Below are 72,089 nucleotides of genomic sequence, written 5' to 3' on the forward strand. Positions count from 1 at the left end.
AAGGGGGGCAACATTTGGAATGTAAATAAATAAAACAATTTATAAAACCAAAAAACTAACCAAATAAATAAACAAAAAGATACTGTCTGACTGCCCTTCATGATCTATAACATGCTACATAAACAGAAATAGAATTCTTGTTAAATTAAGGACATAAATACAAAGATCACTTTGATATAAGCAGCCTTAAGGATTACCTCCTTGAGAGTTCATTTAGGAAAAGTACGTACAACCCTTTTCCCCTGGGCCACAATACAGACATTTCTTCACTTCTTTACGTATTTATTTTATGTGCATGTGTGTGCAGGTGCAGGCACTCAGAGGTCAGAAGAGAGCACTGGATTCCCTGGAAGCAGCCACAAGTGGTGTAAGCCACAAGAATGGAGCAGGAAGACACTCACATCTACAAGAGCAGCAAGTGCTCTTAACCACTGAGCCATCTGTCCAGTCTCTGAATGTCTTCAATACAGATGAGTAAGCACAGCACTGCCAAGTGCAGAAGCACTATTCAAAGTGCTTAAACAGAAGCACCCAACTTGTGATTTCTATTTCTCAAGGTTTAATGAACCATCCTGTGTATGTGTTTTTTTTTTTCCCCTAAGCTGATAGGAGAGAAATTCAGGGCTTTTGGAAAGAACACAGACTTTTTATCATCACAAGTATAACTCAGGTAGCTCAGTCATGGATTCTCTAACAGGCTTAACCTCAAAAAGGCTCTATCTGCTGCTGCTACGATGACTTCTAAGAGAAATGGACACTTACAGTGTTACATTACGTGGAAACTGCTACACACCTCACAAGACCATGTCAGAAGATGGGGCAGACTTACCACTTCTGGCTTCCCATTCTCAACTGTTCGAAAGGAACCCACACATACAAATTCGCATATCTATTTTGAAAAGTATTTACTTAGTTTGAATAAATTAATTGCAAATAAAAATTAAGCTACAATATAGAGCCTCAACAGAAATGACAAAACACAACACAGGACTCAGTTTCCTTGCATCAGTCACAAAGTTTGTGACCAGAAAACTTAAAAATCAATTAAATTTCCTTGAAAAAAGGGTAATAACCAGCAGTTACTGATACATCACAGCTAACTTATAATACAAATCTTGACATGCATTTCCTGAGTGAACCCAAATGATAATTTTCAAAACAAGAAAATTTGATAATCAAATAAAATAGTTCATGGCTTCTAAGTGACTTTTTTTTTGTTTTAAATTTTTAAAAAATCAAGATGTTGATGTAGTAAGATAAAGTAAAGCTATACTACCACATACAAAAATTTGACAATAGTCAATTATTCTACAGTTTTTCAAACTAAAGGAAAAGAAGTCAAAGGATTGGAAGATGATTCCGTCTAATCTACAGTGATTTCTACAAGTGTTCAAAGGGTTTGGTGTAGTGCAACTGTCTGTACTTGTGGTGCATTTAAAAAGGCTAGGGTGAGAAGAAACTGTCCTGCACAGCACATATGGAGGACGAGAACAGCAGCCCCTGCGGTGTGTCCTCGCTTTCATCCGCTAAGCAAACATTTCCATGAGTCACACTGAGCCAGCTCCTTAGGAGTCAAGCCACAGTTAAGGCTGGTCTGCTGGGTTACAAAGAGAGGTACCACTGCAGTCAACCCTTTACAGCTCTAGATGTTCTAATGCCTAGAGGAATCCAAATGCAGAATAATTAACAAAACACTTTTTATTTAATTTTTCTAGAGCAAATCAAGTAATATTCTTGTTAATTTCTTGTTAATTTCTTTACTTTCTCATAGGATTTTTTTCTTTTTTCTTTCTTTCTTTTTTTTTTTTTTTTAGAAACAGTGAACAGATGAACCACAGTTTATATCCAAAAAAATAAACTTGCCAAATGTTGCTGGCACTAAAAACAGATCAGTTATCATGGGAGAAAAATAGATCATCTAGATTAAATTGCATATTCAAAGGAGCATATAAAACGTTTCTTAGCATTAACTTTTGTTATAGTACTACACTTGAGAGAAACATTAAGGAAAAAAACATTTTCTGGTTAACTTCAATGTGGTTAAAAACAAACACCTTTTAGACAATGGTAATTAATATGAATCTGGCTTTATGAAATATTCTAGTTTATCAAATTCCCTACTTATATGGGGTTGGGGGGAGCTCTCCTGTCTTTCTCCTTAACTTTGCAAATCCTTGAGCTACGTGCTCACTAACCTACCACTCACACCAAGTGTGACACCATCATTACCATGCTAGCCTATCACAACAGCCTAAGGTATTTTCTATGATAATGATAAATAGAAAAATTAATATACATGTTGCTGTATTTTACAATGTTTGCAACAAATTGTAAACTAACATAGTTTGAACCCACAGACCCTCAGTTCTACAGCACAACCTCTCAACATTGAGGGCAAGCGTGATTCAAGAACACTAAACGAAGGAAGGCATCAAATTATACTATGTCTTTTTCTCCTCAAAATAGATTTTCAAAACTCAGAATTCAGAAGTCTGGATCTTTCAAAAATTCCTTTGCTTGAGTTTCCCAGATTTTTCTCAGAAATTGCTATTATAAATATTTTAAAAAATTCTTCATCTTAATGCAAATGACCAGAGCAGAGAAACTTACACGGACAAGGGGTCAGCAAACCCAATCACTTAGCTTATAAACTTATAATGCAGTCCTGGAGGACAGCTGCTAGTCTAGAGGTCCTTGGAAAATAAGTCTGATATAGCCTTGTTCACCAGCCAACTGATGTGCACAGAAGGGACAGGCTGCGTGAAAAGTGTGCGTACCATGAGGAAGTGGGATCTGGGACCAGTAAGCCGTTGTCTTTTCTGAACACACGTGCCCACAGGGGCTAAAGGCATGGGTGGGAGGGCCGGCGTCCACATAAAATCCAGCTTCACATCCAAGCCACAGAGGCACATAGGGACCAACAGACCTACACATAGGACATTCACGATCTTTGCCGTCACGTTCTTCTTTGTTTCCCCAGTTATGATAACCATGAACATGGCCGCAGTTTAGATATACCCATGGTTGCTTTTCATCTACAACATCTTTCCTCTTCATACTGGGAAAGGCTAGTGTGTTGAACCCTACAGGGCACTGAGGTCGTGCTGCATTGATTTCCTGTCTTAAAGCTTCTAAGTGCTTCACAGTAGGAGTATGGGAAAGGCCTTCTGCAGTACGCCACAGCAAGGTTGCACCACAAAGGTCAATTAAGGAGCCATCTTGTAGCTGATTGGTTTCAATTTCCACCTGAAGGAGAAAAGAATCGAAACCAAAGTTACCATTGTGTTCGCACTGCATCTTCAGTATGTCCTAACTAGACAGGGTTACCTGCTAAACTTAAGACTTAAGTTTCTGTTTGTATGTAATTTGGAGATAGAACTTTAAGTAGCAGTTATAAACAGTTCTAAATTTGAAAATCAACAATAACACAGTGAATAGTAACTTCTCTCTTTCTAGCCAAAAGACAATTTATGATTTAATTATCTGGATAATTAACAAATGTAGTTAATCTTAGTTAAGTACAGTCACGGACACAAAGAACAGAAGCCTGAACTTTCCTAACTGAAACAAAATACTACCCTCTAGAATTAGTATTTGGAAGTCTGTGTTTGATGGTCTCAGTTTTTCTATGTCAGCAACATGACTAACATGTCTAAAAGCTTTGCTGAAAAAAAGCAACATGCACGCACACTGTATTCAGTCCAACTCATCCTCTGTTTATTGTAGTAAAAGGAGGCTACATGTAAGTACTTACCATCTTTCCTCTCTGCTGGGCTGATCTGGTTTCACGCAGACTGAAGACGTTCCCACACACTGATATTTCTCTCCATATTCCAGGTTTGGAGTCTTCTGTGAACCCATTTCGTGGATGCATCACAAGAACTCCATTAGTGGTCAGGCCATCCATCTGCCCGTCAGACGTCTTCCATTTGGCAGCCTTCTCCTATAAAAAGAGTACCGAGTTTCTATCTATGTATAATTTGGAAGTAGAAACTAGTATAAAGGAATGCATTAGGAACAAAAAAGCTTTTTACCCCAAGAAAGATGTTTTTTGATGAATCAAATCCCGCAGCATAAATCCGAGCTGTAAAAGGGGGATTGCGCTCACATATGATCCTACAGGCAAACCTTGATATAGTGCTTTGTACTGACTGAGTGTCGGAATTAGTCTGACTTCCAGGAACTGTGTCAGTTACTACAAAATCAATAGGACTTTCAGTTGACCGACCAATCTAAAGGGAAAAAAAGAATATAATATAAACTTGATTTAATGAACACAGTGGAATCCATTAAGAAAGGGATAATATAAAAACATTAAACCTCTGAAATTTCTAAAGCTCAAACTTCACAATACTTAACTATGGGGACATCTACACCTTTGAAAGCTAATCTCTCATACTCTCTGATACAGCAGTCACTTTGAACATAGAATTAAGTGGGGACATATGATGGAATTTCTAAAACCCTCAGGGAATAAAGAATCCAATGTGGCCAAGATGCCTAGCCGGCTTTAGGCTTTAACCCTTTTAAGGCAGAACTGTATCATATTTCTACCTTTTACTACTCATTAATGGGACCCACTGCACAAGAGTAAATCTAGAGCTTCACACTGTGGAGAGCCCTGAGTCCAAGCTAAAATGCTGCTGTGTGCAGGGCAGTGTGCAGGGCAGTGTACAGGACTGTGTGCAGGGCTGTGAGCAGGGCTGTGTGGAGGAGCTGTGTGGAGGAGCTGTGTGCAGGACTGTGTGCAGGACTGTGTGCAGGACTGTGTGCAGGGCTGTGTGGAGGAGCTGTGTGGAGGAGCTGTGTGCAGGGCTGTGTGCAGGGCTGTGTGCAGGGCTGTGTGCAGGGCTGTGTGCAGGGCTGTGTGTAGGGCTGTGTGCAGGACTGTGTGCAGGAGCTCTGCAGCATCAGTGCTGACCCTGGTTAGCAGCTGCACACAGTCTTGCTTGGAGTCTCCATCTCTTCTCAATAGGTTACCAGCTGTCAGTTCTTACTTTTGGCTGTGCTTGCTTTCAGTAACAAGCCTCTCCTCCAACCACTTAGGCTGATAAGGAACAAGTCATCAAATAACTAAACTTCAAAGAACAGTGCCTCAAAGGTACTTTGTTCCAAGTTTCCCCAAGGAAGCACAGAAAAGGAATTCTATGTCGGCTGTAGGATTTGTCATATACCCAGGTAGTTTTTCATTTCTGAGCAGTAAGGTTTCTGGCTGGAGGTAAGGTCCTGGGTGAGGCAGGTGTCAGGCTAAACCATTTTTAAATATTAGCCCATGAGTAAGTTACTTGCATCTTCAGAGTAGAAGGGGAAAAAAAGGGAAATGTATGGAACACCCGATAAAAGTGACATGTATAATGGAAGCATTCAGAAGTCATCAGTTCCTTAACGTATTACGACACAGCATTGCACAACTTAAGGATGGCACTTAGAAAATACCACCTCTCCACAAGCATGATGCCTTTGAGTGTATGGCGGGTGGGAGGGAGGCCAAGTCTAGCTGTAGTCCCTAGCTACACAGGATAGACTAGAACTCTACCTCCTCCTGCCTCAGCCTCCTAAGTAGTGAGGATTACAACTTTGTACCATAGTGCATATTTTCTATTTTTCCACAGGAAAAAGAAGTTGACACAAGATTTGGCTTTAAAAAAAGTCAATCCAAATTAATTTCTTGTTATTTCTATTCACCATGTTCTAGCTATAGGTAGAATCGTCAATCAACCACTCTTCATACTTTTTATCTGACATTCTTCCTCCCATGATGCCTTTGTCCTGGTTGTTGTCAAAAGTCCTACTAAGTGTTGTAAGGAGGTACAGATGACAAGAAGACTGTGGAGACGTCTGTGTGTCCTTCTCCCATCAGCAGTCTGCACGCTGCCCTTACACAGTAGGGCAGCACCTACAGTTAGCTGGACTGGAATCTGAATGTCTACCTGACAGACTCCACAGGTATGTTCTTCCTCAGTTGGGAAGGCAGCTAGGTCACTTCTCAAAGACTCACCAATTTACTTTTACTAGACTGGTTTCTTAGGCTTTACAGTGCAGAGATGTTCAATTCTCCATAGGGACAATGCACGTGGAAATTAATTTCTGATACTAGAAAATTAACTTAGGAAAACAAGGAGCCAACTACAAAGAGGTAAATAAATACAAGGTACTTTTCAAAGTTAAATTTCAAATCTATGACCAAACAGCTACCTTGATTTTTTTTTAATCATCTTGATTTTTTTTTTTTTTAAAAAAAGCTAAGCATATTCATCTTAATTGTTTGTTGATAAAGATGTGGGAAACATTTACTATTATGTTATTTTACCATGATTCATGATCTAATCTTTCATCACTAAGGATGCTGTTTATTTAGTTTAGTTAAGAGAGAGAGAGAGAGAGAGAGAGAGAGAAACAAACAACCATATTCTAATACTAACTGTAAATATACTATTCTTTTGTTTTTTTTTTAAATCTATGGCTCATTTACAGGGTTAGAGGAGAAATCAATCTCAAAAATATTTTGCTAATGATCAAAATTAAATACATCTCTGGGCCTTTTCATTAAATATTATGAAGAAAAATGAAAAAATAATTGGGACAATAATTTTAATTGAATGATAGTCGATTCTAGTTAGGTTTCATTAGAAAATCTAATACTGACAAAAAATACCAAGAATTTTTTGTCTTCAGGCTTCACTGCTCTATAACCTATCAGCATATAAAAATAAATATCAGGCCAGGCAGTGGTGGCGCATGTCTTTAATCCCAGCACTTGGGAGGCAGAGGCAGGCGGATTTCTGAGTTCGAGGCCAGCCTGGTCTACAGAGTGAGTTCCAGGACAGCCAGGGCTACGCAGAGAAACCCTGTCTTGAAAAATCAAAAACAAAAACAAACAAAAAACAAAAACAAAAACACCAAAAAAAAAAAACAGTACCAGATTGGTTCAGAGAATGGGAGGCAGACAGAGAGATTTTATTATACCAGTAATTCTGCCCAGACGTGTGCTGAAAACCAAATCCCTATAACTGATGTCAATAGTTAGAAATTACCTGTAATTTTTGTTGCTCAGACAGGAAGGTAGGTAGTGGCCAAACACCACCCTCCCCTACCCTCACAGGTCCGAGGGAGAGACTAACTTCTGCACTCTGCAGAGGATGAGGACATGGAAGCACAGAGTAGCTGAGAAATGTTTACCAGGAATTCAGGTCCCAGGGTCCCTCCCCCTCTCTTTTCTTTTATATTTTATTTTTATTTCATGTGTATGTATGAGTGTCAACATGCAAATGTGCACCATGTTTGTACCTAGTGCCCTCGGAGGTCAGAAGAGATTTCAGATCCCCTGGAACTGGAGTCCCAGGCAGTCCATGAGCCACCCAATGTGGGTGCTGGGAACCCGGGTCCTCTGCAAGAGCAGCATGTACTTTTAACTCTCCAACTTCAGAACCTACCTTTAAACCACACTATAATGACATTTAGATGAGGTTTAAAAAAAAAAATCAGTACATGTTTTAAACATACAGCATGAAAGCATAATATTTAATCTGATCATAGCAAAGTCACCAACAACAGATTTTAACTTTTAAAGAAAAAAAAATCATGTTATAGTACCTGAAACATATCAGTGTTGCTGTCATGAGTATATTCAACCACCACTGTCTGGGCTCGAGATAAAGTATATGATATGCTATGCTGGTCCTTGTTGCTTATTGCCTATGAATGAAAGGGTTAACAGCAAATATTAGCAGTCAATCAAATCAAAAAATCTCTTCATTAAAGGAAGGTAAAATATTTGACACACACACACACACACACACACACACAGGAATTTAGAGTACAGGCAAGAAACTATATAACTTCATCGTGGCTTCCGCAGGTTGAGGGGTTACAGAATACTTTTTAATAGTCATGGAACAGAAACATAAATTTAAAATTCTTAAGAATCTGTGTTTCTGGCCGGGCGGTGGTGGCACACACCTTTAATCCCAGCACTTGGGAGGCAGAGGCAGGCGGATGTCTGAGTTCGAGGCCAGCCTGGTCTACAGAGTGAGTTCCAGGACAGCCAGAACTGCACAGAGAAACCCTGTCTCAAAAAACCAAAAAAAAAAAAAAAAAAAAAAAAAAAAAGAATCTGTGTTTCTCTTGAAAGCACTTTAAATTCTAAGGGAATTAATATCAAATACTATACGGAAACGAAAACCAACACCCAATATTTCTCTGATAAAGAAAGCAATTCAAAAATTTCGCAAAAAATTTTATTTTAAAGTGATGTAAGAATTATACATAGTTAAGCTAGAATTACCAGCTCATTTTCTAATTCTACAGATGACAAGTTTTACCATATGCCAGACCAGATACAGAACAATGTACAGGATGATTAAACATTACAAGAAGAAATAGATGCGATTCTGATGGCCATATTTTTGACTTATCCTAAACTGAACTGCTCTCCATAAAAGGTGCTCAGTTTCATTTTCAGGTGCTCCTGTGTCAGTGAGTTGAAGATACTAACAGAAGGGGAATACCTAGTTTTTGCAAAACGGAGGCTGTATACAAGGATAACAGATAAAAAGACACAAGAGTGACTAAATGTGATACAAAAGAGGGAAATGTTTGTTTTTGCTTTTTAGCTAATCTGTAATAGGTAAGGCCTTTTGAAGTTATAATACTAAAAAAGTTATTTTTCAAATATCTAAAGGTAATAAATACCTAAGTACCAACTACCTGGTTTTAACAAGGCTTTAAAATGCAAATTTACCATCTCATTTGTTTGTGGACTGTTTTGAGACAGGATCTCTGTATATAGCCCTGGTTGGCCCTGCTATGTAGACGAGGCTAGCCTTGAATTTAGAGAGAACCCCTTGCCTCTGCCTCCTGAGAGCTGGGATTGAGAGTATGAGCTGCCACACTGGGCTTCTGCGTTTTTGCTTGTTTGTTGTGAGAGTGAGTCTGGCTATATAACCCAGATCTGTCTCAGATTCTGTAGAGTGTTTCGATTAGAGGCGCATGCATGCCGCCACATCTGGCTCTCACTTCATCTACTTGGCTTGTTGAACTGTCTTCTGTACTTCAGGATGACCTATTCCTCACTGTGCAGTGCAGACTAGCTTTGAACTCTGGATGGTCCTATCTTTGTTTTCTACATGCTGGGATTACATAGGTGTGGGCAATCAAACAGACTCGTGTTTTTTTAGAGTTACATTTATTTATTTGTGATTTTGTGTGTGTATGTACATGCGTGACACATGCACAGGTGAGAATCAGTACAGCTTGTGGGAGTCAGTTCTCTCCTTTTGTCATGTGGGCTCCAAGGATCCAACTCAGGTAGTCAGGTTTACTGAGAAGTAAATTAACACACTGAGCCATCTTGCTGGCCTTCAAGAATGTAGTATAGATATTTTACAAGCTTGGTGTTGTTAATGTTTTACTACATATTTATGTATTTGTAAGTATTTATAATTGTTCCACATTTTAAAATCTATACAATTCTGCATTAGGATAATAAATTTTCAAATAATTGCTAACTTCTGAACCTTTTTTTAGGGGGCAAGGGACAGGGTCTTTAGGTGTTGCCCATGTTGATCTAGAACTCTCCATTCTTTAGTCTCTGAAGTACTGAGATTACAGATGTACGCCAAATGCTGAGGCTGAGAGTTAGCTTTGTTGTTGTTGTTGTGTTGGGATCAAACACACAGGACATCACACAGGCTAGGAAATAAATAACCCTACTATGGAGTTACATCTTTAGTTCTGAGAGTTGATTCTTAATTTCTAAAGAGTTAGTGGGTGTTGAGGCTGTAATTGTTTTTTCTTTGTTGTTGTTTGTTTGTTTTTAAGCAATTATACCTTTTCTTAGATCAGGAAAAAGAACGACAATGGGTAAGTCTGAGTCTCATTCAAAGTCAGGGTTTTAATCCATCCTAGATAACTGCTAGACATTTATAAAGAAATTTTCTTCATGATATATAAATTTTTTTTAAAATTGACACTTATTAATTTTTCAGTCCTTGTTTTTTTTGGGGAGGCTTGGTAACATAAAAGAGCAGACAATGAAAATGTGAAGGACATGGTACTACAAGAAACTGAGAAAGCAGGGCTGGGAGCATCTCAGTACTAAGGACGCAGAGACAGAAGGAACCTGGCGCTCACTGGCCAGACACTGCACTGTGATCAAAGCCACTCAGGTTCACTGAGACCCTGACGCAAATAAGATGAAGAATGAATGAGGAAGACACCAGGTGTTGACCTCTGACCTTCATAGGCCATACACAAGCATTCACTGCATACATATGCATGCATGTGCACACACAAAATGAGAAAGTATTTTAGAGGGAGATGATTAACATTTCCCTTGACAGTGGTCCTCAACCAGAGACCAGATTATACAGCTAAGAGGCATCTGAAAATATTTAAATGCTTTTGGCTGTAGTTATAATGTTAGTGATTAAATGACTTTTAGCACATGGGGATCCAAGGATTTCAGTATCTTGTAACACCTGGGACAGTTCTGCACAATGAAACTGTGGTACACTCCAGATGCAAAGAACATTTCCATGGCCAAATACTACAGAGGAGCCCAGACTGAGCCTCACTATCTATTGAATATACTCCTTCTCTACAAAGGAATGGGAGGAAACACCTTAGAAAGAATAGCCCTTTCACACACTCTTTGGCTCTCAAATAGTAATCAAGGAGCAGCCAAATCAAGGCTTGATATCTAATTAACTTCAAGGACTAGGCATCTAAAACAAGTAACATATACCAATTTTAATCATGTATTTAACCTAACAAGGACCTAACATAGATGCTGTAATGTTTATGTACACCTAGGGTTACTTAGCTATTGATAACCTCTAGAAGTCAAGGAACTCTGTAATTGTTCTTATCTGGATACCACCATACTGAATTAATTCAGTTTATTCTATAAACTAAAAAGAGAGAAATTTCAAGGCAAAATGAAGATTCCTCTACTTTCACAGTGCCTTAAAGGTCTAGGCTCTAAAATTTGGTGAGGAAATAAAAAAGGGCTTGGAGAACTGACAAGGCCTAGAGGGTGAGAAGCTATGGCTGTAGGCACCGCTGAGAATGCACTGGCACTGTACACGGTGCTGGGGCAAAATGTAAGCATGTCATATGCCAAAAAGAAAGCAAACTGAGAGGACCCATAGAGCCTTAGAGAATGAGAATATTTTCTGTTAATTCCTACCTGCTTTGGTCTGTCATTAAAAAGGATTGGGGGAATTCCATATGGCAGCCTTTCAAATACCATAAATACAAACAAAAGGAAAATTTGAAACAGAAAAGTAAAGCACTAGAGAATACAGACCACACTTAATCTCACCTTGGCAGCCTGAGGAGTACATGCAATGTGCACGGTGCTAGGCTTTACCCCATTTGCCTTAGGTCTTTTAAACAAAGCAAACCTACTTTTCCTCCTTCCTCTATCGCCGTTTGGGAGAGACCCATTATACCTGAAAGGAAAGGAAAAAAAGGTTAGCTGACCTATTGTAAGGATCACACTATTTAAAACAAAGTTATAGTTTGCCTTACATGTACATTCAATTCTCAATTAATTACCTTCGATTCCTTCTAGCAACTGCTGATCTCCAGACCATCTGCTTGGGTCTGAATCAAAATGAGATTCTTTCTGGTTATGTTTTGAGCCACAGAGAAGTATTATACACAGCTTTAAGTTATCTATATAAGTAAGAACTGAGTAACAGAATTAACAGATTCCTTGTGACTATATATTTTAAGGTATATTTAAAGCAGCAGCAGTAATTGAAACAGAATCTCCTTTAATTGTGAACCCAACACCTTAAAAGCTTAACTTTTGAAATAACCAGTGTCTGGACTTGTTGAGTCCTAGCTACCTGAATAGAACACTGATGTGTTGTCAGCTTCTGTCCAACTGAGTTCCACCTCAACCAGAGGTTACACCTATGTCTGCTGTTTCAATCTTCCAATCATTTCTCTAGAACATATGTAAATCTCAATAGCAAGCAAGTAAGAAATGTAACTAAAACAACTGGGGAAAAAAGTGAAAACTAGCCTAGACATCTGGGTATGTATCACAAGCAGGAAGCACTGACGTCTACATCAATTAATCCCACACTTAAAAGCAAAACCAAACCAAACCTGCTAGATTAAACAAGCAGAGAGCAGTTAGTTTTCTCAAGTCCTAGAATGACACTGGAAAACCAGAGTATAAATACACATATGACTGCTACATATGACATAAACTGAATCACCTGGGAGGAGGGAGTCTCAGGGAAGAACTGCCTCCATCAGACTGACCTGTGGACATGACTTGATTATTGATACAAGCTTGTCTAGAGGCATTTGATGGAAATGGAGTATAGTTAGTTGTGTATATTCAGAGGACAGTATGGGGTCATTGATGATTGATTACTGATACAGGAGGGTTCAGTCCAGTGCAGGTGGTCCTAGGCTAGGCAAGCCAAGCAAGCCAGTAAGCAGCATTCTTCCACAGTCTCTGCTTCAGTTCCTGCTTTGAGTTCCTGCCCTGGCTTCCTGTGATAATGGACTATAAAGTATAAGCTGGAACAAACCCTTTCTGCCACAAGTGAGTTTTGGCCAGTGTGTGACTGTAGCAACAGAAAATGAACTACAACACCATTCATGCTCATGGAGGGTGTGTGTGTGCCATTCCTTACTGCCTCACTGAGATGGAAGTAGCAATTCAACAGTAATATTCCTTGTTCACTGTGTCTTCACCCTAACAAAAAATTTACCCTCTCAAACATAGCTGCTCAATCTGAGCAGAAATGAAGCAGAAGATAGGGAAGGGTTTGTAGATAAGGGAGAGGATTACAAAATGGCCTGAAATAATAATTAACAAGGAAAAATCATTCAGTGATTGCCATATGTAGAAACTGCACACATTTGAACACTGCTTACCACGTGCCAGGCCGAGCTAGATCCCTAGCACCACACATGCAGGGAGAGAGGGAGGGAGACAGAGAGCGTGAATTCTGTACTCAGATAAGAGTCTAGCTGTAAGATTCTGTAAGGGAGGATCTCAGGGCTAACATGCTATTCTAGGTCATACACTGTCACCAGCCCTACTGTGAGTCCTTTACTGACCCTCATACTGTCCTTTGAAGGGCCACAACTAATTTGCCTCTAGAAAACCTTGTCCAGTCTCACTTCTAGAATCAGATTTGCATTTTAAGCTACCAAGTACTAAATACAAAGGTAATTACTATTGCTAAAACTTAGCTGATAAATTTCTAAATTAAAGGACAGCTTAAAACTGTATTTTAAATTTTAAATCACACTTTTTAATAGTTCACAAGTTTTTTAGCAAAATAATTTAACCCATAATACTTTTTCTTAAAAGCTATTTATCTTTAACATGATTAAAAATCTATGTAGCCATATATATAAAGTTTATGCTGGGGTAACAGGTATGTGCCATCATATCCAACTTTAGTTGAGTTTGACCAGAATGGCTGACTTGTTCACAGGAATAGCACTAGTACTGCAGGAGAAACAGTAGAGCCCAGGAGCTATGACCTCTAGTCAAGAGTCATAAATAGGAGTTGGTGAGGTGGTTAGCAGCAAAGAACACTCAGTTACTCTTTCAGAGAGCCTAGGTTCTTCCCATCACTCACATGGTGGCTCACAAACAACTCTAATTCCAGTCCCAGGGAATCTAAAGCTCCCTTCTGGCCTCTGTGGCATCAGGCATACTCCCATACACACTAAGTTAAATTTTAAAAAATATCATAAATAAGTAAGAAGCTATAACAGTCCAATTTTCAAAAGCATAACAAAGTCTAGAAAGCCAGACATTTAGGCAAAAAATAAGTATTAAGTAGACAGGAGAGTCCATAATTTTCAGTTTCTAGACTTTGTTGCTGCTAACAGACTGTATCTACATTTTACAGTTATTCCAGGTTTAGATTAAAATAACCGAAGTAATGGAATCTCCCCTCCTTCTCTCTGCAGATTGCTTTTCTGGGAGTTTAAATGAACAAGGTGACTGTTGAAGCAACAGATACCTAAGCGTTGTTCTTGAGAGTCAGTTTACTGCTCCCTTAGGTCTATATAAGTCTGTTTACCAAGAAGCATAAGCAAAGCTGGTCCTTATGCATAAATTAACACTATCTCAGAAGGCAAAAAGGACACATATACACTAAGGTACACAAAATTACCTGAAGCAGGAAAGGGTCTTTTGGTAGCTGGCCAAGTACCTAAAGAAAAACTTTTCAAAAGAATGGGACAAAAAATGCAAACTCTTTTTCTAGGGTGAGGACAAGGTAAGGCTTACTCAGTGCTTTTAAAATAGATTTTTATGTGTGTGGTTGCTTGTAGGCCAGAAGAGGGTGCCAACATCTTTCAGATCTGGAGTTACAGCACTGTGAGCTTCCTGATGTGGGTGCTGGAAACTGAACTCAGGTTCACTGGGAGTTAAGGGCAGTGAGTGTCGTTACTGTTACCTCTGAACATTTCTCCAGCCCTTAGGCACTATTTCAATGATTACAAGAATGGCATAAATATGGCTACTAAATTCTTCTGGACATAGTAAGGTACAAATTCTTAAAAACAGAAATAACGATTCTAACCCAAAGACCAAAATGACCACATCATACTCAGTTCTGTTTCATCATGCAGAGATCTTACCCTAAGACAATGAGTTCACCGTATTTGACTGGGGCTTTGGAAGGATGATTTTCTTGATCAGGAGAAAACATGAGCTTGGCTGTCTTTTTCAAACCTTTGTTCACTGGTCAGGAGCCTTGAGACACCTTTTGCATTATTTCCTAGAGAGAAAAATGTTTTGTTAATAACATGAACAATGATTCCAGTTTAAATAGAGAGTATTTTCCAAGTCTTCATGAATACATCATGAACATCACATGAAATACACAGCATGTGATGTTCCCCGACGATGGTTCTGTATTTGGCACAAACAGATTAAATGTACATCTGTCTGTCTGCCACTTTACAGAACAAAGGTGTCCATTTCCCTATCATTTCTACAAAGTATAATTAAAGACCCTGGATAAAATAATGTAAGCAGATAGAGAAAGTTTTTTCTAAATCTATTAGGGGGTGGGGGCTGGCAGGATGGCTCAGTTGGTAAAGGTGCTTACCAGCAAGCCTCAAAGACTGAGTTTGATCTGGGATCCCACGTGGTGAAGGGAAAGAACCAATTGTTGCAAACTATCCTTTGGCCTCAATATGCATATCATGGTACATGTAGGCACATAATAAATAAGCATGAAAAAATATATAAGAAGATATAAAAAGCTGAGAGGCAGAACAGTAGGGACTTAGGGATCTAAGGAACAACAAGACAGTGAATTCTCTGTGCTCTCTTTGGCTAACATATGCCAGATGTGAAACCAAGGAAGCCAGCAACCTGGAAATATGAACTAGTACAAACAAAACAAAAATATACTTGCTTTTGTTTAAAGGAACAATAAAGTGTCAGCTTGGTAGGTAGAAAGTTGTTCTGACTATGGCTATAGTCTACTGTAGCCAAGCACTACAGAAACTGCCCCATTCTCACCAGCTAGAGCTGAGTGTAGAGCCCCGACAACCACTGTAACCACAAAAGAGAGATTGAAAATCACAGGAGGATGGTGTCAAAGCAGGCTTGGGAAGGAGCCAAGATGCTTACTTAGGTGTGCACAAGCACACTTAGGTAGTCAGTCCTAGTGATAGCACTGGAGACTACAGGGATGAATTTCATTTCCACATGCACTCAGCAGTAGGAAGAAGGATACTTCCTCCAACCTGCCACAAAGGTTGAGTAGGGAACCTACACTTTATCTGCCGTCAGTAACAGAAGAAAGACATTCACTACACTGACAAAGCAGCGTCAGGAAATGGCAGTGTAAAGAGAAGGTTTAGATAATATACAGTCTCAAAACAGAATGTGAAAATACCCAGGGTTCAACATATCATCCCAACATACCAAGAACTAAAAAGATTTAAAGCAGAAGAGGTAACAACAGGGGACAAGACTGAGTTGAAGAATCTAAGACTGCCCCACAGAGTTAGATGCAGCCATGATAAAATGCCCCAAGAAGTACATCTGGGACAGTGGGGATAAAGTACAAAGTCTCAGCAAGCAGAGGACACAAAGTGGAAACCTCCAAACTAAGACAAATATTAAACTACAACAAAGAACTTCTTAGGTAGGCTGGGCAACAGAGTAGGCAGAGCCTTCTGGTCTGCAGGACTACAGCAAAAGAGCTAAATGTGCACCACTGGAGCCTCAAGAAGGAAACGTGCAGAGCTGAGGCAGGACTCAAAGAATCTTTAACACTTGAAGACACAACAAATCTGGGACAAGAAATAAAACTATAGATGCATGAAACTAAACAATTCTGTCTCTAGATAACCCAAAGATCTCAGCATCAAAATAAAAGTTCTAAAAATGGAAATCAAACAAACAAAACAATAAAATAAACAAACAAAAATAAACAATATTTTATCTATAGGGAAGAAGCTACTAAAATGACAGCATATATCTCACAAGAAACCACAAGATCCATAAAATAGTGGCTTAATATATTTAAATTCTTTATTCATTTATTGGAATTAAAATATAACACATCATTTCCCCCCTTCCCTTTCTTCCCTCCAGTTCTTCCCACACACCCTCTTGCAGCTGTTGAATTCATCGCCTCTATTTCTCTAATTCTTGATATATGAATACAACCTATTCAGACTATCTAGTACTGTTTGTATGTATAGTAAGAACTGTCAACAGAAGAATCTGTATCCAACAAAACCAGAGGGAAAGAATTAAGATATTTTCAGGTTGAGAAAAATTTAAAGAAAAGCATGCCAGTGGTGTATCATAAAGGCATGACTAAAGGGGATTCTCTCAACAGAAAGAACAGCTGACAGGGCAGCCAAAATATAGATAAGTGTAAAAAACCTCTCTCCTACAAAGTGAGAGACAGAAACTGAAGGAGGCGCCATTTGAAGACCTTTCCACCTGAGTATCCATCCCATGTGCAGTCACCAAAGGTAGATGCTGATGTGGAAGTCAGGAAGTACATGCCGATAAGGGCCTGATATGGATGTCTCCTCAGAGGCCTTCAAGAGTCTGACATATTCAGAGGCAGATGCTCACAACTAGCCATTGAACTGATCATGAGGTTCTCAATGGAGGAGTTAGAGTGAGGACTGAAGGAGCTGAAAGGGTTTGTGGCCCTATGAGGAGAGCAACAATACCAACCAACCACAGCTCCCAGGGTCTTAACCACCAGCCTGGGAGCACTTATGGAGGGATCCAGGGCTTCAGCTGAATATGTAAGAGTGGAGGGCCCTGCCGGGCACAGGTGGAAGATGAGATCCTTGACCTCATGAAGGATGGACACCCCAGGGGGTGGGAATTTTGAGGGTGGGGAAGTGGGAGTGGGGGGGTAGGTGGGGGTTACATCCACGGAGAAGAAGGAGGAGGGGTAAGGGGATGGGGGGTTCCCGGGTGGGTGGGGGATGGGGTAAGGGGATAACATATGAAATGTAAATAAAATATCCAATTAAAAAAAAAAACTCTCTCCTTATATATTGTTTTCAAATTATAGCATTAGCAAAGCATGGCTACTCCTAAGGTCTGAAAGTGTTACATGAATGCCCATAACTTGACTGAAAGTATATCACAGGGTACACGTGTTAGCCTGTGTTCTAGTTGTAGCTCTTTACCAAAGCAATCTGTTTTCTCTGTCTCTAAAAATAAAGTGACTAAAGTAGAACGAAGGAGATTTTGGAGCTGGGAAAAATATAAGCAAGCTCCTGGCCCTGGCCTGAGAACTCACTAGTAAAATGTGTACTGCCACATTATTCAGGATAGGTTACAGCAGTGGTTCTCAGCCTTCCCAACGCTGGGACCTTTTATATGTCTCATGTTAGGACCCCTAACTGTGAAATTATGTCACTGCTACTTCACAACTGGAATTTTGCTACTGTTGTGACTGGAAATTTTTACAGTAACACTAAAGCTGCAGTCAGAGGAACAAGCTCAACTTCTACTCTTACCTCTACTACTCTAAAAGAATTCAGTACCATCAGTACTTACATACTTATCCAACTTACATTGTTATCCAAGATTAACAAGATTAAGTTTTCTTCTCCTCCCCCCTCTCTCTCCTCTCCCCTGTTCCCTGTCTCCTCCCCTCCCCTTCCTTCCTCTCCTCTTCTCTCTCTCTTTCCCTCCCCACCACCCTTGACAGGACTTCTCTGTGTAGCCCTGGCTGTCCTGGAACTCACTGAATAGACCAGGCTGGCTTTGAACTTAGAGATCTACCTGCCTCTGCCTCCCAAGTGCTGGGATCAGAGGGGTGCGGCACCACCACCTGGCTGGGATTAAGTTTTCTTAAATACAATCAACTGACATCGAATTAGCATTATTAAACTGCAAATAAATTGTGCCACACTGCCATATCTCTTTCAGTGCAACTATTGCACATATTGATGGCTGTAACAGAAATTACTAGAATCTTTACATGAAGAGCATTGTCTATATAATAGGGCAGTGTTTTTAACATAAATTCAGTTGCTAGATAGTACTTTTGTATCCATTTCCTTCAAATATTCTCTATGAATTCTTAAATCTAAGTAAGATATGTAATTCTTCAAAATGAATTCCTGAATCATTCGAGTATTTATTATGGATACATATATATACAAAGAATGTCCTAAAGCCTCAATCACCATTTCTGTTTGTTGTCATTATGTTAGCCGGGCTCACCCCGTGCATGCAGTCCTATCCCAATGTGATAGCACTAAGAATCTGAAACACCACCATTAATTCTACTAAGACATGAAAAAAAAATGTTAAGAGAAAAATCTTGCTGAGATAGTAGGGCTGTTTACCACAGTAGCCACTGTGCTGGAGCTCAGCTTAGTTGTTGAAAACTACACACATTGCTTTCAATGGGAGGAACTAACCTTCCCAAGAAAAAGTTTCCCCTCAAAAAACAAACTCTAGAACAGCACCATTTGGGGGTGGGGTGGGAGAAAATGAATAGAAAGCCATAAAATATATTCACTTTTAGTCTGACTGCTAAAAGTCTGTGGCCATTTGTTCTATACAATGCAGTACTGTTTTCGTACTAAGTCTTCCCAAAGACAGACTTTTTGTAATACAGACTGTTGGGTATCTATCTCCTAAGGAAGGGAAACTGAAAGGCTGACTTTGTCCTTTTACAGTGCAGGTTCTCTCACTGTTGGTGCTGCTAACCATCCTTTACTTGTTACCTACTACACAGCTACAGGTTCCTGCTCTGAAAGAGAAGACAAGTGGGACACATACTGAGCCAGGAACAAACAAGTGCAGTGTTTACAGTCTTCTGGTCATTTCTATTTCAGCAGCAAATGGGTAGGCATGAAAGTGGTGCTGAGACAAAGAAAATGCTTTAAACGTGAAAACATTATATTCTTTATAATGAAAAATTGCAGGTTGAATACATTATCTCTGGTGGGGCAGATTTCTACTCTACACTAGAGTTCACCTGTGCATGATGTCAACGGGAGAACTCAGAAAGAACTGCTTAGGTGTATGTGTGGTGGAGCGGCCTAATGGAAGCAATGCAGCTAATGACCAAAGGGGTAGAGGTGGGGTTCAGTCACTTTGTTCTTTTATAATTAGTAGGATGAACAAGCAGCTTTTTGTTTGTTTGTTTGTTTGTTTTTAGAGACAGGGTTTCTCTGTATAGTCCTGACTGTCCTGGAACTCACTCTGTAGACCACGCTGCCCTCGAACTCAGAAATCTGCCTGCCTCTGCCTCCCAAGTGCTGGGATTAAATGCGTGCGCCACCACTGCCCGGCCGAACAAGCAGCTTTTTACACAAGAGACCAGTGGGGTCAGAGGTGAAGTTGGAAGTTAGCACTTCTGTGTTTTCACTGTCCTTCAGCAGTAAAGGCAAGTAAAGTCCACAGGCTCCTTCCCAAAATAAGGGGCATCACTGTGTACACTTCTACCTCCCCACTTCTAGATTAGCCAAATGACATCCTGAGAATCTTATTCACAAGTATAGCTTATTTCATCCTGACGAGAAAACAATTGATATTTAAATGTTTGACAGTGTCTCTTCAAATGTTTAAAGCAAAGGGACTGGAGTTGGGGTGACCACAAACTGAGTTAAAGGCCAGTGCTACAGGCAGAGAAGGACAGATCCTCTGGACCTCTACTCACATTTGTAAAAATTAGAAGCAAGCTTTGTTAAAAATAAGAAAATCCTTTTAAGCAAAAAGGAATGTCAGTTTGAACCAACTCATGGTTAAAGCCTATCTTGCACTTGTACAGAATACTAATTAACAAAATTCTTTTACATAACATTAGTTTATTTGACTCTTAAAACAGCTAACTGATTTGAATATGAAAATCTTACTAATTTCCATTTCCTAGACAAAGGAAACAAGTAGGCGAGGGACTAAAATCTATGTTAACCCGAGAAGCACCGACCTGTCTAATCTCTATCATAACTACACGACTGCAATCATTCTCATTTGTAAAAAGGAGAAAGGGAGGCTCCCGAAGGGAAGGCAGTATCAAGTTTTCAAACACCACTGTTGACACAGAGATAAGGTTGAATGGGCTAGTTCCCTCATGAGAACCAAGATACCCTATTATGGTGTCATTTAGGAAACTAGAAAACATACTGTATAAAACAAACCCCAAACAAAATTACAATATACTGTAAACTAGTAACGGAAATATAACCTTGACTAGTGCTTTTTGAGATCATTTGAGCCTTTGTCACTTCCTCAATGTTCAGTGTATCCATCAACCCTAAGTCCTGGCAGTGACCACAAATAAAATCTTCAATAAATGTATACTTATTTAAAAAATGGAGGTAAGAAGGAACCCAAGAAGGAAAACATGGTATCACACAAAAGCACATTATTGGTATAATCAGAAAGAAAATATATATCAGAAAAATGAGTCCTGACAGCCTAGGAAGAGAAGTTCCATGTACTCCTTGAATGTGAGTCAGGAAGAAGCTGCAGGGAGTCTTCGTGATTGGGGGAAGCAGGGTTTGCTTAAATGTTCATCATTCCAACCCCAAATGATTGTATTCACTGTGTTACTGGAAAATGTATTTTTAAACCAGGAACTCAAATATGCTTGTTGTCCTCTGTCGATTTCTAGCCTGTATTTGGCAATTTTAGATTACTTAAATTGCTTAAGTGGTCATTTATGTTTGTGAAAAAGTAAGACAGAATTTCCTCTATTAACTATTAAAGTAACAACATTTTTACAGAGAGAAAGTTTGGTGGGACTTAGCAGCTATTCAGAATACAAGCACAGGAAAAGTACAGGGAATTCTAGTTCCTAAGTCAACATACCAACCCATACCATTTGCCCTCCACCCCCGCCCTTTATAACAGCTAATGGTGGGTTGTCTCTGTGCCAAGTACTATTCTAAGCATTTGACATGTGCGATTTAAACCTGGAAACAATCGTAAGAGATAGTAGCTACTGTAATGCTCGATTAATAGGAAAGAACACTGAAGCGATAGCTCATATTCTACCATTGCTGAAATATTATGCATTAAAGGACACGAGGGGAATTACACTTGGAAAATAAGTTAACCAATAACCCAAACCATCTCAATTCTGCACACTGAAGCATAGCCTGTATAACTGGTTCTATTGTCTACCAGGCACAATCTTATCTTTAATGTAATAGGGATAAAATTTAAGCTTGGGAAAATGAATAAAATGGATTTCCTCCAACTACTTCAAACTATTACCAATTTAAGAAATTTAAAAGTTAGAACACCAAGTAACATATTGTATTATATTGCCATTGTTATATTCTATAGGCATAAGAAACGATAATTTTTAAATAGGCCATGAAAGAAAGTAGCACTAAATAATGATTCTGAGCAGTTAAATTACTTTTAGAACTAAGTTACAAACATTTGCTTGGAAAAGCAACAACAGCCACCTTCTGTGAGTCAGGGAAACAAGGAAACATTACATTGGCACAATACAGCTTTACAAAGTTATAGTGCAGAATGAAATGGTGTCACCTACAGGAAAATAAAGCACTGGAGGCCATGCTATACAAGATAAGCCACCCTCTTCCTCATATGTGGAACTTAGATTAAAAAGATACAAATATTGTCATAAATATTTTCAAGACATAAAAGTAGAAGGGGTAATATTTGGGGAAAGATGGAGAATAGGTTATGGGAAAGGGTAACTACGAGTAAAGTATATGATTATACATTATGAAATGCTACAACAAAAATCATCATTTTGTATGAAGAAGATATGCTAATAATAAACAAACTATAGTTGGTAAGATGGATCAGGTGCTTGCTGTACAAGCCTGGTGACCTTCGTTCAATTCTTGGAACCCACTTAAAGATGTAAGGAGAGAACTGACTTCACAAAGTTGGTCTCTGAACTTCACACGCACGCATGCACACACGCACACACACACACACACACACGCACGCACGCACGCACGCACGCCCAATAATATTAAATCAAACTGAAGATTAGAAATACTTAAAAGTACATGTGTTTGTTCTAATTCCTTAATAAAAATTCCCTAAGATATGCTTAATTGCTCTTTATCTTCTAGACCAGTGCTAACGTGCCAAGTGTCTTCTTGTCTAGATTGTAAAATATTAAAGGATAAAAAAATGTCCTATTTACCTGTGAAGTACATATTTACTGGGCACACTAATGTATACATGTAAGCTGCTCAACAAAGCAAGCATGCACATATATGTATGTATATGTGTGTATGTGTGTGTACACATACTACACACACACACACACACACACACACACACACACACACACACACACACAGCAACAGCAGTGTCAAAATATTTCCCTGAGGGTGTTTACTAATTACCCGGGGGAAAATACTAAATACACAGTTGGAGAAATGAAATAGTTCCTAATGTTAACCAACTGATCAAGCTTAACATCGCCTGCAAAAAGATATGCCATCACTTTTCTTTGGTGATGCAATGGGGTATGTTGTAAAGAACCTCAATCCAACAACAAGAAACCGCCAAGCAGCCGGTCTGTGGTGGTGCACGCCTTTAATCCCAGCACTTGGGAGGCAGAGGCAGGCAGATTTCTGAGTTCGAGGCCAGCCTGGTCTACAGAGTGAGTTCCGGGACAGCCAGGACTACACAGAGAAACCCTGTCTTGAAAAACCAAAAAAAAAAAAAAAAAAAAAAAAGAAAGAAAAGAAAAGAAAAGAAACCGCCAAGCAAACCCCAAAGTGGCAGGTCTACAAAATAACTAATAATTTTTCAATTATTAAAGGTTTCCCAGCCACAAAAGGAAAGGAACAGTATTGTCAGGGACTGAAGATTATTAAGATGCAACAAATACATGCAACATGGGAACATGAATTGGATCCTGTGCCAGAAGAGACACACACTGGGGGAAAGGCTGGCGAAACCATATGTTAAGCAATTGGTACTGCACCAACGTCTTCAAGTTCCTGGTGTTGACAAAATTGTCTGGTTGCAGGGGCTGCTAACATCAGAGGGCTGAGTGAAGGGTATATGAATGAGCTTGTATTAGTTTTCCAAACTATTTCAAAATAGAAAAAAATTGAAAGCAAAGTAAGTTCCTTAAATGCAAGGCATTTAAAAACGAAATTCAAGGGCAGTAGGATGGTTTAGCAAGTTAAGGCACCTCTAGCCAAGCCTCTTGGAACTCACATGGTAGGAGAGAACTCTTGAAAGTTTCCCTAAATAAATGTAATTCTAAAATAAGTTCAAGATTCAAAGTTTGCCTTCAAGACTGTATACAATTTAAAAGCTTAAGTTCTACATTGATACTTTTGCCAAATCAGTGTCTTCCAGGTCTCATGTCCTTTTCTTTTTTCTTGCAGAGGACCCAGATTCAGTTCCCTGCACCTTCATGGTGGAAGATGCTGGATCCTCTGGAGCTGGAGTAACAGGTAGTTAAGGCCTTAACACATGCTGGGTTCCCAGTTCTTGTCCTCTGCAAGAGCAGCAAGCACTCTTAAGCACTAAGACATTGCCTGTAATGTTAACCATTAAACCTCTCTCTAGCTCCCCGTGTCTTTTCTCTAAGATGAACTGTCCTGTCCACAGCCTTTAACCAAGGGGTTGCTAATGCACAAATGTAGCCCACTGGAGTGATATAGACATCAAAGTGTCTTCCAGGTCTACCCACAACAACCAGAATTCTCTATTTTTTCTTAAAAAGAAAAAAAAGAGACATATAAAGGTGTCTTATTAGGCTCTGGGTGGTCTTAAAAATATACCATTTTATATACTAGTATTATAGCTTCTGAGTGAATGTCATACAGTGAATTTTTTTTTTTTTTCGAGACAGGGTTTCTCTGTGTAGTCCTGGCTGTCCTAGAACTCACTCTGTAGACCAGGCTGACCTCGAACTCAGAATCTGCCTGCCTCTGCCTCCCAAGTGCTGGGATTAAAGGTGTGTGCCACCACCGCCCGGCCAAATACAGTGAAATTTTTAAAAAAGTATCTGCATTTATTTTAGTTCTGCCAACTATATAATCTCAGCGAATTTTACTCTTAAAGAATTTAAGATGACCTAGGAAGAGAAGCCCTGAGAGAAGGAAGCATAGAGTGTAAGCAGAAGCCCTGAGGTAAGTTTGGTACACTTTATTTAAAAAGCTTTTAAATATAAATCTTAAAAGTTAAATTTTTCTTGAATTATCTTATTATCATAGTGCTTCCTTCAGAGATACTTCTGTAAACTAAAGCTACCACTACATAACACTGACCCTAAAACTTTGGGACTTTGAGTGAGGACTCTACCCAGTTCCTTATGAATTACCAAAGTTACCAGCCAGTTCTGCAGAACATAGGTCTCATATCTCATAAAAGCAGTGACAATACTCATCCTATGTTATTTGATAAGTAGGATTTGTCATGAGTACCAAAAGAAAACAACTTTGCAGTAAGATTTCAATGCTGGGACATGTGCTGGATTCATTCATCAAATACACTTGGGCAGGATTCAAATTTGTGCCTCAGTAAAATTATCGATAACTAAAAGCCATAGAGTCTGAGGTATCATAAAATTATTCCAACTGGAATATTATTCAGTTAGTAAGAAAAATGAAGTTTACAGATAAAAGGGTGGAGCTAGAAAAAATCATCTTGAGTGAGGTAACTCAACCCCAAAATACAAGCGTTGCACGCTTTCTCTTATATGTGGATACTAGCTTTTTAAGCTTTAGATATGTGTGCTACAATCCAAATAACTACAGAGATCAGGTAGCTAGTAAGGGATCAGACAGGAAGAGAGGATCTTCCAAGGAAGGGGAACAGAATATAGTATTATGGTGAGAAAAGGGTAAGACAGAGAATAGAGTACTAAATAGGGAGGAGGTGGCAGAGCAGGGAAACGGAGGGTTATCCGCGGAGGGACAATAACACTAAGTCTTTGGGAAATCATGCTGTAGAAGCTCCCTAAATATATATATGAATGAAAGTAATCTAAGTGGAGAACCAAATAACAGAGAGGACGATGCTCTAACTAGACATCCTGCCACTGCCAGTGCCAGGAACGGGTTATGTCATGCTGAATCATTGAACAAAAGGGTCCCATAGGCTCTCCCAAACATCACAGCCATTGCCAATGTTATTAGTTGCTCTCTACACCCTGATGGCAAGGCCCTAAGACAATACTTATGTCATTGAACACAGAAGTTGAATTAGTGTCCAATTAGCAGTTTCACCCTTACTGATGACTAACATTCATGGTGCTAGAAGTACTCTGCATGCTACTAGAAAAGAACAGTGACAACAGAAAGTGGCCTACAAGACAGACTGGTGCAGTAATGTTTTGGGAGTAACCAATCACTTTTTGATTGGATTTAAGACTCACTCCTGAGATGGAATCCATGTCCGATTATAATGACAATTTTGGAATTCTGGTTTCTTTAAAAACAAACCCACAGAAATATAAGAATATGTTTCATTTTACTCCCCGGTGTGGGATATGGGGGGTGCTTTCTGACTGTCCACAGCAGATGACAATGATCTGTTCTAGCAGGGGCATGATTGTGTGACGTTTGGAATTCTAGGGATTTTCCAGAGGGTATATGAGGCAGGGTTAGTTGTTGTTGGGCGTTCAGTGTGGGTTGTGGGTTGGTTGTTGGTGGTCATTCATGTGGGTTGTGGGTTGGTTGTTGTTGGCCATGGTTTGTTAAATACTTGTTCACCTTGTTCACCAAGAAGTAATTAGATATCCTGAAGGTGAAGATAAAATTCGCCCTAAGGCACTCGACACCCCTGATCAGCAGGAAGCAGTCTAACAATAACACTGCCCCCTCTACTACTGCTGACTTTATTTAGGGATCACTTTCCTTTCCTCTCTACTCTTTTTTTCTCTCTTATCTAGTGTTAGGGAGTTGAAAGGGTGGAAGAAAAGGGGTTGGAGCAGAGTAGAAGAAAGAAGAACCCATAAAGTAGCCAAAAAACTATACCCAGTACTACTAAATAGCCAAGAACCTGAGACTCAGTCACTAGCCAAGCAGAAAACCTATTACTATTATTTTGTTAAAGGAACATAGCAATAAAAACGACTCTTAGTGACATTTTGCTATACCCATAGATCAGTGCCTTGCTCAACCCACACCAGAGAAGCATCTTCCTGAAATAGATGGGAAATAACTCAGACACCCGTAACTAGACAATGTGCAGAGAGCGGGAGACTTTGGATGTTTTTATTAAACCCTCCCCTCAAAGTTCTATACAAAGGAGGAGGCAGAAAGACTGTAAGAGCCAGAGCCACGATTTCACAGAAACAGTGTTTTCCAGACACAATGGGGTTGATGAAAAAAATGAATTCACAGAGACTGGTGGCACACACAACATCTGTATAGGTTCAAGTCAGACAAGGTCCCAGCAGTGAGAGGGCAACGTAGACATGGGGACCCAACCCTAACCAAGAAGCTATTTGTAGCTGATACCTACTGGCAAAGGGAAAATGAGTTTTCTCCAATGGAGTGGCACTGGGTGTATCTATAATACTCAGGGGCAGGCCCCACGGCCAGGAGTAGCTGGTCAATAAACTTGGTGGTTTTGTTTTGTTTTTGTCTGTTTGTTTGCTTTTGGCATTTTTTTTGGCTTCTGTTGATTTTTGGTTTTGTGGTATTTATTTTAAGAGAGTGCACACACATAAAGTTGGGTGAGTAGGGAGGTGAAAGGAATATGGGAAGAGTTAGGTTAAGAGGAAAAACATAATAAAAATGTATTCTATGAAAAATAAATAAATGTTTTTCAACTGTAAGAGTTAAAACAATGATTTCCAATGATAATGTAATGTAAAAAAAACCCCAAGTACTTATTAAATGCCTACTAAGTATTTAATTAAGAATACAAAGTAGGGAATAATAAACACTTTGTTGTCATGGTGGTGTTGCCCCATCACTTAAGACCTAACCATTTCTCAGATTTAACTGTGTTTCTTGGGAACTATGCTAATATTTATCTCATTAGTGCTAATAGCTAAGATATAATTTTTTAAAAAATCTCACAATCTAGTACAATTAAACATCAAATGTTTATATATATACATATATGTATAAAATTTTATTTTTATTTATTTATTATTTTTTAAAGAAGAAAATCAAATAAGTTAGGACATGTTTTTACTATTCTTATAGAAGTTAAATTTTTAAGTATTTTCTTTTCAAAATGTCTTAATAAATTTCATTTTAAAAGAACAAGAAGAAAATTTTAGTTGAATTTCTAACTACAAATGAAGTAACTTTTTTTTCAGAGAAGGTAGCTTTCAAAACAGAGAAGCCATTATTAAAAGATGACAATTACTGCCACTCTCAGCAAATCATGACAGTTTAATCCTGTAGTTTCATTTACTTCTTGATCCTTGCAAAGTTCTGAGAAATCGCAGATGATCTTTCTCTGGCCAAATCATACTGTGTTCTCCAGAACTTTATAACAGTAATTTAGAGACACTGTGTGTGAAAAGTTAAGAACATTTTTGTTTTTAAAACAAAACACCCTTCATTAGGAAAATAAATCCACATATCTGGTCTGTCCCTACAATTTTCCTTTTTCATCCATCTTCTTACTGTTACATTATCACATTACAAATAACTAAATTATGATCGATTTTCCAACTTCTGTCTTACATATCTTTTAATGTACAAGAAATTACTTCTTCACAGGCTAGAAAACTGGGAAAAAAATGATCATATATACCAATATCTAGATCAGATCTAGTTTCTTTCCAATTTCCTACAAAAACTTTTTTTTTTCAGATATATTTTCTCTTTTGGTGAAAACAGAACCCTGCTGGGAAATGATGATTGTTAGTTTTGGTGGAAAGATTCCCTACAGTTAATAATTGATTAGATGTAACACTATTCAATCTCTACCATAATCGTAAGAACAATCAGGATATTCAGGTGGAAATACTACTTAAACCCCTGTAAAGCAGGGCTGACCAATACACAATGACAACGGCACTGTACTAGTTACTAAATAAACTTCTTCAGAGAATACCACAATTCTCAAGCTTGGAGGGAAAATGGAGATTAATAACAATAGATTCTACAACATATAAAAAACTAAGTACTGTAGGCTAGTCTTCAAACATTAAAAACGAGAGCAGCTTTCTATGTTCTGCTGGTGTTTAATCAACAGGCCATAACACCTGTAGCTAGTAATTTCTCAGGCTTTTCTCACTGCTAATAGGAGTCTAATAGTTAAATTCTAAGACCATAGAAACTTTGGATTTGAGATTTACCCAACCTTTGTCCTAAGACAGAAGGAAATTTAATCATATAGAACACAATTCTAGAGCTAAGTATGAAAAAAGTGACAATTAAAAGCAGTCTGATTATGCTTCAGCTAATTTCCTTTTGCAAGTTTACCTTTACCCTAAACCTCAGAACGAACCTTAAAATCAAGCCCAGAGCACCCACCTTTTACTTCTGTCGTTACCACCACTCGCTAAACCACCTTCATGTCAGAGGATAAAATCGAGATAGTATAAGGCATCTGCCAACTGCACTGGGAACCAGACACTGCACGGAGCCGTCTGTTCAGTGTTCTTTCACTCAAACACCTCAGAATGTGTGTGGGTGGGCCTGCGTTACGCAAAGTAGGTAAACACTATCTGAGTTGAGCTTCTATTGGCTGAAGCAAGAATTTGCTTCTCCTATATGGCCCAAAAGGGAAGAAACGGAAGTAAGAGGAAGCAGAGGATAATTTTGAACACAGGCTTAGTAGCAAATTATAGAATAAAGCACTTCAAAAGAAGAATATCCTACTTCTTAAAAAGCCATTCAGATTAACTATGTACCTGCTCTGTAAATACTGAAAATATAATTAAGATGGTGAATTATTAGCTCATGATAGTAATTAAAACAGCCTGCTTTTATATAAAGAAAACAGATGTGGTATAATAAATAATCAGTTAAACACTCCATTTAAGAAACCAAAATCAATAAAATTCACATGTGCAAAACATCTATTTAGTACTATGAAATGAACTTTATTTTTCTTCCTGATCTGGTCACAAAATATATTATCAAGGACATAAAATCAGGTGTTAATTTCTAGCTTTATATTTTAAAATAAATTAATGCATGGTGTAGTCCTGTTGGTGGAATGTCTGCCTAGCACATACGAGGTTTAATTTTCAGGAAAGCAAGAACCATAGATACAACAAACAGATAAATAAATAAAGTAGATGTGTTTGTGGTCATGGAGAAATCACAGCACCACTTAGAAGTACATTGGGACTGAGCTTTCTATAACCCTACTGAAGGCATCCTATGTAAGACAGCTCTTGATCTCAGATCACCACATTTGCAAATTCCTTCTCCATTCCTCTTTTAGAAATCCCTTCATTTACCAGAAATAAGACTATACTGAGCAAGTATAATTCTCTATATAGCCAAACATGATTAATTATATTTGTTTTTCTTTTTCAATTTGGTAAATTTAAATCAAGAAAAATGCTGATTTATACTTGTTCACTAAGTTGCACAAGCAAATCATTTACACATCCTACCCATTAAAGTCAGATTCCACATGAACCCACATACTGATATTCTCTTACTGAAGTTCTCTAGTCAGGGCTAGAGAGACGGCTCAAAGGTTGAGAGTGCTGGATGTTCTTCCAGAGGACCTGGGCTTGATTCTCAGGACTTAAAACTGTAAACTGTAACTGCAATTCCAGTGCATCCGATACCCTCTTCTGACCACAGAGGGGATCAGATGCATGGGGTACAAACTTACATGCAGAAAACAAAAACAAAAACAAAACCTACACACATAAAATAATAATAATAAAGTTCTTTAGTGGTATGCAAGTGTCCAGCCCTAGTAAACATTGTACCTGCCCCAAAATTGATGTTGGTACTCTTGGTTAACAGCCATTATGGAAATGGCGCTCTAATTTGACAATCTAAGATTTAATTAAATTAGGCTATACTGAATAGTATCATTACCAGTGGCACTTGATTCCAAAGTCAGTAAGTGCTCATATTGATCTTAATTAGAATCAAAAGTCTTGCCTAGAATAGTTTATCTTTTTTGAAGTCATAAAAACAATTTTGCTGGCCCTAAATTTATCTGAGAAGCCTTCTCTCACGATGCACCCACAGGACAACAGCTCTGATTCATAGCAGGTCTATAACATTTAAGACAATATTGCCACAATCGCCAGTGCCTTGGCACAAAATGAGCCACCCTTAGAGCTGACAAGTTTCTATCTATTCCTCCCAGCATTCTTTAACTGTGTCAACATGTCCCAAACTGTCCTTGAGGGAATCTTCACAGCATTGTTTCTGATCCTTCTGCTGGCAGCAGGACCACTTGGAACACAGTGAAATAAATACGCTCAGGTATCCTGTTTATGTCCAGTACAGATACACTCAGACCCTAAAACTCTCTTTAGACAGTGTGAATACATACTGGGATCTTTCTATCTGAGGACGATAGCTGCCATGCTATTCTAGGCTGAGGATTGCTCAAGAAACCGGACATGACAGGTTCCATACTCATACTAAATAGAATGTAGTTGCAGCTATGATGCCTAATGCCATAACAAAACCCAAGGACCTGTCTGCACTCTTTCAATTAACATACCAACTCTGTACGTTTGGAAGTGTATTTCTTGCTCATTCCTAGGGGAACCAACTTATCAAACAGCCCATCCTTTCTTATTCCAGGCTAGGTGTCCTAGGCAATACACTTTTCTCATAGAGCTCTGAGAAGATACTAAAAACAAAACTTCCCTATGTTCTCAGTGATTATGATGAGCTACTTTCAGAATGGGCTAAAGACATAGCCACAACACAGAATCGTTAGAATTAAATTTCTAGGTTATTCTTCCATAGTCAATTTCTGATTACTTAACATTTTTATTTCTGACATTTGTTTATATTTATAATGATGTGTGATTAATAACATCAGAAAAGACAGCCAAGTGTAAAAACAATATAACCAAACTTTTAAGTAGCTTTCTTGGCTGAATCCCAGCAACCTTTCTTCTGCTCCAAACACCTGGCTTGGACTATGAGAGCCCCACTTCCTCGCCTCACACACTTCAGTTGAACTCAAGAATCAGTGATGAACTTGTCCCCTAAGACCTTTAAAATCATGATCCTTCACAGTTAACCAAGACAAGGTACACTCACCTCCCAGTTTCTAGGTCAGTTTCAGGTGTTTCTTTCCTTAATTGTCCTCTTTTTTCATATGTACTGTGGCCTAGGATTTGGCTTCACCTCTGGACGCAGCTGTCCTTCGAGAACTTGCTTCTCTAATGAGCAATGCATACTTGCAAGGTTGTAGTCAAGGACTCATTGCTTATAGTCCCTGTGCCTCTAGCCACACCCTAAGCAGGTGTGTAAATTATTTCTTCCTTTAGTTCCACCTTCCTGGTAGTGATGCTTTGGTCACGTTCAACTAGCCACAATACAATTCATTTAGATGGCATCTGCTATTCTACAGTAAGTTGCTGTTGATTGTTTTTCATAGGCTGTATGGATATGCCCAGTTTTTAACTTGCCAAATCAATGTAACTCCAATCTCTGAGAAACTGTTCAAGTTCAAGTTTTGTTAACCAAGCATAATTTTTCCTGGTTAGGAGCAATAAGAAAAGTCACTAGTGAAACTGTATTTTGAAGCAGAAAAGAACTTCAATGAATATACTGTTCAATTTGTTCCCTTCAAGTCTGCTCTTTTATAGATGAGAAAAGTCTGTATATATATGTATACGGTTGAGTAATTTGATGAAGGTTGAAGTGCTAAGCACTGAATCTAACCATGAAACACTTGATTCCCATGTCAGAACTTATTTGTAGGAAACACCCCAAACACTAAAGAACAAAGAGGACAAAGCTGTCAGCCAACAAGCAACTACAATGCACTGTAGTATTAAACAGGATAGTGAAATATTTACTACTCTTTACTACATTTGTTATACGTTTTTAAAGACTTACTTTTTATTTTGTGTTTGTCTGCACTATGTATGTATGTATGTATGTATGTATGTATGTATGTATGTATGTATGTATGTGTACTATGTGCATGCCTGGTGCCTAAGGAAGCCAGAAGAAGGTGTCAGATCCCCAGGAGTTGGGAGTAACAGACCATTGTGAGCCACCACATGGGTGCTGGGAACCAAACACAGTCCTCTGCAATAGCAGCAGGTACTCTTAGCTGATAAGCTACCTTTCTAGCCTAATTCTTTTAAGTTATATCATAAAAAGAAAATGGAAAATTAGACAAAAACTTGATGACAGGCACCAGAGAGACATGTTTTTTCTTTCTTTCTATGTACATGTGAGGGATGGAGGGTGAGCTGTATGTGCCTGCAGAGAACAACATCAGACACCTTCCTCTATAGCTCCCCACCTTATGTTTTGAGACAGGGTCTCTCACTGACCTGGAGCTAGCTATTTCTTCTAGACTAGGTTGCCAGCAAGCCCTCACCATCTGCCTCTTTCCCACCCAACCTCCCCAGAGCTTGTTACAACTATGTACTGTTATGCCTAGCTTTGATGTGCATGCTAGGAATCAAAATCAGATCACATGTTTGCACAGCAAGTACTTTATAAATTCTCTAAGCTATCTCTCCAGTCCTGAGACTTGCTGTTTGTTTCTTTGTTTGCACACCAGACATAGCATGAACTAGCTATTCAGACACCTACTTTGTGGGCTCTGCTTACTTGAAAGTCTCCTAGAAATCTAGGTATGGAAAGTACTGCCATAACTAATACACAGAATGGGAAAAAGTATTTTTCAATCATATATCTGATAAAAGGCTTGTAATCTGAATATATAAAGAAGTGTTAAAGCTGAAGAATAATGCAATAACCTAGATTAAAAATGGTAAAGTGCAAACATTTGTTTCTTCAAAGAACATATACAGAATGATGCTTAGTATGGTATCAGAAATAGAAACCAAAACTACAAGATGTCATTTTCCTTATATAGCATAAGGCAGCAATAATCATAGTAATAATAATAACATTAAAAGCCAGGTAAGGCTACCGAAAAATAAAAACCTTTAACAGCTGCGAGTGGGAAAAGAAGTGGGACAGTCACTTTGGAAAATACTTTCGTAAATATAAAGTTATCACATGACTAAACAATTTAATCCCTAGGCATAAACACAAGAGAAATGTAAACCTAAGTCTACACAAAACTGCATCAATGTTTATTTTACAGCATTGCCCCAAATTGAAAATATTCATAATTATCCCACAGTGGAAACAGACCAAGTGTCTATCAACTTATAAATCAGTAAAATGTGCACACCTATATAAAGAAGCATTACATTAGTGGCCCGTGAAAACAGTCCTGGGTATGCTGCATCATGGATGGACTTTCAAAACAACTGGCTAAGTGAAAGTAGTCAGTCACAAGAAGCACAGACTCTTTCTCTATGACTATACTTACAGGAAATGTCCAGACAAGCAGAGACGGAAGAGTGGGCTGGTAAGTGGATTGATTGTCTGCCATCTCTCTCTCAGTCTCTTTCCCTCTTCCCCCTCCTTCCCTTTCTTTCTGTGTGTAATGCAAATAGAAGATGAGAGTGACAGCTAAAGGACACTTATTTTACATGATATAAGTGTTCTAAAATTTCAATGATGCTTTACACCAATCTATAAAGCCATTTACGACTACACTCCAAGTAGGCAAATTGAAAGGTATGCAAATTAGACCTTCATACAGCTGTGAGAATAACAGGTCAACAAATAAATAAAGCACTAGATAAACAATTAACAGGATGCTTAGATAACAATGAACTACATAACAATTAAACCAGTCAACAAATAAATAAAGCCACAAGCTAAAGGGCTCAGTCTCATAGTACGATCCCCAATTGTGTCATCTAGACATGGTGCAAACTGTAATCCCATCACAGAAGGAAGCTGGGGCAGTAGGATTACAAGCTATACAGAGGGACTGTCACAAACAAGCAACAGAAGTCCCAGACAACCTGTAGTTCTGACCTACTGGATATAAATTGAGGGGAACCCCTTCCTTGGGTACCATAATCTATTAGTACTGTTTACAGAAGAACTCACAAAACAAAAGAATGTTTCCTAAAGAAGACAAGTCCGCCAGGTGGTGGTGGCACACGCCTTTAATCCCAGCACTTGGAAGGCAGAGGCAGGCGGATTTCTGAGTTCGAGGCCAGCCTGGTCTACAGAGTGAGTTCCAGGACAGCCAGGGCTACACAGAGAAACCCTGTCTCGAAAAACCAAAAATAAATAAATAAATAAATAAATAAACATTTGAAAAAAAAAAAAAGAAGAATTAGACAAGCCCAAGCCCGAGACAACTACTTGGGAGCCTGAAGCAGGAAGATCACTTGAACCCAGGAGTCTATTTAAAAAAAAAAAAAAAAGAGCAAGCAAGCAAACAGTAACATGTACAGACAGTCAAATGGAAGGGCAAGGCATTGAAAGTGACGGTAGGCATGCCACTCCCAGGGCCCAAAAGTGTTCACTGATCCAAACCCCATCTTTGCACTTTCTAGTCACCTGGTCTTTCTGGTGACCAGTCCCATCCTAAGGCTAATTAGGGATTCCATTCTATGTGAGTCAAGTACAAGACTTAAAGGTTGATTAGAAGGAACGCATATTGTGAATAACAAAGGCTAGTTTAGCTCTATGCCAGGAAGCCAGCATGGCACTAAGCACTCAACATACTTGTAGCATTTTACAGCCATAGTATCAAATTAGGTTGAATAGTCAAATTATATATAGCTTAATATAAACCCATGGTCAATATTATGTGATTTAATTCCCACACTCCCTTTAAAGTAGAACAAATGTAGGTTTATTAAAGGGAAACTGAGGCAAACTCCTGGATGTGAAAAGGTGTCAAGGGATAGGACCAATATGACTTAAAACAAAGATATTATATCAAACCATGAATCTGGTATTAAAATCCAAAGCATAAACAACAGACCCATCAACTATGTGCCCACCTATCTACTTTAGTGATATTCTTACTTGACTAGATCACTAAAAATCAAAGTCCTCTGATAATTACTATTGCTACATTACTAGCTGACTGTCCCCTACCACTGAAAGATATAAACCTGCCTCCTTCTAAGATGCTAGGTTAGTACTTTCCAATAAATTCTTACTATGACTTCTATTAACAGTTCTGGATTCTCCCTCCACTTTTATTAGTCTGGATATTGGAGTAATGTCTAAATTATTGAATGTGGCATCTCTACTTGTAATTTTTTCCACCTAGAGTTTTCATTAATGTAATCACTAACTCAATAAATACTATTTACTATACAACCAGAAGCTGCAAGAATATTTAAACTAAGGCAAAAAAATAAACTAACATGGTAATGAAAAAAGGTATATCTCAATTAGCCCAAATCAAATCAGCACAAGACATACAATACTTAAATAATTTATTGTATGGAAGTGGCATTTGATCACAGAGCATGTGTGGAGGTTAGAGGACCATTTGGAAGAGTTAATTCTTTCCTTCTAACATGTGAGTCCTGAGGATAGAACTCAGGTCTTGAGGCTTAGCAGAAAGCACCTTTACCCACTGAGTCACCTGGCCCATCCCCAGATACTCTATCAATGTTCCTTAATATTGAATACTATATGATCTCAAAGAAAAGTGGTTCCAGAGAAAGTTTCATTTTAAGAGGGGTACTTGAGTTGGACCCTGAAAGACAGTGGGGAAAGCACTTATAAGTGGAAGAAACAACTGCCATCAAGACAGAAAAATCACAGAAAGAAAAACCATTTTGTGTGTTAGGCAAGGGTAAGTCATTAGGTTTCCTGGAGTACAGATTTGGCTAAAAGATCAATAAAAACCAAGCAGAAATTAGGGGCCACGTTTTTGTGCTCAAAGACTATGAGAAAGCACACACAGAGACGTGTAAGTGACTGAGACGCACCTGGAGGGTAAGAAGTGCCTGGTACTGTGAATCTAAGAATCAGAACAGAAATTGAATGTTACCCAATCTTTAAGACTTGAGAAAGAAAGCAAACATACATAGCAGGCATTAAAAACTCCATATATCTTTGTTTTCTTTTTGTTTTGTTTTTCGAGACAGGGTTTCTCTGTATAGCCCTGGCTGTCCTGGAACTCACTCTGTAGACCAGGCTGGCCTCAAACTCAAGAAATCCGCCTGCCTCTGCCTCCCAAGTGCTGGGATTAAAGGCGGGCGCCACCACCGCCTGGCTTCAAAACTCCACATATCTTAAAAATAATCTTTACAACTGTCCATGACGGATAGAAAACAGACTAATAAGTTGTTTGGGTTAATTTAATTTAGAAAGTAGTTGGTAAAAGTAGAAGACTGGATTTAAGCATATGCTGTATTCTGCACAAACAAACTAACAACAAACTTATTAAGTTATAAAGACCAAAAAATGATGTAAAATAACAATGTCTCAGACAAAACATAACATTAATGGAAACTTTTAGTCTGTATGTTACTGATTGTGGCAAGTTGGTTTTGTTTTTTGCCAGTTTTAACAGCAACCACCTGAGAGCACAAAAAAGGTTCAATGATTTCAATGATTCCAATGATGGAGAGAAGAGCATGCTATATGTGCAGTTAGACAGAGTACATGATAGAAGCTATAAACTAAAAGTCACAAAAGGTAGCTTATAATCTTATGCACTGAGAACCAGAAGAAATTGGTCAAGCATGAGTTTATTTACAGAGATGGAGAAAACGAAATAATTTGGAACAAAACTAATTATTCATCAACAGTTAATCAATTTTAAAATCTGCAAAATAAAATATAAAACTATATTTGATAGATATCAGGACCTGAAAAATATATATCCTTAAAAGTATATTAATTCTTGAAAGACGAATTTAGTAAATACTGAAAGGGGCCAGGAGGAAAAGGTACCAAATCCGTCAAATTCTAAGCCATTCAGATCTTATTTAAAAACTTCTGAAAAATGTTATTCCCAAAATTTACTGTCATTGAACCACAGCAGTGTTTATAACCAATTATGACTCGGGCTTTTAATACAAATGAATGTGACTTAAAATGAAGTATCATCTAGAAAATATTGTTCCATTAAAAATTATATCCATTAAACCTGGCATGGTAGCACATGCCTTTAACCCAGTACCTGCAAGGTGCAGAGGGAGAGGTAGGTGAATCCCTTGAGTTTAAGGACAATCTGTTCTACAAAGTGAGTTCCAGAACAGCAAGAGCTACACAGAGAAATCCGGTTTCACCCTCCCTCCCTCAAATATAAATATAGAGAAATAAATATATAATTTTTTCCATTGAATGACATTTTAACTACCCCCCCATTTCCCAGCACTGTTGACTGTGTCACTGTATTTTTGCTCAGAATGGCTCTTTTTCTTGCTGTAAGAGATTACTGTACTCAAAAATGTCATTAACCTAGGATAGGAGATCTAGATTTGCTTCAGGTAACATTTGAAAGATGAAATTTAGCTTTCCTTTAACTATACTGGTAGGAATATATATTTCTTGTTTTCAAACCAGTTTTCCACCTTATTTTATAATTCAAGCATTAAGTACATGAATTTCATTCATAAAGTTTAGAGTTACAATTTTATAGTTTAGATATTCAAAAAGAATAAAATCTAAATCAAGTTCCCTTTAAGTAATTTTTGTTGTGACCAAGATTTGGTAAATAAATAATACCAACCAGCTTTCTTCAATCTCAAATCAGAGAATATATTTATATCAAAATTGAGATACAAGGAGATGAGCAGTGCTATTAAAAGCCCAGAAAAAGCATGCTACCTTATCTTAAGAGTCAGGTTAGCTCAGTAAATATTTGCAGAGTGCCTACTATGGTTCCAGTACTTTTGATAGATTAACGTGAAGTGCTCTTATCTTGTATGAGCTACTAAAACTAGGTAAAATAGTTTTCTTTCTAGAATTTCTCTGTGATTTCCTATTTTTAGCCATCTAATAATGACCTTAAAAGTGACCAGTCTTTAAGCATTCAGATCTGAGGACATACTTTAAAAGGATGATGGTTGTCTAGAGTCTAATTGATTGTTCCATGACTATTTGCGTCTATTGTATTGCTAGTTCCTCAACTTAGAACTGACCTTAATACATGCATGAAATTAAAATGGTATAAAAGCATAAAGGAGAAGGGGGGATGGGATGGGGGTCTACTACGGGGGGGGGTGAATGGAGATGACATCTGAAATGTAAATAAATAAAATATCCAATAAAAAAAAGGATGATGGTTTAGCTGCCCACCAGTAGTTGTTTTTCCTCATTCTGGCACCACAGGCAGTTTTGTTTTGTTTCTCCTTACTGGCTCTCAAATTCTTTCCTAAAATATTATATTTTAACCTGAGTTAGTAATCTGAGTTAAAGATTTCGTTGGAATAGTGTGACACCTGTAATGACTTTTTAGACGTATACTTTGATCTGTGTTTATCTACGTTTTTGCATTAATTATGACTTCTTGGCCCTTTTACTAGAGTTTTACTGTAGAGTATATAATGGAATATTTAAACTTTAAATTTTAAAATATGTTTAATATTTAAATTTCATGGACCTCACAATCCTCAGCAAGAATCTCTTGGTATTTTAACATTTTAAAACTCATCAAAAAAAATCGAGTTTAAATAAGTTTACATGATTATTTTCATAACAGAATAACAAGATCCTAATTACCATATTTCCCTTCCTCTCTGAAGGAAAGAAACATGGATATAAAATTGTATGAAACTGATGAATTTGCATCTATAACTTTTCATCACAGATTAATTGGTCTCTCACTATTGCGTAATTACTGAGCCAAGTATCTACAAGGACAAACAGCAAAGCTTCCTATTCATTCCAGTAAAATCAATTAGGTTGTTCACACATTCAGTGAACACTTGCCAAAGCCTTTCCTTTTTTGGTTTCAATAAAAAGCAGTCATAATTTTAAAAGTTAGTTTGTTTTGAAAAAAAGCCAGGTTTCTTAAATTCAGTGTAACGTCGAAATTCTTGCTGCACTTGTGTGGGTGGAGGAAACCAAGACATCCAGAACAAAATGTGAAGTCAAGGGAAATTTTTAGGCAGCAATAAGTTGTAAAAGTCATTAACCTGCAGTCAGAACAATCTTCTGCAAAGAAACTTAAATGGAAGAACTTTTACCTGGAAATGCAAAACTACAAGGTACAGAATGCCATAAATGTGGAGGTCTTATTTGTTACACCAATTTGGCTCTTTTCTTACTCAATAGGCTACAACTGACATAAAAAGTTTTTGTCTACTGTTCTTAATGACTATAAAAATGATTGTATTTGGAGACGTGAATTTTTAAGACTTTATGAAATATGTTTTCTTTTATGACAGTAAAAGTGCTCTTTGTCAAATATCTATAAAATTTCTAACCCTAAGCACTTCAACCCACTTCAAACAAAGCATCCACATTTTGTAAAAACACAAGACCTATACAAACACTAAACAGACATACTGCTGAGCCCTAAGATCAGGCTTTAAATCCAAACAGAAAGTTGTTGGTTGCTCCCGTAACACCAGGCCACTATTACATCAGTGCATCTATCTTCCCAGGTCAGTTACTCAGTTACTTACCTGCTAGGTCAGCTGTAGCTCACACAAGACTTTTCTCCCTTGACAGCATGCACAGAAACCTGCTAGTACCATTTGAAAGCTAGCCAGTGGGGATGAAGCCTCTAAGTTGTGATATTAGCTTGTTTTCTGCATGTCCTGTCTTCAGCAATAGGATCTTACCATCAACTTCTAGAGAGTAACAGAGCAACAGTAATAGCCTGTCGTGTCTAAGGGCAGGATCTGGGACCCCACTGGGTCTGCAGAGGGATCTTTTTTTTTGTTTTGTTTTTGAGTAGACAGCAATTAATCATGAAACCCACAACCAGTTACTATGTAAAGGATAAGGAACTGTGGAGTACTCAGTTCTATATAGGACATCTATACCACACCTTCTCCTGCCAAGGTTCACGGAAAAGGGAAAGACTGTAAGAGTGACATCTGTAGGAAACAGTATTTGCCAGACATGACAGGATCATTGTAAACATGAACTTACAGTGCTTATGACTCACGCATAAGACCTCTACAAGATCCAGCCAGCCAAAACCCCACACAGATTGAGAGAGACTCATAAATTCTTGCCCCTGTCTGAGGAGCAATTGGCAATGAATGGTTGCTGAGGAAGGGAGAGTCAGTTTTCTTCAGGGATTCAGCATGCTTCTGTGAATGGTCTCACACCCTTCCCTATACATGCGGCATTAAAAACAGATTCAGTGAGTATTTTATAAAGAGAGAGAACATGTGAAGCTGGTAGGAAAAGGTAGAAGAGGGGATAAGGCATAGTTGATTCAAACTCATTATATAAAACTTTCAACGAATAGAAACAGTGTTGGTAACATTATTTGAGCTCCAGGTGAAACTCCAATTTAGACAAATCAATGCATTCCCATCCCACTTAATTCTGTTAAAAGCTGTTTTTTTATTACAATAATGTTAACTAATACAAAAACTATTTCAAGTATGTTTGTTTTCCTTAGAGTAAATATATTAGGTCATAGAATTCAGTTCCAAGAAAAGATGAAAAATTTTTCCTCACAGATGGTTCTGGGTTTTCTATGTCTGCCCTCTTTTCTCAAGGCCATGGGGCTTTGTATTTTCTGTCTCAGATTATTAATAAACAGAATTTTTTTCCTGAAAAGAAATAAATTGGCAATAAAAAAGTAACAAGTAATAGGAGGAAAAGATAAGGGGTCAAACTATCTAGTTACGTTGTAAACAGGTATGCTTTTACTTATGGTAACTTAAGTAAATTCAACGATAATACAAAGGCATCAAAGTACTAACATCAAAGTCCCAATGTAAAAAGCAGCTGGATCATGAGAGCAGGTAAGCTGGCTCTGCCCCTCGCCAGCTGCGAAGTGGGCCCTGCACCTTGCCTGCACCTGAGCTAGCCCTGGTGGAGGAGGTGTAGGTGAGCCAGCCCAGAGGGCACGAGTGAGGGAAAGCTGACCCCATGACTCATCTGCCATGAGGTATTGTGGGTGCAGAGGACAATGCTCTCCCCCTCACCCTGCTCACCACCTGTGGTAGTTGGAGAGTTTGGCCCCATAAGTCACGAGAGCAGTGAGAACAGGCTCTGTGCCACACCTAGGCAACACAGTGGAGCTGGCTCTGATGGCAAAGGTGCAGATAAGGTCTGCCCTGAGGTTGTGAGAATGGGAGAGCTGGCCCAATCCCTTGCCAGCTGCAGCACCTGGGAGAGTGGGCTTTGAGCCCTGACTGAGCAGCACACTGGAGCTAGCTCTGGAGGTGTGGGTGCAGATGAGCCAAACCGAGGGCATGAGAGTGGGAGAGATAACCCTGCCTCCAGCAAGGGGAGGCATTAAGTAGCCTAGCTGGATCATCCCAAAATTTATATCATCTTCAAATGGTTGGGATGTCTGAAAGGACAGTCCTGCTGTTTCAAAGCTGCAGATCTCCATTGTTGGAGATTGGTTCTAATGCTTTGATTCAATCGGGAATCTGTGTGTCCGACTGCTAAAGGTTCCTGTCCCCAATTGGTTTTTGATCGATAAATGAAGATGCCGGAGGCCAAGGGCTGCACAAAGGGAGATGGGGTGGGACCCTTAGAGTTCCTCAGGCTAGGATGTAGGGGAGAGAAGAGAGAGATCGCCACGGAGTCCAGGAAGAAGGATGGGGCCAACCAGCCAGGTGAGAATTTGAATGGGTGGCCATTGGCCACTTCCTCGATTGGGCCTGGGGTAGCAGGAGAAGGTTTAGAAGTGCCCAGTTATTAAGTTAGCCAAGGCATTTCAAAAATAAGCTAATGTGTATGTGCCTTTCATTCAGGAGTCCAAAGAGTTCCTGGGCAGGTAGGTGGCTAGAAGCACTCAACCTGCTGGGAGCACAAAGTGGTATAGGAAAAATTCCACGATACATTCTATGACACAGGGCAACGACAGGATATCTGAGAGGATAACAGGATAACTGTGAGTTTCCAGTACTGATGGTGTCACAGAAGCCAGGGCCTTGAAGCAGACCAATGAACTCACCGCAATGACACATGCAAGTGAAGATGGGTGGATAGAGCGATGTACTGTAGGACACACTGTGACACACTACTTCCCCAGATGTTTTCTATGCTTTGTTTTGTTTATTTTTGTTTGGTTGTGTTTTATTTGGGGTGGGAAGGTTGCAAGGGTGGAGGGGAGGGGGAGATGAGTGGGACTGGGGCGAAGAATCAATGAAAAGTTAAAAAAAAAAAAAACCAAAACCCTGGGATTTACAAAAAACTTCAAAAATTAAAATGTCTTAGACTAAAATGGAAACAACAACAAACCCTAACAACTAGGCAAATCATTACATAATTTCAGGAGAAAACTGTTAATCGTAATATAAAAATCCTTGATTTTATACACAGTGAGATCATGATATGTTACTGAGTGCCCAAGATGTCCTGAAAATGGTTAGCAAATGGCTCAACAAAGTAAATCAGAACTGAAGCCACTATAATAATACCGTGAAACTCTAGCAGTTATACTTTCCAGAATTTTGGCAATTTAAACTTAAAAGAGAGAAAAGCAAACAATGCACCCAGAATAAGAAGGAACTATGGTGTACATTGTGCTTCCCAGCTCACACAAAGTGAGATGTTACATGTCTATTTAAAGCATCTACGTCTTAGGGTACCAGGTGTGCATGGTGTGCATCCCTGAATGAGTCACAGCACTCTTCTCATCACAGGGAGGCCATTAATATAGTCTGTGTGCACACAGATGAGAGAAGTTATCACTTGACATGAAATAAGATAAGGTGATGTTAAAGAGTCCAGGACCCACACTCTTATTTCTGACCACTGACAATGACATTTAGTTTCTGTACGACTTGGACTAGCTTCCACTGAGGATCAATTTCCTTCGTGTAAACTTGAGATAATAATAATAAAAATAACTGGCATACTCTAGCCTGTATCATAAATGCCAAGTATCAGAATTTCACACATTAATTCTTTCACTCTTAATAATGTTCTTAACCAGTAAATAATAAAAAGTAGTATTATCTGTTATTTTGTAGATGAAGAAATCAAGACCCAAATCAGCTCACTTAATTACCTGAGGTTACAAAACTAAAAACGTTTGACACTTAAGAGAGTTGGAGAGATGCTTCAGTGATTAAGAGCACAGGTTGCTCTTCCAGAGGACCCAGTTCTATTCCTGGTAGCTATATGGTGGTTCACAACTGCCTGGAATTCCATCTCCTGAAGACTTGATTCCCTCTTCTGACTTCTGTAGGTAACACATGCACATGGTACACAGACATACACACAGGAAAACCATTTATACACATAAAGTAAGGTGAAGGACTAAACCATGAGAAATTTGGCTGAGAACCTATATTTGAAACCATTACTTAATTTCAAAGTATTTTTACAAGCTATTAAACACCTAGAGTATAGTAGTAGTAGGACAGCTTAATGATTAGTGCTCCTTTGGAAAAGTTTCTATTTACTAGAATCCTTATACCACCAATTACTTTAAAATAATTAATATAGAAAGTACTTTCTCCTGAAAAGAATTAGCTGAAGAGGGAGAAATGCTGGAAATTCTTCCTAAGCATGGGAATTTAAGATACTTTTGAAATACCCATGAGGAAGAGTTAGAAACAAATGCATATATAACTCTGGAGCCTGGAGGAGAGCTATGTGCTAGAATATAAACCTAAAAACGTTTACAATACAGATAGAATTACCTTACCTAGAGAAAGAGTATAGAGAGGACAGGAGAGAAAGGGGGGGGGCTAAAACTATGGTGGCTGCAGTCCTAAGACAATGAAATGACAATAACACGAAGGTGAAGTCAGTGATTCTCACAGCTTTCCAAAGGATTGCTGAGGTCAGTATTATTAGCATCATTATATAGCTTACAATCAAGATTAGAAAGCCAGTTTTAAGAAACTAGAGAGATGGCTCAGTGGGCAAGAGAGCTTGTGGCTCTTGCAGAGGACCTGGGCTCACATCTTACCACTTAAAGAGACTCACAATTACCTATAGCTTTTCAGTTCCAGAGAATCCAATACCCTCTTCTGACTTCTACAGGCAGTAGGCGTGTATGTGGTGCCCACACGTACAAGCAGACAAAACACTCATACATGATGTATTGGCTAGTTTTTTGTGTCAACTTGACACAAGGTAGAGTCATCAAAGAGAAAGGAGCCTGAGTTGAGAAAATATCTCCATGAGATCTAGCTGTAAGGCATTTTCTCAATTAGCAGCGGGGGAGGGCCATTGTGGAAGGTGCTATCTCTAGGCTAGTGGTCCTGAGTTCTATAAGAAAGCAGGTTAAATAAGCCATGTGACGAAAGCCAATAAGTCATACCCCTCCATGGCCTCTGCATCAACTCCTGTCTCCAGAATCCTAGACTGATTAAGTTCCTGTCCTGACTTCCTTTGGTAATGACTAGAATTGTGGACATGTAAGTACAATAAATCCTTTCCTCTCCAACTTGCTTTTTGGTCATGGTGTTTTGTTGTAGCAATAGAAGCCCTAACTAAGACACATATCAAAAAAGTTAATATATCTTGTAAACATCTGAGACACATTTATATTACATTCAAACTTTGTCCCTCTGCTAGCCACCATTACTACTATATACTAAGGACATTGTGGGTAAGCATTCAACAGTGAAACTATGATCTAATAATGAAAATTTTCCTAACTGCAAGCCAAGCATCTATGTGTTTATAATTCTGTAATTTTAGAACTCAGAGGGCTGAGGCATGAAGACTGCAAGTTTAAGGCCAACCTGAGTTAAACAGTAAGATGCCCATAGTCTGGTAAAACAGTGCTTGGGCCTCATGGGAGCAAAGAACATTCATCCAAGTTTAGAGTGTAGAGGTTTAGGTTTGACTGGTATAATTAATAATAATAATAATAATAATAATAATATCACCCACTCACTAGATTTTCTGGGTTCTTCCCTGAATCTGTAAGCCTTTGGAACAAAAACACAATAAATGTAGGTCTCTATACATACAGCTCATGCCCTCTAAAGTGAATCCAGATGAGTTAAAAAAGAATCCCAGGGCTGGGGTGTAGCTCAGCTGCCGAATGCTTTTAAGTCTTCATTAAGTCCTGAGTTGGCACTGCTGCCTGTAGTTGTAGCACTTGGGAAGTGGAAGAAGATCAAAAATTCAAGATCATGGTAGAGGCCAGCCTGGGCTACAAAAGATGAAGAGGAGGGGAGGAGAAGGAAGGAGAGAGGGAGGAGAGGAGGATGAAAGGGAAGGGTATTTTACATAAGTGCTATCACAAAGACATTAACCAAACAGTAAAGAGGCCTGAGACCCTAAACTTGAAAAAGATTCTGTGTATAACATAGCAAATGTCCAACTAATGAAAAGGCTCAGGCAAAGGCATTTATTTCAAAGAAAGGGACAAACCTATGCAGAGGTTCAAAACCTCTTTTGAACAAAGAGTAAGAATTTCTTTATGGTTTAAGCACTGTGGTGGTTTCAATGAGACATGTTCCTCATAGGCTAAATATTTTAACACTTGGATCCCAGTTGATGGCATTGTTTGAGAAGTTTAAGCAATCTTTAGGAGACAGAGCTTTCCTGGAGGAAGTAGGTCACTGGGGGTAGATTTTGAGGATTTATAGCTTCACAGTACTTCCTGTTCTCTCTGCTTCCTGTGTGCTGATAAAATATGACCAGCCAGATTCCTGCTCCTGCTGCCATGACATGCTGTCCCCACCATGATGGACTTTATTCCTCTGAAACAATATGCCAAAATAAGCCCTTTCTTCTTTAAGTTGCTGAGTTAAAGTCAGTGTCTTATCATGGCAACAGAAAAGAAACTCATTTAGGCCTGAAGATGAGGGGAGACAGCAAAGCTAGCAAGTCAGGTTAGAGTAGTGGGCCTTAAGTCAGGTTAGGGCAGGCCATACAGACTTCGTAAACCAAGGCAAGGCACCTGGGCAGACACACCAGGAAATAGGAACACTGAGCAGAGGACTGACAGACCTGGGTTTTATTTGATCAAATTTTCAACTGATAAGCTCAAGGGGTCATCCCACGGCCCCACCTGGCCCACTGCAGAGCCTTCAGCTCAGTAAATGGCACCATTGCCAAAACTCAACTTTGGCTCATATCAGAAAATTGATGTCCTCAGTACTTCCTTCTCTATAATCCTTAGGATCCCACTCTACCACTACACCACTGTTTGACTTCTGAAGCAGTTTCAGCACACATTACCAGGTCTTTGCTCATGCCATACTCTAAGCCTGAATAATACTGCTCTAGCTCAAAGTAACTGGTGCCTTCTTATTCTTGACAGCTTACAGATGAAATTCCTCAGAAAGCTCTCTCTTATTATCCAATGGAACACAGGTTCCTGTGGCAGGAATTTCCTGCCCAATGTATTTGATGCAAAAGCCCTGTCACTGAACAGGGAAGAGGGAGGTGAAGTTAGGAGTTGGGAGGAGAGAAAAACTCAAGGAGAGGAGAGGAGGAGGAGAGAGGTGAGATGACAGCAGATGTACATATCTCTAGCAGTCTCTAGTAGTTATTCATATCAAAAGGATAGATAATTGGGATAACAATTCTAACTGTGTGGGCATCTTGTGTATTGAATATTTGCTAATATATAAATCCCTGTGTGGGCATCTTGTGTATTGAATATTTGCTAATATATAAATCCATTGGTTAACTTCAAGAATCTAGAGTTTTGATTTACTGGGTTACTGGAAGGCTGATCCACCAACAACCAGGTAGTTTGGCTGTAAAGGAACTAGCAGCACCAGAGACATGCGAACCAGAGCTGGAAGCACAGCAACTGGTTGCTATGGGGCCAAGTTAGAGAGAGCATCCCAGTAAAACCAGCTTGGGAGCTCTGGCTCTGCTAGAGAGCTTGCCTAGACAAAATGGGCTTAGAGCGGGAACATGGCAGCCAGGCTGGTTGCTAATCAGCAGCCTTTTTTTCAAATACCACTGGGTTACAGGTTCCTTCTGCTATTCTCTCATAGCACCTTGCTCTGTATTGATCTGTACATTTAATTGATTTTATTATCTCCCTCCCTATTTTGTGATTTTCATTTAGAAAGAAATCCCTCAGTTGTTCTTTCACTATATACCCAATACTTGCACAGCACTTTCTTGATTCACAGGAAGATAACTGACAACAATATGGACGATGCATGAGAAGCACATAGCTACTAGAACCAGTGACATCAGACAAAAATAATCAGAGCAGGATGCTGATAAGAGAAATAAAAATTGTTTCTCATTTCTGAACATCTACTTTATGTTTGCTCTGTGCTATGGACTGAACAAACTATTTTTATCCCTATCCAGGCTGGTAGAAAGGTGTTGAGATCCTTGAGAGATTAAATAAAACAAGACAACTGCCCAGGCAACAGGACAGAGCTGTTAATCCTGTGAAGGAGGGATCTGGATTCAGTTTTCCTCTAATCAAAGCTTCTTTCCACAGTGACTATTATCCAGACTGGGACAAAGACCAAAATGAAAGGAACTAGTAGACTGAAAAATGGGGAGTAAGTCCAGAAATGACTTCCAAACACAGTTTAGTGGTGATAGAACTGGAGAGAAAAACAGAATGCCTTTGAGAGCTTCAATCAAATCCAAATAACCTTGGAATCACTTCTTGCTTTATTAAGGAAAATGTGGTAAAAGGCTCACTGTAGCAGCATACCTATAATCTCAACACGTGGGAAGTTTGAGATAGGAAGAAGATGAGTTCAAAGCCAACTTGTGATAGTATATAATAAGAACATGTTTCAAAAATTCTAAGTAAACAAGAGCTTCAGCTCTACTCAGACAATTATTGAGCATGATCCCTGGTATTCATATAATACCTGAGAAGTAATGGTATGGTTCCAATAAAAGATAAAAGACAACCACGTCAAAAGCCAGTCCGCAGAGCTAGAAAGCAATCTTTTAATCTGTGGTTTCATGGTCTGTCTACAAGCATCATTCTGAACTTCACTTACGTGAGATTTATGTTAGAGCGTCTTTAGAACTTGACATGAATTTAAATCATGTTATTACTAAGTATTTTCATTTGTTTCCATCCCTTTTGGAATTTGAAGTATCCCCGTAAATTTTCTTCAATCTTTTAATATACTTTTATAAAACATTAAAATGCTATCCCTGAATATAAATAATTCTTAAGTTCACATAATGTCAAGGGTGAATCATCAATGCAAAGAGACAATAGTGCAGACAGTCTCTATAGAAGCAAGTCAGTATAGAAGAGAGGCATACTACTTGAAGTCATGGAATCTTGAAGCTGGAAGATGACAAATAGACTTCATCTAAAACGCCCACGCTATATTAAGTGTATCAAGAAAGGAGTCCGTATGAGTACTGCTGTGAACATCTATAATGCCAACACAGCACTCTGGAAGTTAAGGCAGGATGATCATGAAGCCAGCCTAGGTAACACAGGGAAAATTCAGATTCAAAAAGCCAAAAGCCTTCTGGTTTGTGATCAACAATTAGTTGTAGCTTTCATGAGGGGTTCCATGGAGAACATAACTACTACAGAGCATGTGACTTTGTAAAATAGGAAACTAAGGTTAAGATGGGTTAAAAGAAATACAACACAGCCAAAAAATAAAGAAACAAATCAGAATTCTTATGCCTCTCAATTTTAGGGATTGGGATTTTAACCCAGCAATACAATGTCTCTCCTCCCTAATGTATTTATACATTTAAATGTTCTTTTTATGTAACAGATGATAAAAACCAAACTAATTAAAATTTAAAAGGAGAGAATACACACCTTTGAAGGTTTTATTAGACTATTACAGAGTTTGCAATCCTATGATAAAGACATGTTCATGTAAATACATTCAAAGATTTAAATGAAGCTCACAATCCTTAGGTTCTATCACTGTGATCAATGAATCTCTGACTCAAACTGTTTCCTGACAATTTCACTTCACATGGTGAATTTTTCCATATGACAGTTCTTCTTTAGAGTTTAACCATTATGACTCAGGGAACTTCGATGCTATGAAGGAGCTTTCAATATAAGGGGTGGGAGGAGAATGAGGGGGCCTACTGAATCATTAACAGCCTAAGTAGTTATGAAACTCAGAAAATCCTTTTTGGAAACCATTTTCAAGGGAGCTTTAGGAGGCAAATTCTTTAAAAGATAATCTATATACTAGAAAATCAACCTCTTATTTATTTAAAGACACACAACTAGGAAACTTCGGCAGAAATATTTTCTTTTTGAATGTCAGTGATACATTTTTTGATTTTCAGATCACTGAAGTCAGTGTATGCCCTATACTCAATGGTTTAAGAGCCTCCTCAACATCTGTCATAGCTCTCAGTTAAACTGTGAGAACTAGTTCAGAGACTGAATCATCCTACTTTATGTGAGAATTACAGTAAAGGAGTAAGTATATGTAAAGAGTGTTCTGATGGAAATTAGTCTACATATAGACAAGGTTGTGATTTCTAATTAAAAACAGCTACTACCTTACAAAGACATATCTTAACACATTTTCTCATGAGTAATAAACTTAATTAGATTTGTAATTTGGATGTTCTTGTCTTTTTATGGTAAATACACAGAATGGCAATGAAAATGATCTGAAGAAAATTCACCATGTTAACCAGAGCCTGAAATGAAGAAAATCAACTTCCAGTAGTCACAATTCATTAAATCTGGGATAACCCCACGGGAACTGAAGCACGAAGAGTAGGATCTGCTAGGAATCAGGGATGTAGCATTAAGGTTTTGAAGAACCAACCGAGTATCTTCTAATGTTTTCACTGACGTGAAAAAACAAAACCGAACTTAACTGAGCCTTTAAAAAAGCAATCCCAGTGATATGCTAAAAACTACAGCAAACAAGCAGGAAAAATCAAGGCCAACCACTTCATATTTTATTCTTGTGGAAAGAAGGTATATACCTGCCATCACCTTACCATCTTCTCCTGTCTTCTGCTTGAAAATGGGAAAAAAGGCTGGGCAGTGGTGGCACACGCCTTTAATCCCAGCACTTGGGAGGCAGAGGCAGGCGGATTTCTGAGTTCGAGAATTCAAGGCCAGCCTGGTCTACAGAGTGAGTCCAGGACAGCCAGGGCTACACAGAGAAACCCTGTCTTGAAAACAAACAAAAAAAACAAAAACAAAAACAAAAAAAAGAAAATGGGAAAAAAGCTCAATGAAACTCAGACATTTCTCCCCTAAGGTCATAGTGCTGATTAAGTCTCCAATTGTACAATTTTGGAAAAGAGTACCAATACCAAGAGTTGAAAATACCCTTTGATATTCTACTCAGCTATGAATTCTGCTATCAAAAATATTGTTCTAACAACATAGAGTTCTACTTGAACGTAGTATTAATGCCTATTTGTTTCCTACACTGATCTAAAAATATATATCCCTCAGGTCAAATAGTTGCATTGAGTCTAACTGACACATGGGAAAAACAAAGACAAAGAAGTTTAAAACCCCATCAGGTAAGCAGAAACAGGAAACTGCCACTTGCGCTCTCCTCTCTTCTTGGTCCTTCACTCTTTGCAAGTTCATTTTATCAGCACAACAATGGCAGGCTGGGTGGAAGACTATACAACAGCAACAGGCACAACTAAAGTTGGCAGAGGAGCATAAAGGAAGCAACTAGAGGAGCCGAGGGGGTGGCTTAGGGGTTAAGAGCACTTGCTGCTCTTGCAGAGGACCTGTGTTCAATTCCCAGAGCTCACTATGTGGCCTACAACTCCAGAGGATTAGACACCCCTCTTCTGGCTTCCGCATGGTAATATACATACACGGTGGCAAAATGTACACATAAAATAAATCTTAAAAAATGAAGGAAAGCCAGTGGCAAGAGATTTGGAAAGATGAAAGTGAAAGAGGCAGGGATGTGAAGTTAGGGCACCATGTACCACACAAGCCGAGAATAGCAATCTGGAATCTACTGCCATAAGAAGGTACAAAGCTTAAGTAACTGACTGGACTCTAGGACGTGTATTATTACTGTGATTGTGTATGTGCACGGTGCATTGGGAGAGGGTACACGAGCGGAGGCCAGAGAACAACTTTGTGAAGTCAGTCCTCTCCTTTCAACTTTATGTGGGCTTCAAAGCCCAAATTAAGGTTTCCAGGCTTGTACAGCAAGCATTTTTTATCAGCTTAGCCATCTGGTCATCGCTAGACTGAATTTTCAAACGTTCTTAATTACTACTAATCATTATTTCCAAAATTAAGTACAGGTTTTTACTATGGTTACAGGGTTAAAGTGATATACTTTTTGCATAGCAATTGTTCTCTTTTACTGGAAGCTATATTTTTCTATTGTTTACTTAGTTTATAAATTTGCACTTAGTTCTCTAGGTCATAAGAACTTAGACAGTACCGAGGTACAAAGGCTTTTCCTGGCATGTTGTCTTGTTGTAATAACCATTCCTTTTTCTTTCTTGCCCTCTCTAGCAATTCTACTTCTTCTGTATATTATTTATTCCACAAATATGAGAATGAAGATTTATAATCCTCTTGCCAAATCAACAGACAAAGCACTATTTCTTTCTTTCTTAAAAACAAAACAAAACAAAACAGGAATTTCTAAACACGTTTGGTTATAAGACTTTTTTTTTTAAAGTACCATTATTTTACAGGTGAATCAAAGACAGCTTTTTAAAACTTTCAGAATTAATAAAAAGCCCAATAATTAAACATAGGCTGTTCTACATTTCATACTAGCAAAATACTGTTTAAAATACATTAAGTAATACAGTTTAGTTCCTACATCATGATAGTATGTTTGTGTAACGACTGAGCCTGGGTGCGCACACGCGCGCGCACACATACATACGCACACGCACACGCACACATACACACACCTCTAACAATTTACAGACAATATTTTAAGACAGAGCTTTGCTAAAGCAGTCTTAATACAGCTGGGCATGGTGGTACATGCCTTTAATTCCAGTATTCCAGAAGCAGAAGCAGGCAGACCTCTGAGTTCGAGGCCAGTCTGTTCTACATAGTGAGTTCCAGGACTATATAGAGAGACCCTGTCTCAACCAAGCCAATTAACCAACAATAAACAAAACTCCAATAAAGGATTCCATTTTGTTTTTTTAATTTGAAAGCTAGTATTTTTATTCAGATAGCAGTCTCATTACACATGGTCCAAGAACATTCAAATAAGAACTCAAATAAAATCAGATGTTAAAGATTGGTCTTCAAACATCATAATGCCAATAATGCCACATTTGGCTATGATCTCTCTGATATAAAACCACATCCATACCTCAGTAGCCATCAAACCATTCAGCATAGCTTCCTTAACTGTAAGCTGCTTGAAGCTATCTGTTTTAGTACTTTGAATTATATCTTTCACTCTCTGAATATCCAGAGAGAGTTCAGCAAGAGTTGTGGGAAACCAGCTCAACCTCGGCATAGTACCAAAATATGGCTAATTGAGGCTTCAAGTCAGAGCAGTGTTCATCAGCATTGAGGCTTTCTCAAGGTTATAAAGGAACCATGGTCTAATGTTTGTCTTCCCGAATCCATAAAATATTCTTAATATAGATATGCATATATAGTTTTAATGGCTACTACATAATTAATCATAAAATTAAAGTTCATAAATTCTGATTACAGCCATTAAATCCTAAAAATATGAATGAAAAGATAGCATTTTCCCCCCTTATTAGACATAACTAGAAAAATGTAATTTTTATTAAAGCATCTAAATAAGTTTCATTTCTCTGTTTGGAAACATTAACTAAATAGCACAAAGTAACATTAAATTTTCAAAGTTAATAATATCTACATATACACTGTCCTATGGACAAATTTCTTAAAAATATCTAATGATGAATTTCTAGGTGTCTAAACATTTGGATAAGATTCATTTTTTTCAGCCCATGATTGGGAGGTCATAGGGTCCAGAAACCAACACTACTGTTCTGCTAAAATGACATTGTACTGAAGTGCCCTCTAAATTCATATCTCTATGCCCAGACTAGGGCTGCTCTCAGACCTCATCAGGGAAGTTTCTTTGTGCAGTGTATGTCAGTTAATGCAGAAATTCACAACTTGTCAAAATACGAAGAGTAAGTATCAGTGGAGTGCTCAGCCACAAATGAGACATCTGTCCTACACCTCTCCTCCAGGCTCAAGGACCACTGCAGAAGAGGAGACAGAAAGACTGTAAGAGCCAGGAGCCAGGAAACAAGGGAGTGAACTATCTTCTGGACTTGACAGGACAGATGCGCTCATGAACTCACCATAGCTACAGCTGTCTGCACAAGATCAAGCCAGTCAACATTCCAAGTGGAGGGACCTGAACCCCTAGACCTGAAGGGCTACTGACAGTTGATGGCTTCTAGGAGAGAAAGGGTGAGTTCTCTTTTAGAGTGTGGTTCCTGGTAGGTCGACAAGGCTCCAATAAATGGTTTTACACCCAGGAATAGATGGGGAGCAAGTTGGACTGGAAGGGTTATTATGATTTTTTTAAGACACCAAGTTGGAGACGGGATGAAATGGATTTCATACCAAATACACGGTATGAAAATTCTCAAGGATAATACAAACATTAAAAGATCTGATTTTCCACTCTAATAAAGATTTAACTCTATTAACTGATCTGAGAAAGTAAGCACGAATCCACAATTTGTAAGTCAGACTCATCTGCACATGTACATGTGTGATGGCCAGAGGTTGATGTAGGTGTGTTCCTCAATTGTTTTCCTTACTTTTGAGATATAGTATCTTCAAGAACCTGGTGCTCACCATTTCAGCAGAGCTAGCAATCCAGTGAGCTACAGAGAGCCTCCCTTTCCACCTCTGCAGTGCTGGGATACAGGTACATGCTACTAAGTTCTGCTTCTGTTAAGTGGGTACCAGTGAGCCACTCAGGTCTTCATGCTTACATCTGAGCCATCTCCCAAGCTCCACGCTCATCTCCTGACATCATACTTGTTAGTAGTTTTCTAACTCTCCAACTGTATGCTGCATCAACAAGAAAGTTTTACTAACTAGTCACCCTTAAAAGTACTGTTTAGCCTTAAATACATTATATATATGAAACGTATGTGCAACAACTGTTTTTGAGTACTTAAACATTAAGAAATGTACATGGACATGCATACCTATCTGTTTTAATATTTAGAACATAAATATCCAAACAAGTTTATTACTTTACACATAGTCATATTCAGAGTTATACCTCATTCCAAATACTATAACTGTCCGGAATGTAAGTTAAAACTCCTTCTAGGATCATGGGTAGATCTAGTTTTTAGACACAGTAACTGCCTTCTCAGAGTGGGTTTTTAGACACAGTAACTGCCTTCTCAGAGTGGGTTTTTAGAAACAGCTTCATGCTACTTCCTACTTTCTGTAAAAGAATAAATACAAAGTAATGAATTATTTTTATGTGTGGCTGTTAGACTGGCTTTTAAGGCAACTTAAAAACAAAACAATAAAAGAACTTTTGTGGGCTGGTCAGATAGCTCAGCAGTTAAGAGCACTGACTGCTTTCTGGGGGTCATAAGTTCAAATCCCAGCAACCACATGGTAGCTCACAACCATCCTCTGTAATGAGATCTGATGCCCTCTTATGGGGTGTCTGAAGACAGCTACAGTGTATTCACATATAATAAATAAATAAATACCTATGGGCTGGAATGCGCGGGGCCAGAGCAAGAGGGAGAAGGGAAGGGGGGAAAACTTTTAAAACTATTCTGAGCAATCTTAATGTTGAATAATACATGATTTTCATAATGGCTACTCAAAAGACAGTTTTTTATATGTGTGTGTATATACATGTACCTATGTATATATGTGTATGTACACACACACACACAAGAATGGACAGCGAGACCTATTTATTCATACCCCTTTTATTCTATATGCTCTTTACCGTTCTGATATTCTCTCTTGATACTTTGTGGTGTGTCTGCGTGTGTGTGCAAATTACATTCTCCTCTAGGGCCTATGGCCTTATCCAGGGCTTTTGACAGGGTTAAGAGTACCTAGTATAAACTATCCCTGTGTAGTAGTTCACTTATAATATAACCTAAAATTGGTTGGTTACTACTGTAATATTTATGCCACTATTTTAACAGTAGGCACATCTTGCCTGGCAGATTACAATTGTAGATCATATGGTTCACAGTTGCTTTAAGACCATCAATAAATTTTTCTTCACTAGAAACCTACATAGCTCCTTCTAACACTGTGCAAGTTGGTCAGCAGGGGAAACTCTGAGCTCAGTTCCAGCATGATTTCCCTATGTCCTGCAATCAAGGTGAAAGGTGATTTCAATACTAGGGTTTTATCAAGTTCTGGTGGGTAACCAAGAGCAAATTCTAGTAGTAATAAATGAAACCTAGAGCCCCAGTTTTCTAAACACGGTACAACAAGCGGCCACTACTAAGCAATCAGAATTTAGAATATAACATGGTGTTTATTTGATGTTGCTTGCTTTAATGCCCTCAGAAGTATACTTCTACTTCCAAAACAGAGCTGACCATACTTTGTATGCTGAAATTCAGCTGGCATTTAGTATAATAAATAAGAGTGTTTACATATCTTTAAATATTTCTTTGCTTATTCTAGAAAGTTAGGGCGGGATAGAGCAAACTGTGGCAAAAAAAAAAAAAAAAAAAAAAAAAAGAAGCAGAAAATCATGGGAAACTAGGAAAACTACATATTTTTACAGTTAGTACCATCCCAGGAGGTTCATTATAAAATAAAAGCAACAACAAATGCTTTGAAAAGGAAGTAAATTCCATGTGTGCTGAATCAGAATTTTCACATTTATGAACATCAGTAACATTGTATTTTTCTGTAAACGGCATTTTGAAGTGCAATATTACAAGATGCAAGAGTAAAGGTACATGAGGCCTCAGCCAAGCCTGATGTTCTGAATTCACTCTCCAGACCCACACAGTGGAATAAAAGAACCAACTCCCATAACTGTTCTCTGGAATCTACCTGTAAGAAAAAGCTTCTGCAGGTGGGTAACAAACATGCATCTTGCTCACACACAAAAACAAGTAAAACACAAAACTGTTTGTCTGAAGTGGCATTACTCACCACTCTCATCACCATCACCACCACCATCTTTGTTGATCTCCATCATCTAAAATATCCCTATAACATCCTTGGGGGAAAAAGGGGCTGAGAATCGTGTGCAGCTCGTTTCTCTTAAGTCACCCAACGTCATCCAACGGAGCTCTTTTTCTCTAAACTATTTCTGAAAGTAGCTACCTATGTCATCAAAAGCTTCCAATCTTCCAGGCATGGAGCACCAATGGGGAGGTTAGGGAGGAGGACCTTCAGTTCAAGGCTAGGATGGGAAATACTACAAGACAAAATCTGATCTGAAAAAAACAAAACCAAACCTGTAAATTCCCCTAGGAAATCTCATGCTTCTCTTTAGCATACAATCATTTCACCAGAACAAAAATGACGTAGAATTTGCTAAGTAGAGCACATTAGCCAGTATTTCCAACCACTGATCTATTAAAACAGCATAAAAAGGCTAATAGATAACTTGAAATCATATCCAGATCTTTGTGTGACCTGTATTTCTTGTTTTAAGGACCTACAAATTAGTGTAAGGTGAGGTGAACTTTCCCTAGCAGAGAGCAGACTCTAACAACGATGTGTAAAAACTCTACCACAGAGTGTAGTAAGAAACTCTAGAAAACCCAGAGCCATTTGAGAGAGTATCTTATATAGACTTTTCCATGATACATGAAGAAGGGCTCTGAGGAAGATGGCCACAAATCTATAAACTGAAATACTGTGCTATGTGTCATTTATTGTCTGGGACTTCAACTAGAATTTTGTTCCTTATTTATAAATGTTCCCAGGAGTATTTAATACTATACTTCCTAAAATCTTTGTCAGTTGCCTTATCTATTAATTTTGGTTCTATCAATGGGTTTTTCAATCTGCTTTACATTTCTCTGTGAATAGAAAAACTGTTCACAGAGCAGAACTCTATAGCCCTTTACACCTATCTACTGGGCAACCACAGTGAAGCACATTCTAAATCAAAGGACTTAAAATACAACTGACATTTTGACAAGTGAAACAGAAGCAAAAACTAAGGCAAAGAAAAACATGTTGAGGCTTCCCCCTGAAAACTGCCTCAGTAGCTCCATGTCCTGCCCTGCAATGTTCAGCCATTTGTTTTAAAGGGTCCCAAAGAACTCAGGAAAGCAGCAAAGCCACCAGACTTCACTAACTTCTGCCTCTGAACTCCTGGAATCTGACAGGGCACAGGCACTGTTAGTGGTTTCCTTAAAAGTATAAATGGCCCTGGGAAAGCTGGTTGGTAAGTACTATGGAAAAAGTTCAATATAAGGTTACTTAAATACCAATTTTAAGGAACACATAAATCTGCAACTAAGGCAATTTCTGGTATACTGTTTTCAAGTCAATAAACTGTACTACACTGCATTACATTAAAAACCTAGGTGGTAAGTTTCCTTAAATTTATTATATGAGACACTACAACCATATAAGCAATCTTCCATACACTTAACTATTCCATTTTCACATTGCTAAACAGATCTCTTAACAAACTTCAGAAGGGGGATAGGTTGGGGAACAGAGGGAAAAGTACCTAAAGTCTCACTTTCGTTTTTTCTGACACACCTACTAGATTTAAAATCTGGGGGGCATTGACAAATAAAAATTAAGTGTGTCAATGAAAATAATGCTATCACAGTTCTAAATCTCATACAAATTAGGAAAAGAACTTGTAGACATAACACTTGACTTAAAATTTTCACACTTTCCATTTGGTACCAAAAGTGTTTTAAAGTACCAAGATTAATTGCTCTCAGAGTATTTACTACAGATGTTAACTGTGAAAAAAAGAAAACAAAAAACAAAAACCCTCAAGATGAAAAAAAAAAAACCCAAGAATTTATATGCTGTATTTAGACAATGAGGAGACTGTTTCAAGTATGTGTATTTGAGTACTCTGAGAAAATATGTTGTTACCTGTGAAAACGTATCATAAACCGAAACAGAAGAAATTGAGGAACTTCACCCTTTCCACAGTTGAAAAACTTTAAATTCACCCCACTAGGCAAACTCGGTTATGGGGAGAAAAGACATTGTCCTATCTGACACAAAAGATTACCTGCTATGAAGACAAAGTAACGTTATACTACCAGAAAGTCAAGAGCCTTTGAAAACAAAACAGACACCCGCTGATATACAAGAGCTTCGGTTCTCGGTATAGTCAAGAGTTCCGTGGGTGAGATGCTCGGTATTTGTTGATGAGAAGAGTGCTGGGCTTCAAACCAACGCGCATGTTGTGTGTAGTGACTAAACATGTTAAATGTAGGTTAAGAAAAAACTATCCCCTCCCCTCATCGTTGCTGTCTTGACTTCGTAAGAGACTTGTACATATAAAAATAATATATGGCGAAGTGAATTTATGACTTACAGTATCTTCACCACTCGGAACATTTTTCAGAAAGTCCTTTGAGGTTTTAAGATTCAAACACTATTTAAAAAGAATTATTGTTTCAACTACCTAACAATTATCTAGACTTCTTCCAGACTTCATTTAGCCTGTAAGTAAAATGAGCATCTTTAACTTTTCCACAGGGCATTTGGAGAATGAGTTATTACTCATAAACGCTTTTGGAGCCTCAGACACCAGGCGGGGTACATCAAGCGTATCCATCAATTTGAGGGCTTTCTGGACCTCAGTTTACCCACTTACGGAAACGGGCTTGGCAAGGGCCGGGAGGTGAAATTAATTAGTGTTTTTAAAATGCTCTGACATCCCAAGATGAAAGGAAACGTAGAGGCACGCAGAGATGATGACAATAATCATAACAATAAAAAGAATGACTAACTTATAAGTCTGCGTTATGTAAGGAAGCAGAGAAGTTATCAGATTCACACAAACAAAAGAAAAGCCCACCGCCTCTTTGTTCCCCTTCCACTTCGCCGGCTTGCAGCCGGGCCGCGGGAGCCAGAACCAGGCCGGGGCTCCCCTCCGCCGCGCGCCCGCTCCAGCCGTGGGGGAGGGCATTCCGGGCAGCTCCTCACAAAGGCGCTTCCTCCCACCGCGCGGGATGCGGCGCCGCAAACTCTGCTCCCCGCCGCCTCCCCGCGGGCGGGCGGCGGGCGGCGGGCGGGTGCGACGCCACCGGCAGAGGCTCGGAGGAAGTTCCGCGCCGCCGGCCCTCGCGCCCCCCGTTCCCCACCCGCGTCACTCACCGGACGACTGCTGGTGGCCGGAACGCCAGCTCGGCCCGCTGCGCGGACACCCGGGGCGCGGGGCGGCGCGAGCACTGGTTGAACGCAGGCACCGGCGGAGCCTGCCGCCTTCCCGCCAGCCGCCGAGACCCGCGAGGCCGAGTGGAACGCGGAGCCGAGCGCCGAGGAGCGCGGACGAGAGAGAGGCTCGGGCCCGCTTTGTGGTGAGATTCCCCGGGCTGCAGGCAGATCCAGTGGCGCCGCACGGCCGCTGCTGCTGTTGTCGCTACCGCCGCTGCTGCCGCTGCTGCCGCTGCTGCCACTGCTGCTGCTGGCTGCTGGAGAAGGCGGCGGCAGCGCCCCCGACCGTCCCTCCACCTCGAACCGCCTTTGGGTCACTGACACACACTGGGAAGGAGGGACCAGGACTTGCAGGAGGGCGGGGCATAAGGGTAAGGGGCAGGGCCACATCGGGAGGCGGTGTCGAGAGGACTCTTGGGAACTGTAGTTCCCTGACTGAGAGGGAAAAAAAGCATCTGTTGTGGAGGAGCCTACTGCTGGCTCTGCGTTGTGCATGCGCAAGGGGGTTGGGACGGACTGTTGCCATAGTCACCCATTCACTAAGCCTGAAGGTTCAGGACTGTAGTTGACTAAACAAGGCTGGTCTTGTGTCTTTGGTGCCATTGGGTTCCTGCCCACAGCCAGTCTCTCCTGCTTCACCCCACCCCCAACCACTTTCAAGTGTCCAGTGAAATCTCACTTCCGCCTGACATGGCAGTCTGCTTGGTTGTTTAGATTTCTTCTGCAAATCATAAATATCCCATTCCTTTGCCTCCTTCAAGTGAATTACCTAAGATACTAAAAATCTACTTGTTCTTAGTGTTTTAACAATTAGGTTATAAAACTGCAGGGAGCATGACCATTAACAAAATCTCATAATTTCTTTGTTCTGTTAGTTACGTTTAACTTCAATCCAAGTTCGGCATTAATAACAATGTTGGAGCATTCTACTGCAATTTGTTCATCTGAAAATTTATAATTCTTCAGTCATCCAGATTCCATAAGTATAAATTCAAAAGAGCAGTGGAGAGAGTTCAGAATTTTCAATGTATGCATTAGCCAATTTTAATTTGATAATGAGAGATCCGAACCAAGGTATGTTGTTGGGGTGCTCGGCTAGATCTACACCCATTCTAAATACCCAGGTATGCATCTATGGAGGTGTGAGAAGTACAGAGAAAACATAGTACTGATTTTCCAGAAGGCTTAGATGTAACTGGCCTCAATTTCTCATAATAGACTACCTAGAACTCTACATTCTGGAAGAAAAAACATTAATGCCAAGGAATCAGACACATATTTCAAGGTGGGAAACTAAGGATTTTCAGATAATCTTAGGATCAGAAAGTCTGGGTGCCCACAGACCACATAATTACTTGCTCATTAAAGAAATAAGTAATTTAAGAAACAAGTACACAGGAGCCAGAGAGTGGCTCAGCAGTACTCAGCAGTTAAGAGCACTGGCCACCCATCCATAGGACCTGGGTTCGATTCCCAGCACTGACGTGGACACTCACAACCTCCTGTAACTTCAGGGAATCCAAAACCATCTTCTGGCCTCATTGGCTCATACACATATATGCAGGCAAAACACCTACATTTAAAATATTTAATGTAGATATTTAAATAAAATACTAAAAAAATTAAGATATTTACTATGTGCCAGGTACTTTATTGGGCCACAAAAATAGAGCTGTAAAGATATAAAAGAGACATACTTTGTATTCAGCATCCCCTGTCTCTGTCAAGGAAGAGAGATAAATGGACTCAGTGTGATCTATGCTGTCATAGGAAAATTCAGACTACCTCAGACTCAGACACAGTCAGGATATGCTTCAAAGATCATTTGAATGTGGGACTCGTGGTTTTCATGTTTGTGTATTTTATTGGCAAAGGTGGAAGAGAAGAGTGAAGGAGAGCAGGGAACTCGAGGACACAAAGGCTAATGGGAATGTTTGCTGGCAGTGGCAGAATGGCACTGGGGAGAGAGGCAAGAGGAAACTTCAAGAAACTGAAGGAGACAGCTAAGCCCATGAAGGGCTTGGGTAATATACTAAGGATGCCATCTTTTCTTCCCTCTGGAAGTAGTATTGAAATGTGAATTTTTGATAAAGTGTATTTGAGAAGTCTAATGAACCCCTCACCAGGGTGAATGCACACACATATAAAAACCCCACAGGACTTTTGAGATGGGTCAGTGGGGTTGAGTGCTCACTCTTAAGCCTAGCAGCCTGAATGCCAAAAATTGTAAATGTGTACAATCCCCATTCATCAAAAACATTTTAAAGATAATTTAAAGCAAAAACAATAATGTTGAGATTTGGTCTTGCTGTCTATTGTAATGCTAAGTGCAGGCCCTCAAGAGTCTGCACATAGACCTGTGACCCTGCCTTCAAGTTACTTCTGATTGAAAAATAAAAATACCAACAGCCAATAGCTAGGCAGAAGATATAGGTGAGTTTTAGGTTTCTTGGGCTTAGGATCCAAAGAGAACTACAGGAGGGGGAATGGGGGGGGGGGAGAGAAGCCACCATGGGTTAGGTGAGTCGTAAAAATGTGGCCCTGGGGGCTGTCCAGTGGAGTTAAGATCATCCCAGATAAAACATAGTGAATATTAAGTAATACTTTGGGGTTATCTATAGGAAAGTAGATTCTAATAACATAGAAGGCTCAGCTCTTGTGCTGTTTAAGGTTTATTATAAATATAAATGTAAGGGGTCATTCTGATGCTCTGATCAAGAATCTCTGTATGAACCCTGAAGGTCCTGTTCCCCAATTGGTTCTTGATCGATCAGTAAAGATACTAGCAGTCAATGCGCTGGGTAGAATAGGCTGGACATGCAATTTCCCCTTAGGCAGGCTAGCAGACATAAGGAGGAGAAAAAGATTCGCCATGCTTCAGAGGGAGAAAGAGCCATCAGCTTTGTGAGATCTCTGGCAGAGTGGCCCTCAGCTGCTTCCCTGACTGGGCCTGGGTTAGCAGGCAGGATATTAGAAACATAATTAAGCTGAGGGCAGATTTAGGGTGCTGAACAAGGAGAAGGTAACTGAGCAACAAAGTAATGGGAAAAATTACAGGTGTTGAGGTGGGAATGAAGAGAAGGGCACCATAGCCAAGGAAGGCTTAGAAGAGCCCGGCCACTGAGATAAAGCATATTAAAATAAGTGTGTGTGTGTGTGTGTGTCTGTCTGTCTGTCTGTCTGTGTGTCTGTGTGTTTGTCTGTGTCTGTGTGTTTCATCCATGGATCTGAGGGAACCTGGGTAGGGCTGGTAGTGAGGTCAGCCCGGAGCTTAAAACAGGGTAGCAAAAATTATATGCCATATATAAAGGTTGTGTGTGTGTGTTTGTGTTTGTGTGTGTGTTTCATATGACAACTAAATGATAAAGGTGGGATAGAAACGCTTGGTCAGGATTGATATTTTCTACAACAAAACAACACTGTATGATAAGACCATAACTTGTGCAGAAGTAAAATGTTTTGCAACAAATAACTCAAAGGATTGAAGTAGAAAATGAAATTACATTGTTTAGAGTGTATTGTGATAGGTTAGAAGAACGGTTTCTGAAACATGGAATAGCTGTCAGAAGTAAAACAAACATGGACACACAATAGTGAAGATAAAATGAAAGTCTAACCCTAAAACAAGCAAACCCTGAATGGAGAACAGAAACACAGAAGTTATGTCCCTAATGATCATAGGGCTGACTACCTGCTCTGGATTCTGCTTCCTGATTTAAGATTCCAAGAAAAACAAATTTCTATCCCGTTTAAAGGTGGTCCCAGTTCTACACAGCTCAATCTAAGCAGAGTAGCTATGAGCCTACAGCAGTTTCACGAAATAGAATATCTTCCTTAGATCCAGGTGTACCCACACATTGCTCTGAATCTGGCCACCCCGCCAGCAACTTCATCCTCACTCTGAGGCTCATACACTTAGTGATGAGTTCATCTCTTAGATAAACATCACTATTTATTTCTATGTTTTCCTTTTCCTTTCTTTTTTCCTTGCTATTATTCTGTATGTGCATATGCATGGATACTAAAGGACACGTTTGTGAAATTGAGTCCCACCTTCTACCTTCCCACCGGTTCTGGAAGTCACATACAATCAGAGCTAGCTCCTGTCCTTGCTGAGCTGTCCCTCTAGCTCCTCTTTCATTTTCTTGTTTTGTTTTGACACAGTGTCTTTATATGTGTCTTACTCTTGTCTCAGAAACACTATATCCCAGGCTGGCCTCAAACTTGATATCCTCTTGCTTCTGCCTGAATACTGGTCTTGCAGGCCTGTGCCATAAATGCCCAACTCTGGTTTCTCTTGAAGGATAAAATACATGACAATGCTTAGTATAGTCCTTAGGATATAGGTATAGTAAATAGCACTTTACAATACTTTGGTCTGAGTCATAATAATAAAATAGATACAGCACAATTTGGATAATACTGTACAATAAACACAAGTGTAGAAACCACTTAATATGATATGATTGATATGTATATCAATCAAGGTCTGTGAAGTCTTGAAACTATGTCTTTTCCTTCGCAATATAATTCTATACAGCTCTCCAAAATTGGCAAGCCTTGAGCTGGGCTTGGTGGTGCACACCTTTATCTCAGTACTCAGGAAGGTAGAAGCAGGCAAATCTTTGTGAGTTCATGGCTAGTAGCCTGTTCTACAAATCAAATTGTTGAACAGCCAAGGCTACACCAAGAACCCCTGTCTTTAAGAAAAAAAAAAAAAAGGCAAGCCTTTGAATTCAGGACAGTTCTGTCATGGAAACTGAGTACACGCCCAAACCCTGTCTATTTAGTCTCCTGCTGTAGTCTCATGTCTGTGTCCTTAGCCAAAACAGCTCTGCTTTGTTGTGCTGTCGGACTATGTAAGAGTCAACTAAATGTCTGTCTCTAGTCTGTCCTCAAACAAACACACAAACAATGTTTAGAATATGAGCAGAAGGTTTTTAATGTGGACACAGTGCCACTCAGCTTTCCATTAAGGACATCAAATGCCTGGGATAGACTTCTGGAAAGAGAAAGGGTTCATTTGGCCCATCCTTTTGGTGGTTTCAGTCTGTGATCCATCGGCCTGGTTGCTTCTCAGCCTGTGTGAAGTCACACATTATGATGCACAGCAAAGCTGCTCACTTGAACCCTGGAAAGTGCTAATGGTCCCACCTCTTAGAGTCACAGTGCCTCCCCCACAGCATCCTGGGAAGCAAGCATTTGCCACATGGGCCTTGAGGAGACACTAAAAATTCAAATCACTCTAAAACAACATTCACTGAATAGAATTTTCTGGTAAGTGATCTAGGGTTAACTGGCCATACCAATCTTTTCTTGCAACTTGAGGAAATAATTGCACTTACATTTCTCCTTTCATGGCAATGCTTCATCTGGTGCAAAGGAACATATCTTTGTTATCTTCTCAAGTTTACAATTTTTAAAAATCCAAGTAGACTTCTTCCTTTTAGGGCCAGGAAAATGGAGACCACATCTGAGTGATGATTTTGTATGCTTGTGTTCACTTTGATGTTCAAATTACAAGTAGTTTATCTCCAACCTTTTAACATTGCTTCCTCAAATAAAATTATTTTCTCCTAATAGTCACAGTTTCCAAATAGCTCATGGTCAGTGTGGAGCACACTCCTATTTTAAACCTGTGAGTGGCACATAATTTGAAGGCTTGGGCTTCTGCTCAAAAGATTTGTAGGCCCCAAATGCTGGCTTTGACATTTTAGATATATTTGGAAAATGTCAAAGAGAAGCTCCCTAAGATTTTAATGTTTTAAAGGAAAATTCTTGTACAGCAAGGAATACAGCCTGGATAGTCTCAGTACTAGAGAAAATTACATGATCAGTTGTTTTAGAATGTTAAAAGATAGTATGAAGCTGGGTCTGACACCCGTGATCCCAGTGCTTGGGAAGCAAAGGCAAGTGGATGGTGAACCAGAGGCCAGAATGACTATGTAGCTAGATCTGTCTCAAGAAACAAAGCAAAATGAAATATGAAAGGAGAGAAGTGGCGAACTCATGAGGAAAAGAAACATAGTTCCCCATCCTTAAAGTTGGCTTTTTTTGTTTTGTTTTTTGCCAATGGACTAATTTTTTTTTCTTTTTGAGATAGTGTCTCATGCAATGTACTTATACACCTGAAGATAACTTTGAACTTCTGATTGTCCTGCTTCCTCTTCCCAAGTAATAGCACTAACTACCACCACATCTGTGTTTTTTTTTTAACACAAAAATCTCATTTTTTCCTGATGCACAAAGGAGTTCACTCAGTACATTAACAATAAGCAAATCATGCAAATAGTAAGGGAAGGATGTCCCCTTGACTACGTACACATCTATGTATATATTGTTTTGTCTTAATTGTAAACTATGGTTACAAACTATTGATACTGAAACTGGTTCATTATCGGCTCCTCCCAAAACCATTTTTAAAAAATAATTTATCTTTTACATGCATTGGTGTTTTGCCTGCATGTGTGACTCGCATTGGTGTTTTGCCTGCATGTGTGACTCACATTGGTGTTTTGCCTGCATGTGTGTCTGTAGGAGGGTGTCAGATCTTGGAATTACAAGACAGTTTTGAGCTGCCATGTGACATCAAACCCTCATCCTCTATAAGCAGTCAAGGCTCTTAACCCCTGAGCCATCTCTCCAGCCACCTCCCCCCAAACCCTTTTAATCAAGTAAATAAAGTAACATATTTTATGGGTGCTTTTTTAAAAAATATGCCTAGGGAATAGCAGGGATGTACAGAAGAAAACAATCAGTGTTACTGAGAATGCAGTCATAAAACCATGTCAGAGAGAAGGTAGCAGCCATGCTGGACCCTAGAAAACAAGCAGGTGCTAACTGGGCAGGTGACTAGCAGGAAGGTTTAGCATAGTTCCAGTTGTCAGAAAGCTTTGACAGATGAAAGAGCTGGGCCATTAGACTATGGATGGTGACCCAGAAATCTAGGTGCACAGCACAGAAGTCTTGCATATCATCTTATCCCAAGAAGTCTGGCAACAGGATCTGTGGAAAAAAATTCTAACAGAGATACCAAATCATATCTGTGTTTGAATAGAGTGACTAAGAATATGCAACCAAAACTGCTTATAGTGGTATGTACCTTTAATTCCAGCACTTGGGGAAGCAGAGACAGGTGGATGTCTGTGAGTTTGAGGCCAGGACAGTTCCAGGACAGCCAGGCCTACATAAAGAAAACCTGTGTCAAAAAAAATGAACAAACAAAAGTAATTGTTTCTGTTTCTAAAGCACAATTGTGTATTCTGGTCTGGTTATATATGGTAGAAACCCATCAAGATAGTTGATTTCTTGTTATAGTTGGGCATGGGATGTCTCTCAGAGGCTCATAGCCCCTAGTTCAAGGCTTAGTCCCCCACTACAGCAACATTTGGAGGCAGGGCCTTGAGGAAGTGACTATATTCTGAGGATTCAGTGGATTAGTCCGTTGATAAAAATTTAGCAGATGGGATCTAGTTGGAGGTGGTACAGTACAGGTGAGAGACACACACTCACGGTAGCCAAACTCCAGCTACACACAACCTTACTTAGATTTGATGAGTTGAAGGAATATGAGTCTGATTCTGTTTGATCCTCCAGCTAAGTGGAGTTCCAAATAATCTGATTCTTCCTGTTAATTTCCACTAGTCCTCTGCTCCTTTAGTAATTCAAGCAGTAAGCTATTCCTTGAATGCTTTAGTTTATTTCTTTTTAATCTCGCCATAGACCTGAGGAGCAGGTTGAAGATCTCTAAAGCTTCCTTTGAACTCCAGCTTTGCTGTTTCCTCCAGGGAGTCTCCCTTACAGTTTCACTTCCTGCCTTACTCACTGCTTCTCTTAGAAGTGCTGCCTTCAGTTACCTCTGACATAAGTTGCCACACTACTCCACCCACTGAGCCACGTAGAAAACTCCATCCTTCCCACCGGCCTGAGTCACCACACGCCCCCTTCTGCTGTTACCAGCCAGGGCTCCTGTCATAGGACTTGTCTCTATTTCTGATAAAATCAATATCTCAGATTAGCACACAGGCAGTTCTATTTGCTAGACTTAGTCAACCTGAGCTTTAACAATGGGGGTGTTTTCTTTAAAAGTAAAAAAACCCAAAGTGTTCTTCTAAGACCTTTTCATTATTGAAAATGTTAACACATACAGTAAGAGCAAGTGGAGCCCAGCAGCCCCCAAGTGTTCCTCACTGCCATCAATAGTTCCACATAGTGGTCAATTTCATGTTGCTTCTACCTCTACCACACCCACTGCTTATTTAAAACCAAGCTCCAAATGCTGTGTAAGTTCTTTTACATCTGTACATGCCACTCTGAAAAAGGAAACAGCCCTTCGAAAGTATAATATCATTATCACATCTAAAAATAAAAACTCCAAGTAATTCCCTAATATTCTCAAATATCCAGATTTTTAATTTTAGGTTTAAGTAAGAGGATATATGATATATACATATGTATATACATACATACATACGCACATATATATATGAATATATACATATATTACATTTTTCTTGAAAACAAAAAAACCTAGTGGTGCAGGCCTGTAATCCTACTTGAGAGGCTGAGGCAGGAAGGTTACAAATTCAATGTCCTTCCTGGGGGACAGCTCAGAGTGAGTTCAAGGCCAACTTGGATAACTTGTTGAGCCTTTGTCTCACAATAAAAGCTAAAAAGAGGGTGAGGATGTGGCCGAGCACTTGTCTGGCATGTATATGGCTCTAGGTTTAACTCTCAGTTCCTAAAACACACACACACACACACACACACACACGCACGCACGCACGCACACACGTACACTCACATGCACACATACGTACACACGTACACACACATGCACACACACATGCACACACACACAGGAAAAATTCCAGTATAATAAAAATGATGTAGCATATAAGCCGTGTTCTCCATGCATCTGTGGAACAATTACTTTTGCCAGCTTCTAACTCCCATTGCTATTTCTTAGTGTGTGTGTGATCCTTATAAAATGTTACTATCAAAGCAAGTATCTGGCTGGATTTAACCCACAGGCTGTAGTTTACTTGACTTTAATATCTTTTAATTTAAAAATTATGTTTTATTTTTTGTGTGTTCATATGTCTGTGTGTTCTCCATTCTTACCATGGTACATGTGTAGAAGAGGACAATTTACTGGAATCCCTAGTTTTCTTCTTCTCTATGGACCTTGGGGCTTGAACTCAGGACATCAAACTTGGTAGCAGATTCTCTTACATACCGAGCCATCTTGCCAGGCCTATTTATTGTTATTATTACTAAAAGTAAAAATTAAGATCTGATGATATAGCCTAGTTGGCAAAGTGCTTGTTTTGTAAGCACAAGGACTTGAATTTGATCCCCAGAATCCATGGTTTTGGAAAAAAGAAAAAAAGCCATTTGTGGTGGCCCAGACTTGCAATCTCAGTACTGAAGAGGCAGGCAGATTCTGGGACTGCCTGTCCAGCCAGTCTAGCCTAATTGGCAGGTTCCGGGTCTGTGAGAGCCCCTGTCACAAAAAGAAAAATGGCTGATGCCTGACCAAATTGTCCACTGACGTAACACACATACACGCAATCAGAACATAATATTCATATGTGTTCATTGGACATGGAGCCATACTTTGAATATTATGCAATGCACTGTGATGAAGTCAGAACACAGCATTTTCATCTCCTCCCACGGGTATCTTCTCTCTGAATTAGAGCTATTATTATTATAGGCAATGGCAAGAGCAAATGTATCAGTAGACTTTTATTTCACTTTCACCCTTAAGCTTTCCTTCCAGTCAGAAAACCACCCTAAGATACTTGTTGGACTGAAAACATCTTAGCAGACGCTTCCAGTCTTTACTCACAACAGCTATACCCCATGCTGAGATGCAACTCAGAAGCCTGAGAGACTCCACCACATTCCCCTCCTACAGCACTGACCTTGTCATGACAACCTCAGCAGCACACCCTAAGCAATAGCCTGGGTCTCCCCTTCTCACTGGAGATCTTTCACTGTGTGGCTTTGTTGTTTGTTTGTTTGTTTTCCTCTATGTGAGAATTCCAAAGGCTGTGTAGAGGCATTCATGATAAACAGATGGGAGACATGCTGAAAAGCAAACTCTCCTAAAGAAAACCACTTATCCTAGATGACCATTGTAAATAGATGCCCACATTGTTACTTCTGACTGGTTATGTTTAACAATATTTAAGAAAGTTGTGACAGAACTTTCATTAATGCAGTTTCTGCATTTCTTTGCTGTAACTGAGTTATGCACAGCTTTTGAGACGATTTTCTGGCTATCACAAACAATCTGTCCTGTTCAGTTTTCAAACAAAACTATCTCCTTACTCTCTTATTCTTCAGTTCCATATTCCAACAGATTATTCGACTGTGGGATTAGACTGGGCTACGAGTTACGAACAAATAGGCGGTACTTAGAAAGTGGAATCAGAACATTATAGTCATTCTGGAGACAAATTCTGTGTATGGCTTCAAGAATAACAAAGGGCTAGACAAGTAAGATTATGTGTAATGTTAAATTTAAGATCAGATCTGAGACTTGGAAATGGTTCTTAGCTGGTACTCACTGTTGCCTCTCACCCCTTGAAAAAAATGTCTGCTGTGTTGTAATCACTGAGCAAATGCCAAATGCCTTCTGGGATATTCTGATCTTGCCAAGAATATCCTCTTCCCCAAGCTCTTATCTACTCTGTGGGAAAGCTTTTGAATTTCCAAGTCTCTAGCAGGCCACACCTAAATCCTGGCCATCCAACCCTAACAAGAGACTGCCTCCAACAGCCCTGTAGGTATTTTGGGGGACATGCCTGAGGGAAGGAGATAATTAGAGGAGGTGGTATGTACGCCTATTTCTTATATGTCACACAGAAACACTACTGTTAGAATTCTGTTGGTGTCAGAATCAGTAGGCATAGTAGGTCTCGATAAATAAGCAGAGCAGCACAGTGAGAACCTTGTCCTGTGGCGATTGAGCAATGAGACCGATACACACAAAGTAAGCTCTTTCATAACTTGTAGCTCAGCCAAACTTCTGTTTATGCAATTTCTAGATTTAATTGTTCAACACAGCCGGCAATGCATCCCATTTCATGAGATCATCACACCGTCTCAAACAATTTGTTGAGACGCATAACTATTCACCCTCACTTTTTCTTCTCCATTTCTAAACTCTAATGAGTTATTCAACTGGAGGATTAGATTTGTGCTAATGGCTGAAGACAAATAGATGATATCTGGACACAAAGAAATGGAATGCGCCACACAAATACTTTACAGTATTCTCCAGTCTGAACCGAGGAAGGCGTTAAGCTTTATAAACATAACCGCTGGGAGCTTGTTACAGATAACAGGGTGAGTTTTAGACTGGGCTATTGACATATTGGCCACTCGTGAGTAAAAGGCAAACATTTGTACATGATAATGCTGGCAAATTGGTTGGCTGAGAGAAAAACCTTTAAACCTGTCTTTGTAAATGGAACAGAGAAAATGGAGCCAAATCACATAACAAGAAAAACAAGAAAAACAAAGAGGAAAAGATAGGTTGTCTCCAGTTCTATAAGGTAAAAATATTAAATGTCTTGAGACCATCTACCCAGCAGTCAAACAGGACCCCATAAAGTCAGAGTAAACTGGAGCTGTAAATAATGAACAGAAAGAAAGAGGAAAGGAAGGAGGAAGAGGAAAGGGGGAGGGGGAGGGGGAGAAGGGAGAGGGGAGAGGAGGCCAGCAGCAGCAGCAATATGGCTAATGCTAAAAAAAAATGCGCTAGTAGGAAATTTCAATGTACTTAAGTATATATGATTCTGTCATCCCCAGATCAGAAGGCTAGAAGCAATGGAAATGCTTTCCCAGTCTTATGGATCCTAACATTTGCGTTAGCTTTGTATGAAGGGTGGTTACATGAATTGGTAACTTAAAATTTCTGAGGTAGGAAATATGTTCACATCATTTTCTAGATGAGAAAACTGAGATGGAGAAATTTAATAATTTGTCCAAGGCCACACAATAAAAGGTGGTAGAGCCTGATTTCAAATATAAATTTTTACCAGCACCCACACTTTTAGGGAAGAATAGCATACCCCAATGTACAGCACACTTGGAAGGGGACGAAGGGATGGAGTCTCTGCCCTTGGCAGTTGTTAAACAGTTGACTAACTTTCCATGGATCCACAATTAGTAAACAGTGGCTCTGGAGAAGGATTCCAAGTCTGTTTGACACCCAGGCTTACTTTCTTTCTCCTGCATCTCAGTAACAGGCCCCAACAAACACAGTCACTTAGAAAGCGTTCTCCTCCGCCGTAGAGAAGACATCAGTCCTGAA

The 72,089-nt window shown here is 39.2% G+C and overlaps 1 protein-coding gene across 1 annotated transcript; it reads right to left on the minus strand.

Moving 5' to 3' along the window:
- Window positions 1–874: 874 nt before the first annotated feature.
- On the minus strand, window positions 875–60,080 carry Peli1 (pellino E3 ubiquitin protein ligase 1). The gene is made up of 7 exons (XM_028777585.1): window positions 59,702–60,080; window positions 14,632–14,771; window positions 11,324–11,453; window positions 7,594–7,695; window positions 4,035–4,232; window positions 3,755–3,943; window positions 875–3,246 (listed from the first exon to the last, which is right to left on the minus strand). Exons 2-7 carry the CDS (start codon window positions 14,700–14,702, stop codon window positions 2,680–2,682), a joined length of 1,257 nt encoding a protein of 418 aa, XP_028633418.1. The 5' UTR covers window positions 14,703–14,771; window positions 59,702–60,080; the 3' UTR covers window positions 875–2,679.
- Between the last annotated feature and the right edge of the window lie 12,009 nt (window positions 60,081–72,089).

The sequence above is a fragment of the Grammomys surdaster genome, unplaced genomic scaffold (genome assembly GCF_004785775.1).
Source record: "Grammomys surdaster isolate TR1022 unplaced genomic scaffold, NIH_TR_1.0 67, whole genome shotgun sequence".
Lineage (NCBI taxonomy): Eukaryota > Metazoa > Chordata > Mammalia > Rodentia > Muridae > Grammomys > Grammomys surdaster.

Excerpts from the sequence above, each read along its gene's own strand:
- Peli1 (XM_028777585.1), bottom strand. The coding sequence starts at position 14,702 with ATGTTTTCTCCTGATCAAGAAAATCATCCTTCCAAAGCCCCAGTCAAA. Across the intron at positions 7,696-11,323 it reads GTACTCCTCAGGCTGCCAAG|GCAATAAGCAACAAGGACCA; the intron begins GTGAGATTAAGT and ends TTTCATTCATAG. Across the intron at positions 3,944-4,034 it reads CAAAAAACATCTTTCTTGGG|GAGAAGGCTGCCAAATGGAA; the intron begins GTAAAAAGCTTT and ends CTCTTTTTATAG.